The sequence below is a fragment of the Gossypium arboreum genome, chromosome 12 (assembly GCF_025698485.1).
Source record: "Gossypium arboreum isolate Shixiya-1 chromosome 12, ASM2569848v2, whole genome shotgun sequence".
NCBI classification, from domain to species: Eukaryota; Viridiplantae; Streptophyta; class Magnoliopsida; order Malvales; family Malvaceae; genus Gossypium; species Gossypium arboreum.
The window spans coordinates 88,734,919-88,803,940 of NC_069081.1; the positions used below are offsets into that span (position 1 = coordinate 88,734,919).

At 35.7% G+C, this 69,022-nt stretch overlaps 1 protein-coding gene across 1 annotated transcript; it reads right to left on the minus strand.

The window, feature by feature from the left end:
* Nucleotides 1–6,121: 6,121 nt before the first annotated feature.
* LOC108458635 (methylsterol monooxygenase 1-2-like) lies at nucleotides 6,122–57,170 on the minus strand. The gene is made up of 5 exons (XM_017758041.1): nucleotides 56,841–57,170; nucleotides 55,679–55,796; nucleotides 7,822–8,029; nucleotides 6,821–6,968; nucleotides 6,122–6,148 (listed from the first exon to the last, which is right to left on the minus strand). The coding sequence occupies exons 1-5, from the start codon at nucleotides 57,168–57,170 to the stop codon at nucleotides 6,122–6,124; spliced, it is 831 nt and encodes a 276-aa protein (XP_017613530.1).
* Between the last annotated feature and the right edge of the window lie 11,852 nt (nucleotides 57,171–69,022).

Consider the following 69,022-nt stretch of genomic DNA (forward strand, 5'->3'; position numbering starts at 1 on the left):
TAGACTAGTAAATATTAAAAAATAATATTTATTGACTCTCTCATTAGAAAACGGGGTTTCAAAACTACCATTTTCTGTACCACTGAAAAATGGGCCTTTACAACATTAAAATCATATTGCATAGAGCTAGACCTAATCATGGGCCAAGCCACTTGCCCAGGCTTAAAGGCCCGCTTGAAAGGTGAGAGGATTTGGGTAAAAATATATGTCGACAATGGCCTGGCGGTGGCAACAATAGTGGCCCTACAATGACGATGGCAACATCAATCGTGGCAATAGAAAAAATCTGTAGTGGCGATTGAAGTTCTCTAGTAGATCCCTTTAGTATTTTTGGAGTCATTTGTGGTTTTGGGGAAAAGCCCTAGAAATCAGGATATTTGTGTTTCACCTAGAAAACCCAAAGTATGCTTTGGGATAGTAATTGTAATTTTATTTTACAGGATGGATTCATGGAAACTTTGACTGGTCAGAGTCATTTAATTTTATGCTTTTTTGTGATAGCATAATGATATTTAAATTGATTGCAAAGTATGTTAATGCATATATATGATAAGCATGTCATATAGTTTAGGAAAAGAATGCCACATGTACTTGTTATGCATCTGTTAATCATTCATGATTGAAAACAGACATAAAAAACCTTGCATGTTTTTAAAAGATTGAGTGGAAGAAGGTCCCTAAATAAGACCTACGGCCTCTATCGATGATCTCTTGTGGTACTATGAAATGGACCTACCCTAAGGTATATGTTGTCATGTGGATTTCATTGAAGATATTTCCTAAACGAAAGAAGAGTTGTCTTGTAATTGTATGATAGTTGACCGGCCACATTTTAGGTATTATCATATGATATAACAAGAAGTTTTTCTTTTATAAAGGGCAACTAGTCATACATGCTACTCGTTGAGATTATCCCAAGATGACTTAATCATGGTGCAAGGAATGATAGATGTTAAGTTGATAGTTATACACTCAAGATCATTCTAATTAAGTAACTTCCCAAGAAGCTATGCTTAACTTAGAATGATGGCTAAACGTGAGGCGATTATTAGTACGTGTGAATGTCTAAGGAATTAGGTTCATACATTAATTGGATGAAATCCATGTTTTTACTAGTTGGTTAAAATTTCCTAAAATTGACTTAATTCAATAGGTGTAGGAATTATCATTGTAATGACTTACAAATGTTTTCAAGGTTTAATGTAAGATGCATGCATCATTTTAATGCATGTCGTATATTGCAAAACATTTTGTAACATCTATAAAATTCTCGGAGTATGAAACAATGGCAAATAAATGATAAATCAGCAAGAGTTGATGAAGAATTTGGAAAAATTCAGTGTTACGAGACAGTGAGGGTGTTGAAGGTATTGGGAAAAGTCTATATATTGAGAGAAATAAATCCGCGATATTGTCTAAATTGAAAGAAAATGCAAAGTATTGGGGCCAAAGTGAGGAAATTGAAAGTTAGAATGATTTTATTGAAGTGATGGAAAAAAGATGAGGGACTAGGGTTAAAAATTTACCAATTGAAAAAAAATTAAATACATTGAAAATATTAATTTTCTAGGTACATTTGATAATCCATAATGAAAACAACTTAATAGAATTTTTTCTATAAAAAAGTGTGGAAAATGATAAGAAGATAAGAGTTACTTATCACTTAATGAAGAATATTTTTAATTTAATTTAATTTATTTATTTTAACTGTAACACTCCTCACCCTACCAAAGTCATGGGACCGAGTTACAGGACACTACATCACTATCGTAACTTTAATACATGCACATATAACTTCAAGTAAGAACAATTATTATTATGTTTAAACATTTAAATAAAGGTGCCCGCGACTAAACAAACATTATTCGACACTAAAAACAGTTTAATACGAGTGCTCAGGGACGATTTAGTAAAATTCCAAAGAAATCAACGTAGGTATCGATACAAAATCGCAAGTATCTATACTAATAGGAAATTTGATACCATTTTAGCATTCTGTTTTTCCTTTCAATTTTGAACCAAAACGTTTTATTGATACTTAAACAAAGGTATCGATATTTCTACCCCGAGTATTGATACTCGTGACTGGGTATTGATACCAAATTAAGCTACGTTTTCCTGCACATATATTCCAATATCAAGGTATCGATACTTATGCCTCGAATATCAATACCTTTGTACAAAATGACAAAAACTTAGCAAAACAGAGGACACATTCATACTGAACTATAATTCCTTCCAACATGCATTATTAACTACAATACCAATTATCAAATCATTCATAAATATAATTCCAAGCAATACCAAAACTACAAAGTCCAAAATCATAATAATCAAGTGAAAATAATAATGAAAACCAAACAAAATTCTAACCCACATTGCCCTTATTCATTAAAGAACAATTCTCAACCCTTAAAACACCCAGAATTTTTCAGATTTATGGTTCCAAAAAATTTCGACATCCGTGGTTACTTTCAATGAAATCTCAACATAACCTTCGAGCAATTAAAATGAGTTTAAAAATATTCTAATCTCATCAAAATAAGTTGAAAACACTTAGAAATAACTGTTTCGTTCATAAATCTAAAATTTGCCATTAACAACCCCAATTTCAGCTAACCTACCAATTTCTTGTTTCAATGAATGAAATCTTGATTTGGAAGACTATTTTGCATCAAAATCTAACAGAAAAACAAAATCTTACCTTGCTTAAGGAAAAAAATGAACAGTTGATGAAAATCCAAGAAAAATCCACAAGTTGAATGACAATGAAATTAATGGTGTTTTTGATGTTCCTCTTTGAATTTAAAGAGGTTTAATGTTTGGAAGATGATAAAAATCAAAAGAATTGGAGTAACAAAGACCAAATATTGAAGAATGATGTTTAGGGATTTCAATTGACGGCAAAAACAAAGAAGGGGAGAAAAGTGTTGTGCCTCTACTTTAGGTGAAGGGGGAAATAGGCTGATTTTTAAAACTTTGATTTAATTGCTTATGAGCTACCTCAACTTTAACCCTTTTACAAAATAATCCTCCTTTAAAAATTGAAAGCCTTTTTCTTATTATTTTCATAAATCGATTTTATTTTCAAAAGCCATTTAATGAAGGTACTTTTCGGTTCCTAAAATCTGAATTCCTGAACCCAAATTTGGCCAGAATCTCTAAAACGAACCTCAAAACTCGTAGACCGTATTTTGGGATGTGACATTAACACTGTAACACCCAAAACTCGACCTAGAAGTTTAGGCCAAATCCCGGATGTCACATTGATCACCGAAGTGATCGTAGGTAAATTTTTACAAAACAAGTTATTACGTTGAACTGGAATATTTAATTCCCTAATTTCAGTCAGCAAAAATTACAGATAATTTTATTATAAAATCTAAAATAAATGAACGAATAAAAGGTAAAACGGAACTTGTTCCACAATTTTATAAAACCTTATAATTCAAAAACTGAATAATAAAACAGAAACTAAAAATACGACTTGTACTATATTATTCTCCAAGATTGTCCAAGATCTCTGCATACCAAGTCTAGCAACAAAATTCTAAAATATACCTGAAAGGAAAACAGATGGGGGGTGAGCTACACAAGCTCAATTTGAGTTCAAAACCAATCTAACTACAGAAACATAGAAAAGGATGCCGGATAGCAGTTCAATAAAGAAATGTACTCACGAAGACATACAGATCCAGAAGGTAACCTAAAACCAACATCTCAAAACTAAATAACAATTCAAGCACACTAAGTCACATTCACAGGCACACTATCACATGTACTAATCAGTCAAACAAAAACAGTTAGAGAATCTCACATGCAGAACACTTTAACAAATACGTATATATGCAGTCTGATATTAAAAGAGCTCACCCATCTAGCCAAACACACCTCTCCGTCCCTCTATCACACCTTGTGAGAGCTGTTTGAGCTCATCCAACCAAACACACCACATAGGACCAAGTAGACCCATCTAACCCTACCCACCATATAAAGTCATCCCGTTGCCAGGCAAGATGGCTTATCAAAATGCAGTTGAACTGCCAGATCAAATATATATACGTAGCATAGCTAATGTACATGCGGTACAGTGCGATGTGGTAACCCGCTATACTGGTAATTTGTAGTTAAACAGCCAGATCAAAATTAATGGTTCGTAGCATAGCTAATGTACATGGGGTACAGTGTGATGCAGTAAACCTCTATACCGGTAAATTGTAGTTTAACTACCAAATTAGATAAATATACGCAAGAAGGTCGACGATGTGTTTTACAATGTAGTCAAGAATATGCAAGATGTAAAAATTACAGCTTGAACTGCCAGATCAGAATAGAATCAGACTCCCTTCTCTTTAAAACCCATCCCAAAATATTTTATGCAAGTGTATGTATGCATACAATCTCACAGAACAGAGACATAATATCAGACAGTCAGATAGAACAACTATGCACACACACCCAACAGAACAGATTTAGATTCAAACATCTCACATGACAGTCACAGCTACACTCAGGCTGATGCCCAGATCAGAATTCTTAGCCACCATAACTAAAGATCAGCCAAGGCAAAACGCACAAACAAATGCTCAGATAAAAAACACATAGAATCAAAATAGGTGACTTAGAGTCACACAGCTGGGTGGGAAAATCTAGGCCGTGTGGGGGTCAAAATGCCCTTGTGGAGGGAGGAACATAGCTGTGTGGCAGAGGCACACGCCCGTGTGATACAATGACATGGCCGTGTGAATAGGCCATGTAACTAACTGTCCAAATTTGCTAAATTAGAGTGCAGGGCAGACACGACCGTGTGAGGGTCTCACACGCCCGTGTGCCTCATCAGACACGGCCGTGTGCCCAGAACAAATGCCCGTGTGGGATCCCTAAATCCTCAAATTAGCCACACGGCCATGTGGCACCAAAACTCTAAATCCCTAATTCCCAATCACACACACTTGTGTATCTTGGGGGCTTGGCCTTGTAAAAATCGTCAAAAACCCCAAATCGACCACATGGCCATGTGGCACCCAAATTTTACTCAGAACCCTAATTTCGAAAAGCAAACAATTGTGTGAGTCATCACACGCTAGTGTGGACACCTGTGTGGTCAAGAAACCACCCTAAAACAACTTCGGGAAACGTACTTTCAGCCACAAAGCACATCTTGATCCTTGTTGGATCAAAATTATATGAAGCCAAACACATTCTAGGCATAAAATAACGATATCACATACATAGTCGACTTTTCACAAAGTCGAATTAAAATTTGCAAATAAAATTGAAAAGGTTCTAAACCCATACCTATTTTGCTATCTACGACATCCTAACACTGACTTGGCGACAAGGAAACGACTCTTCCGAAATCACACACCACCGTTTTTGAAAGTTTAAGAAAAGAAGCAAAAAGAAAAGCCAAACGGAAAAGAAAAGAAAGGAAATAAAAGAAATAAAAAAAAAGGAACGTGCCTTGAAGAATTAAAATAATTAAAATAAAAATAAAATAATAAACTAAAACTAAATAGAATAAAATAATTAGAAAAAAAAACTAAAAAGAAAATTCACTCAAAAAGCGTATATAAAGACTCGAACCTAAAACCCAGAGGTGAATTAACACACACTCAACCACCAAACCAAAAAACCCATTCTGACACTAAAATGTGCAACTAAACATAACAACGCAACCTTCTCGCTGATTCTAACCACAAACCTCAAAACTTCAAAACACAAAATTCGGGGTGTTACAAATACTATATTATCTTATAAATACTTTAAATTTAAATTTTGATTTTATTTAGAATAAGGTGGGATGTTTTAAAACTAAAATAAAATATAGAATAAAATTTTCACAATTTAAAATTTATATTTATTAAATAATCTAATTATATTACGTACTTAATTTTAAGCAATATATCAAACATATATTATAATTTAAATTAAGTTTACAATACTTAATTTTTAAAGATTTATTTTTTCAGCATTTAATTTTTAAGTTTACTAATAACACCTTAGTATTTTTATTTTTAACAACCCAATTTTTTTAGTTTTTGGGCCCAGTAACCAAAGAACTAACCGTGTAAATCAAGATAGATGATTTATTTTTGCGATACTTCCTTGGAGATCTCTCTTAGTGCTTCTTCACTTGCTCCTCAAGCTACATAAGAAAAAAAAAAGGCAACTTTTAGAGGGACCAAAAAGGCTTAAATTGGAATATTATTTTTTAGAGAGTTCAAATTTTTTTTCAATTCATTAAGAGGTGTTTAAAAAATAATTTTATGTTTAACTAGGGGCAAGGCCTTCTTTACTTATGCTTTGGCTATGCTTTAGTTCCTTTTGAATACTTTTAAAGAATAATGCATCTTTGAGATTTTGTCCTTTATTTTGTAGAGAGTTAAGAAGATTATACCTTTACATCATTCATTTTATGAGAATAGCATGAACCCTTAATATTAATAAAGTTTTTGGATTCAAAGTGTCATGAACCTTCTATATTTACAGAGGCCATGGATTTCGTCTATTTAGGTATTAAGAGGCATATATTAACTTTCTTCCTTGCTAAAGATAAAATCATGTGCATACATTGCTCTTTATTAACATTCAAATAGAATAATACTTTTACATTATCAACACAATCCTTTAACAATGTTTGCGAAAAATACCTTTTAACAACTTGTTTGTGATGATGATATCCCTGCAATACATTCTTACAAATTTAAAGAAGAAAAATCAAAAAATAGAAAAAAATCTAAAAGTTATAATTTTTCTTTTTGCAATTTTTTTCAGACATCAAATGTTGTTTATTGAGTAGTTTAACAACTCATCTTACCTTGTCTATTCCATATAGATAATCACAATATGTAAAAATAGAGGCAAAATTGCTTTGGCATTGTCTCCCAGCAAAGTGATGAAAATCATGATACGCTAGCCCTCCATAAAATGGTATCAATTTGGTGGAATTCCAAGGAAAATTATACCTACATATAGATCAAAGAATATCCATGATTGGTACATAATACTAAAAGGGATAAAAGGCACTAGACATCTTTAAATTGGTCTTAAACCTCAAAATATTCTAATTGAATCTTCAAAGTATCATTATTATATCAATCATGTCCTTGAGTTAGCCTAACAATCAATTTAGGCATTAAATATCCGTTCATATATGATGCGGAACATATTTAAGACATAAATCAAATTGTAACATTCTAAATATATACTACATCATATTCAAGCTAACATTTGAACCCTAGCAATTGGCCCATTGGCCAAGGCTATTCACCTCATCCCCAAGACATGAGATTGATCTGTAGGTTTAACTTGTGTAGTAATTTGCGTATGTGGATGTGTGAGTTTTATTAAATTATATATTAAAAGAAAGGATAAGCTAGACTCTTAATCACTCTAAATAGGAATCATTTGATCAAATTTGTCAATCCATCGTTAAATGCTAATGGAAGACTAATAATTCATTTGTTCAAAAAAATTAGGGTGACCAAAATAGAAACGATCCTTATTTAGAGTGACTGACGAGTAGTTTGTCCTAATTTTAGAGTGATTAACGTGAAAATACTCCAGAAGTCTTCTGTTACCATTTAATGGTAAAGTGTCTAATTTGATCAATTTTTATTTTGGGTTGACCAAATTAACAAAAAAAAATTTTAATGTGACAAAAATAAAAACAATTCATAATTAGGGTGACTAACGAGATAATTTACCCTTGATAAAATGGTGATACTTTTAGGACCCCATTTGAATGTTTCGGAGTATGAAGACAAACTTAAAATCTAAATGTTAGGTGAAATTAGAAAGGAGAGCAGAGTTACTGACCCTCTGTGGGTCTCGATGGCTTTAACTTGGCATAGAGATGACCATAGCCATAATGTGATCATATGGCATGGAACCTTAGCTAGACCAAGGAATGTTAGGATCCCCAAAATTAAGATTTCAACCCAATGGGTATAAGGTGTTGCAAACCCTATTGGGGCATTATATTCATGATGAATGTAATTAATTTTCTCGTAACCCCATTGTAGCGCTTCAAAATTTTAAGAATTTAATTTTGAGATTCTATAGTAGTTAAATTTTTATATCTGTGGTTCTGTGTTCTGCGATTGAGTTTGAGGCTTGATGTTCGAATCAAATCATTAAAAGTTTTATTAGTTTTTGAAATCAACCCATAAGCATGCGTTACCTGCTTAAGTTCGATTCAGTGTGAAATTGTGACAAGAATGAGCCTGCTAGTTCACTGGTTAAGTATCTGTTTGTATTCTGTCTAGTTTCGAGTTCGAATAACATTGTATGTGTTAGGAAAATATTTTTGTTATATGTCAGAAATCTGCTTGGAAGTTAAGGAATTAATTTTAACTATAGTTTCTTCTTCTTTCTTCCCATTTTTATTTTTGTTCTTCTTCTTTTCGTTTTTATATTTTTTGTTGTTAATTGGAAGTGGTGAGGGGATACGGGATTAATGGAAGTTCTATTCTTAGTCAGTAGTCAGAAGGCTATCGGTAAGTAACAGTCAATGTGAGCATCTCCACGAATTTTCTTTCATTTTGTAAATTATTTGGGACAGAGGATTTTTTTTGAGTTTCGAGAATCTTTTCCAAATGAGTGTGTATTTACTTAGCAAGCAGGGTTATTAACAACAAGGGATAGCAACACAAAAATCTTTGTGATTGTTGCTGAAGTTTCGATAAGTTTGGGATATTTGAAGTTTTCGTGTCGAAACTTTCGATGTAGGTATTAAGTGAGTAATGAGGAAGTTTTTTTGATTAATTGGCTAAATTGTGTTACTGAATGCTTGTTTTAGGCTTCGAGGATCTTTTGGGTTGTTGTCACTTTGAAATATTTCTAGGTGCATATCGAAAAGCTAAGTTTTGCAAGTTTCGGTCGTCAAAAATTGTGGCTATCAACGCCACACGGCTAGGCAGACGAGCGTATGACTAGATCGTATAAGCCACACGGGCGTGTGGCAAGTCATGTGATCGGCCTTGTAACTCACTGTTTTTCAATTTAGGGTCACACAGGTGGGTACACGGGTGTGTGTGGCCATATTGGTTCAGGGTTCACAAGGGCAACAGACACGGGCGTGTGTCTGGGCCGTGTAACTCACTGTTTGTTGATTGAGACCACACGGCCAGGGACATGGGCATGTGCCCAGGCCGTGTAACTCATTGTTGGGCTATAAAAGCCACATGGGCAGGGACATGGGTGTGTACCCAGACCGTGTGAATAATACGGGCAAGGAAACGAGCGTGTGTCCAGACCGTATAACTCACTGTTGTTACTTGAAAACCATACAGCCAGGGCACACGGGCGTTTGACCCGGCTGTGTGATTGATAATTAGGCCAAAAATTGTCTTTTGAGGCTGAAAATGTTACTTAACATTGATATTGGTTTCTTTAATAGAAGAGTAATCAAAATTGATTATATGAAAACTGTCTGATACATTGGGATTGAGTTGTAAGTAACAATATTATATGTGCACTGTGATATCTACTCTGTTTTGGAACTATCTTAGTTAATTGTATAATGTATTAGAATGTCTTAACATATGATACGGGTAATTGTAATCTGCATTAGCATGTGGTAGGAGGCTGTGAGAAGGAAAGGAGTTTGTACTGAAATCGTGGCTATGCCACAATAAGTATTACTCTACTTCTGGCGCTTGTCTCATATTAATCTAGCAGCTAAGTTACGTTTCTGTGAAATTGTCATTAAACACTCTAGAGGTGTACAGGGATGGATGGGAATCAAATGTCCATAATGGTGTGTTCGGATGATTGAAGATGGTATGTACCACCTCTGCTCTATATTTGAATTTTGAACATGCTTCTATGTTAAACCGAATATCTGAACTGGAATTTTTTTTATAAGTAACCATTGTTGAATTACATTCCTTTTTCACACTGAGTTTACAACTCACCCATTTATTGATTAAATTTTAGGTGGTACCCAGTCTCGATCGGCTTAGTGTCTCGGAAGCTAGTGAAACTTCTATATTTCCTTTTAAGCATTATTATCAATGATATGTTTTTTATGATATTATGGAATTTATGAAGGTTATATGTATTAAATTATGGTTGTAATGAATACTATGTGACGAATGGTTCAATTTGACAGTGCTATAATAGTATGAATTTTAGTACGGATAATGTAACTTTCCAACTTGGTCTAGACATCTAGGCCGGGTTTAGGGTGTTACATTTAGTAGTATTAGAGCCAAGTTTTTTTAACACTCGGACTGTATTTGGGTTCATAAAGTGTGAGAAAAGTAGCTTAGTGATAATTAGTATCAAAACTAATAAGAGAAACACTAAAAATTTAGTGAATGACCGAGCCTCTGACTCTGTCCCTGTAAGTAATTCTGTTATATTATAAAGATCATAACTATTGAACTGTTATAGGTAAATTGTTTGATGCGAACTGGTGAAATCATCCTACTGGATGACTGAACTGATCTGTGTACTCTGATATTGTAACTAGAATTGCCAGAGTGAGTTCGTGCAGTAGTTGTGGACGTGGTATGCGGGGGTGTTGAGGACGCCGATGAAGAGCTTGAGTCGAGTCATCCTCCATGGGTAGCATGCCCAACCTCAAGACTAGCCAGACTATTGGTACTCCTACTATTGAGATGAATTCTCAAACTCCGACGGCTAGGGATGGTGCACTATCTCAGGCCATGATTCAGGCACTAAAGAGGGTCGCTGGGACCCATTCGAGATTAGGTGGTTGAGGCTCGGTTATTGAAAGACTCCGGTCGAATAGGGCTGAATTATTCAGGGGCATTATAAGAGTCGCTCTTACTGTGGCTGAATATTGGCTCGAGGCTACCGAGCGTATTATGCTCGGGCGTATTATGACAGACCTTGACTGTATTCGTACTCAAAAATTGAGGGGTGTTGTGTCCCTACTCCAGGATGATTGAGCAAGGTGTTCAGCCTAAACAAGTGAACTAGGACTATTTCAAGAACACCTTTCAGGATAAATATGCGGGGGCGAGTTATGTTGAGGCTCACCAATGTGAGTTTATAAGCCTTGTTTAGGGCAATCGGTTTGTGGTTGAGTATGAGGCTGAGTTCTACAACTGAGTAGGTATGCACGAACTCTGGTAGTGTCTGATTATGACAAGAGTGTGAGATTTGAGGAATGACTGAGATACGATCTGTGGGTCCTGATAGCTCCTCAGAGGGAGCGAGTTTTTGCGGTTCTAGTAGACAAGGCTAAGATAGTGAAAGACGTGAAGCGCATTGAGCCCGAGTGGTGAGACTGTGAGAAGGATCAGAATAAGGTTAAAAAGGATTCGAGTCCCTTTGGTTCTGTTCAGCGCCCTAAGAAGCATGCGAGGTTTGATAGGCCCTTGAGGGCCAAGGCATCAGCTGTAGTGACTAAGATTCAACAGTGTAATGATCGTGGGAAGCGCCACCCAGGCGAGTGCTGGAGGAAATTAAGAGCGTGCCTCCATTGTGGTTTAATGGAGCATCGAGTTAGGGATTGCCCCCATCGACCTAATTCAGTGCCAGTTGCGGCACAAACTCCAGCTCCTAATTCTGTTCAAACTCCAAGAGAGATTCAGCAACCATTCAAAGGTCATGGTACTGGTAAGGGTGGCAATGGGTTAAGGAGAGGACAGAGAGTATCGGGTAGAGGTGTAGGTCAGGCCGAGGCTCGTTAGCCGATGTAGAAGCCCAAATTGCCGGGGCCCGATTATATCAAAACCCAACCAAACCTCTAAACCCACTAAAACCCTTAACCCATGACCCATTTACATCTACCCAAACCCATTACAAAACCCAAATATTAAACCCAATTCAAAAGCCCATTAAGCCCCCTAAAAAACCTAACCCCAAAAAAAAAAAAAAAAACCTAACCCCCAAAAAAACCAAGAAATCCTAGCCACCTAGCCACTTTCCTACTTGCCCCATTTTTCCTCCCATTTTTGATATCCATTGTCTACCACCACCACCTACAAAATAGAAAAAGAAATAATAGAAAATCATGTAAAAGATGGCTATAAAAGCCATTCAAAATCATGTAAGGGGATTTTAAAAGATTGAAAAAAACACAAAAATCCTTCAAATTTTGAACACAAAAGAAACATCAATAAAAAGGTTGCATCTTTTCTTTTCTCCTCTTCTTTCAATCTTTTTGTGTCGTTTTTTCTTTCTTTATATATACATATATTGTTAAAATTTTTTACCTTTTTCGCCACTGGTGGTGTGGTCATGGCGGTGGTCGACGACGGCATGACCGACGATCGACCGTGACCGGCCCCCTTGGCCGGATTTCCTTTCCCCTCCCTTCTCTTCTTTCCCCTTCTTTTTTAGGTATTTTATATATATTATGTATATATTTTTAATACCATTAGTTATATATTTCTTATGTATATATTCTTAAATACTATTATATACATATATATATATATATATATTTTAAATACCATATTGTGTATATATTATTATTACAAATTATTACTATTGCTAGTATTATTATAACTATTATTATATTAGTGTATATTTTATGTACATATGTATATAAATATATTTTGCACATATCATTATTTTATATTATTGTTGTAAATTTTTATGTATATATTTTTATGTACGCTTCCTAATATTTTCTTTTATTGTAGATATTATTATTATTATTATTATTACATACTTTTATTATATGCATATATATATATATGTATTTTTATGTACATATTATTATTTTATATTATTATTACCAAATATATCATTTTTCCTATTTTATTATTAGTACATGATTTGTTTTTATTTTGTAAATATCATTATTATTGTTATTCTAATATTCTAGTATTCCATGTTAATATTTTTCATTAATGATATTATTTTTTTAAGTCCTTTATCTATTTTTAATTTCTCACTTTAGGAATATTTTTCTCATGTTTTAATTAATTTCAAAAATAAGGCAATGTACCGATTTAATATTAAGCCATCGATTTCATCGCTATGTTGGGTGAAATTAAATTACTTGTGTTAAAAACGGATACCCTTTCTAAAAAAAATCGAAAACTAAAATTCTCATTTTTCAATAGGATCACGATTAAATATTATATTGAACTCGTATTTTTGAAAATCAAGTCAACAAATGTTTATGAGATACTAATTTTGGGCGTCGTAAGGGTGCTAATACCTTCCTCACAGAATCGACTCCGAACCCCAATTTTTCTCTGAACTTTCACGTAGACCTAAATTTGGCCTTCTTTTTGTTTTAAAATAATTTTATTAGGTGTCCGGTCACACCTATAAAAAAGGATCGGTGGCGACTCCCTTTGCTAATAAAATCAAAAGTTGGTGTTCAAATGTTTAATAAATCGCCACAATTAGCGACCAAGCGAAACTAAATTTTTTTTACGTCGCTACAGCTGGCGACTCTACTAGGGACCTCTATTTTTGAGAGTCGAGTTGAATTAAACGCGTGTTGTCAAAATTTTCAAATTTCCGTGTTCAAATTAATATTTAATCATGATCCTTAAATTTTGTTTTCGAAAAAATCATACATACGTATCTCTTAATTTGTTTTATCTTTCGTTTTAGTTTTGTAGTTTTAAAATAAATGGAAGGATTGCAAGTTTCTCCCACACACCGTGCACTTACATTTTGCATAACATAAGCTCTCTACCCGGCTCGTCTGCTTAAGTGAAAGTAAACGCTATGCCTTCGTGAGTTAACTCGTCCCTCCGTATAGGCTAGTGAATACTTTCGGGTTACATATGACTTATGCTTTCGTGAGTTAACTTGTCCCTCCGCATAGGCATAAGTAAATGTAATCCTCGAATTGATCTCGTAAGCCTATGATGGGCCATGACCGAGGCTCAGACTAATCTTAGTAGATGATGCAGTGCATTTATTGAGTACCCATCTAGAACCAAAACCGCATATAGTGAACCATACGAGCCATCCAACTAGAGCCATGTCAACCTCCGTCTGCTTAGTAGTCACCAAAATAAGTGCACGGAGGAACGCCTCTTACCTTTTGCACTTTCGCTTTCTATGCAAGGGAATCGAGTCCATTGACCAAGTAGCATAATTTGTTAGATTTTCCACAATTTTTCTCTCGATCATATGTGTTGTGCTAACCAAGGTTGTTTGTCCAGATTTCTATTTTTCATCATGCATCATAGACATCTTGTTAGGAAGGTGTTGATTAGAGATTGGTTGCCAAAAGGGTTTTCGATGGAGGAGTCAATTACACGAGTAACCAAACGTTGTGTAATAGACTCTTTTGATTAAGGAAATGCCTAAATAGGGCTATCTTGAAATTAACACCAATTTCTTGCATTTCTTTCATGACTAATACCATTTGACATTCATGCATTCATTTATGCATTCATTCATTCATTGCATATTCCATACTCATTCGTTGAGGTTAAAACATACAATTCGCTAGTTGTGCATACCATACGGAAACCAGGACATTCCACTAAAAACCGCTTAGCCTTTAAGAGAAGAGTTCAAGGACTCATTGATGCGGTATCCTATGATTCGATAGTGCCAAGAATGCAATCGGGAACCCATTCCCTAACCATACTGAAAGGGATGTGAGCATAGTGGGGAAAGTGGACGAATGGAAAGTCAGAAGATGTGTTTCAGAAATAAGGACGCCTCTACAGAAAATTTGGGAGGTACTGGGTAAGAAAGGATTACTTTGTCACCCCGATAGAATTCTCGGAGAAGAAGGTCAAAGTTTTTGCAATTTCCATGGAATTGTGGGACACGACATTCAGTCGTGTGAGGAATTTAAAAGGTTGCTTCAAGACCGGGTGGATAATAAGGAGATTAAGGTCCTTAACAAAAGGGAAGAGACTAATGAAAGAGAAGTATGCACCTCTGATAGCCAGTCATCAGGTCTCCTTTATAGCGCTGATCGACCTGTTAGTAATTTATTACGATGCGACGAAAGAGCTGATGAAACCAAAATGATAATCAAGTACCGCTCCTTTCCCTTACAAGGACAATAAAGCGCATACCATGGAAATATGACGTTAATATTGTCACACCAAGATGAAAACCCAAAGCCATGACCGGAAGCGCCGGGAAGTAGGTCATTTCACTCGAGTGGAAGATGTTATTCAATGAGATAAAGAAGAACAGTGACTTGAAACAGAAAGGAAAAGCACCGATGCACGTGACCGATGATGAGCATGAAACTGCGCCTGAACAAGAAGCTAAAAATCCTGTGGACGAGGAGGAAGCATAGGAATTCTTAAAATTTATCAAGCAAAGTGAGTACAATGTGGTAGAATAATTGAGTAAGCAACTAGCGTGAATCTCGGTATTATCTCTGCTGTTGAATTCAGAACCACACCGGAACGCTCTGCTGAAAGTGTTAAATCAAGCTTATGTGGCAAACAATGTATCCGTTGAAAAACTGGATAGATGGATGAACAACTTGAATGCGGATAATTTCATTTCTTTTAGTGATAATGAAATACCGCCCAATGGTAGAGGCTCAGTGAAAGCATTGCATATCACAACTCGTTGTAAGGGCTATATAATACCGAACATGCTCATCGATAATGGATCGGCACTCAATGTCATGCCTTTGGCCACACTTTCCAGGATGCCGATGGATTTGTCCTATCTAAAGCCCTGCCATTCTACAGAAGGGCATTCGATGGAACAAGACGAGAAGTTATGGGAAAAATCGAGATCCCTCTAGAAGTGGGTCCCTACATATACGATTTGAGTTTCAAGTCATGGACATTACACCATCATACAATTTTCTCTTGGGAAGACCTTGGATCCATTCTACTGGAGCAGTCCCATCATCACTCTATCAAAAGGTGAAATTTATCATGGATGGCTGTTTGGTCACTGTCGAGGGAGAAGAAGACATTGTAGCATCTATTTTTGCCGACGCACCATATATTTAAGTGAGTAAAGACGCTATGAAATGTTCCTTCCGATCTCTTGAATTTGTCAATGCCACATTCGTCGCTGAGGGAAACAGAATTCTCGCGCCAAAATTGTCAAGAAATACCAGGATGGTTGTCAAACTGACTGTAGGAAGGGGAGCTCGAGCGAGAAAAGGTTTAGGGAGATATTTGCAAGAAATAGTCAGGGCTCTAAAGCCAGTGAACCACAAGGCCCGATACGGTTTGGGGTTCTAGCCGGACATGTGTCAAAGAAGAAAACAGTGGGAAAAAGATCAGGAGAGAAGGATTGCGAGAACTTTGGGCCGAGAAGTAGAATGGGAGCCATAACATACCCTCCTTTGTCAAAAACATTTACATCTGTGGGAATGATATACCCCGGACAGGATAATATACAAAGCACACTGTTATTAATTGAAAGGGGTCTTCAGAATGTCAGTATAAATGTCATTGACAAAGAAGCTAACACAAGTAAAGACGTCTCAAGGATACACCCTTGTCCCCTGGGTTTCAAGTTGAACAATTGGACTGCCGATGATCTTCTTGTAGTTTATAAGTTTTCAGAGTAATGCTCAAACGTTAACATTCTGTTATGTCCTTAGATATAATAGAATTCTTTTGTAAGAGCCTGCATTCGCTCTTTATATTTCAAATGAATATTAATGAAAATGCATTTCGTCATAATCTTCCACATTATCACTAATTTCATAATCATTTTCTCATGTCATAGCCAATCCTTACATTTGCCTCATCCCATGCCATAACATTTCGTTTGCTGGTTTCAATACTTGGATGCCCCTCTATAGTTCCTTTTCCATTCAACTTTCGGTGCTCGGATGTCGCAGATGAACAAACCCGTTCTGAGTCCCAAATCGATTTTGAGAAGGTTGTTTGTTTAGGAGAATTCAAAGCCGAAGAAAACGCTGAAGACTATGTCTCGTCTCCTGATTTGCTAAGAATAGTGGAACAAGAGGATAAACAGATTTTGCCTTATCAAGAATCTGTTGAAACAATAAATCTGGGAACTGAAGAAAGGAGGCAAGAAGTGAAGATTGGGACTTCTATTTTAGGGGGCACCAGGCATAATTTGATTGCTTTGCTCCGCGAATACAAAGATGTATTCGTATGGTCATATCAAGACATGCCAGGATTGGATGAAGATGTAGCGGTCCATAAGCTCCCATTAAAGCCAGAATGCAAGCCTATTCAACAAAAGCTAAGACGGATGAGGCCTGAGATGTTGTTGAAGATAAAAGAGGAAGTCAAGAAGCAATTTGATGCTGGCTTCCTACAAGCCTCCAAATATCCAGAATGGGTGGCTAACATAGCCCGGTACCAAAGAAAGATAGCAAAGTACGAATGTGCGTGGATTATCGTGACCTGAATCGAGCAAGTCCTAAAGATAATTTTCCCTTACCACACATTGATATGTTGGTGGATAACACGGCAAAACATTCATTATTTTCCTTCATGGATGGATTCTCGGGGTACAATCAGATCAAAATGGCCCCGGAAGATATGGAGAAAACTACCTTCATAACGATGTGGGGAACATTCTGCTACAAGGTGATGCCTTTTGGGTTAAAGAATGCAGGGGCAACATATCAGAGGGCTATGGTGACGTTATTCCATGATATGATGCATAAAGAAATAGAGGTCTATGTCGACGATATGATTGCTAAATCCCGAGGGGAAGAAGAGCATGTAGTGAACTCAAGAAGTTGTTTGACGATCGAGAAAGTTCCAACTAAAGCTCAATCAAAGCCAAATGTATGTTTGAGCTACCTCGTAAATTGCTTGGTTTCATTGTCGTGAGAGAGGCATTGAAGTTGATCCAGATAAAATAAAAGCCATTCAAGAGTTACCACCTCCGCAAGACGCAAAAGGAAGTCGAGGATTTTAGGAGATTAAACTACATCGCCCGATTTATCGCTCAACTTATCGACCAATGCGACCCAATCTTTCGACTCCTTCGAAAACATAATCCCGGAGAATAGAACGAGGAGTGCCAAGTGTCTTTTAACAAGATAAAACAGTATTTGTCTAGTCCTCCAGTACTAGTATTGCCAACTCCGGGAAGACCATTAATTTTGTATCTGACAGTGTTCGAAAATTCAATGGGTTGCGTACTGGGGCAATATGATGAGTCAGGAAAGAAAGAAAAGGCGATCTACTACCTCAAGAAAAGTTCACCAATATGAGGCAAAGTATTCATCCATTGAAAAATATTGTTGCGCTCTGGTTTGGGTAGCTCGGAGACTCAGGCAATACATGTTGTATCATACGACATGGTTAATTTCAAAGCTAGATCCAATAAAGTACATGATGGAATCACCTACACTCTCAGGAAGAATGGCACGGTGGCAGATCTTACTATCAGAGTACGACATCGTCTATGTGAGTCAAAAGTCAATAAAAGGAAGCATAATAGCTGACTTTTTGGCGACCCGAACAATGGATGAATATGAGCCATTGATATTTGAATTCCCGGACGAAGATTTGATGTGCATTACAGAAAAAGAATGCGAGTCACCAAAAGAGAAGTCATGGAAGATGAGCTTTGATGGTGCATCAAACGCATTGGGGCACGGGGTTGGAGCAGTCTTAGTATCACCAGAAGGGAACCATTACCCACTCACTGCCAGGTTGAACTTCTTCTATACTAATAACATAGCGAAATATGAGGCATGTATCATGGGACTTCGTGCAGCTATTAAACGAAACGTCAAAACTTTAGAGGTATACGGAGACTCAGCCTTGGTGATTTACCAAATCCGTAGAGATTGGGAAGTGTGAGACTCGAAATTGATTAAGTACAGTGATTTAGTAGCTAAATTGATCAAAGAATTCAAAGAAATAACTTCTCATTACTTCCCGCGAGAAGAAAACCAATTGGCTGATGCCCTGGCCACTTTGGCTTCAATGTTCAAAGCAAGTAGAGAAGGTAAATAATGCCCTCAAAATGAGCATATACGAGGTCCCCAGACACTGTTGTAGCATTGAGAAAGAAGTAGACGACGGCCTTGGTTCCATGATATCTTAGAATATATCAAGAATCAAAGGTATCCCGAATGCGAATGAGAACGATAAAAAACAACTAGAAGAATGGCAATGGATTTGTTCTTGATGGGGATATCCAGATAAAAGAGGAAAGGATCGATGCTTTTGAGATGTGGATGATGTTGAAGCCGAAAAATACTTGAAGAGGTCCATGAGGGAATTTATGGAACGCATGCCAATGGTTTCAATATGGCCAGAAAGATCATGAGACTCGGTTATTATTGGCTGACAATGGAAAGTGACTGCATCAATTTTGCCAAAAAATGCCACAAATGTCAAATCTACAGCGATAAAATTCATGTAGCCCCTTCACCGCTTCATGTCATGACTTCTCCGTGGCCTTTTTCTATGTGGGGCATGGATGTCATAGGGCCAATTTCCCGAAAGCTTCTAATGGACATCGATTCATTTTTGTGGTCATTGATTACTTCACAAAATGGATAGAAGCCACTTCGTTTGCCAATGTGACCAAGACTGCAGTTTGCAGGTTTTTGAAGAAGGAAATCATTTGTCGATATGGTTTGCCTGAAAGAATCATTTCATATAACGCCATGAATCTGAATAACAAGATGATGAAGGAAGTATGCGAGCAATTCCAAATAAAGCATCATAACTCCTCGCCCTATCGCCCAAAGATGAACGGGGCTGTTGAAGCAACCAATAAAAATATTAAGAGGATCATTGGGAAAATGACTGAGACGTTTAAAGCTTGGCATGATAAGCTTCCATTTGCTTTGTTTGCATATCGTACATCTGTACGAACATCTACTGGAGCAACTCCTTTCTCTCTGGTTTATGGAATGGAAGCTGTGCTACCTATCGAGGTTGAGATCCTTTCTACGAGTCTTAATGGAATCGGTTAGAAGAAGCGAGAATGGGTACAAGCTCGATATGATCAGTGAACCTCATTAAAGAAAAGCGCCTCGTGGCAATTTGTCACGGCAGATGTACCAAAAAGAATTATCGCACCCATGACAAGAAGGTATGACCAAGAGAATTCCATGAAGGAGAACTCGTGCTTTGAGAAAAATTCTCCCAATACAAAAAGATCTACGAGGAAATGGGCACCAAATTGGGAAGGACCGTGCGTCAGAAAGAAGGCATTCTCGTGGAGGAGCTTTGATCCTTACCGAGATGGATGGGAAAGAGTTGTCGAATCCAGTGAACTCAGATGCTGTGAAGAAATATTATGCTTAAGATGAAAACCCGAAAAGGGCATCTTAAAAAAAAAAAAAAGAGATCAAGGCGAAAACCCGAAAAGAGCGTCTTGATTGGTACAAAAAGATTAGGATGAAAACCCGAGAGGGCATCCTAATGAAACAAACCTGGCGGTCGAACGATAGGTCAAGCAGTGAGGCTACAGTATTTGAAGCATTTCTAAAAGCTCGAAATCTTCTACGCAAGAAGCCGCGCTCGAAAAGATTTTTGATTGAGGAACGAGGAAGAGTTCATGTGTTGAATATCTAGAGCATTTGTATCCATTGAATACGATCCTTTCTTTCTTTTTGACATTTTTTACTTTCATTGTTTAACTTGCTTTGTTTGCCACATTTGAAATAGATGAATATGAAATATCATTTTTGTCCCTATCTGACCTTTTTCATGCATCTCATTATGTGTTTATTTACATGATAAATGGTGAAATGACATACTCTAAACAAAAGAAATGTTAAGCATTACCTGGATGAAAATTTGATAAGCACAAGAGTCTCAAAGTAAGAACAAAGTTCAATCGGGGCAGAAGAGTGATATCTGAGAAACGTTGATTACTCGTGAAGCTTGAAGACAGGTATAAGGCCTGAAGAGAAAGTCGAGAATCAAAGCAATGAACACAGATCCTCAACAATCGTGGCTAAATGGACATACGACAAACATGCTTAAGGAGCACTGCATAATCATGTAGGCATAAAAGCATTTAAGACAAACATGTGCATATCATGATAACATCATACATGGCATATACAGGTACTCCAACAGAGCAATAAATCTTGAATGAGAGTCGCACTGAATCAAAAGAAAAGACACTCGAATTCTACCAAAGGATAGGTTTTGGTATTTTGATGTTTTTAATTCATGCTTGTCAAGGAAAATCAACTCATATTGCGAGAGATGAGTTGAGCCTCAAGACACGTTGAGGTATTTTTAATTGTTGTTTTCAAAATCAACTCATATTGCGAGAAGTGAGTTGAGCCTCGGGGCATGCTGAGGTATTTTTAGTTTTAAATTGACTCATATTGCGAGAGGTGAGTTAAGCCTTTTAATTTTTGTTTTTCAAAATCAACTCATATTGCTAGAGGTGAGTTGAGCCTCGGGGCACGTTGAGGTATTTTCAATTTTTGTGTTTTAATTTCAACTCATATTGCAAGAGGTGAGTTGAGCCTCAGGACACGATGAGGTAATCTCAATTTCTGTTTGTCAAGAATCAACTCATATTGCGAGAGGTGGGTTGAACCTTTTAGTTTCTACTTTTTCAAAATCAGCTCATATTGCGAGAGGTGAGTTGAGCCTTGGCTCACGCGCTGAGCTATTTTCAATTTCTGTCTTTCAAAAAAATCAACTCATATTGCGAGAGGTGAGTTGAGCCTCAGGTCACACGCCGAGGTATTTTCAATTTCCGTTTTTCAATTTCTGTCTTTCAAAAAAAATCAACTCATATTGCGAGAGGTGAGTTGAGCCTCAGGTCACGCTGAGGTATTTTCAATTTCTGTTTTCAATTTACGTTGTTCAAGAATCAACTCATATTACGAGAAGTGGGTTGAACCTTTTAATTTCTACTTTTTCAAAATCAGCTCATATTGCGAGAGGTGAGTTGAGCCTCAGGTCACGCTAAGGTATTTTCAATTTCTGTTTTCAATTTATGTTGTTCAAGAATCAACTTATATTGCGAGAGGTGGGTTGAACCTTTTAATTTCTACTTTTCAAAATCAGCTCATATTATGAGAGGTGAGTTGAGCCTCGGTTCACATGCCGAGGTATTTTCAATTTCTGTCTTTCAAAAAAAATTCAACTCATATTATGAGAAATGAGTTGAGCCTCAAGACACGTTGAGGTAATTTCAATTGCTTTTCAAAATTCAACTCATATTGTGAGAAATGAGTTGAGCCTCAAGACACGTTGAGGTAATTTCAATTTCTGCTCAAAATGAGTTGAGCCTCAAGACACGCTGAGGTAATTTCAATTTCTGTTTTCAAAATTCAACTCATATTGCGAGAAATTAGTTGAGCCTCAAGACATGCTGAGGTATTTTCAATTTCTGTTTTTCAAAAAAAAAATCAACTCATATTGTGAGAAATGAGTTGAGCCTCAAGACATGCTGAGGTATTTTCAATTTCTGTTTTTCAAAAAAATCAACTCATATTGCGAGAGGTGAGTTGAGCCTCGTGACACGCCGAGGTAATTTCAATTTCTTGTCAAAAAATCAACTCAGACTCGTGAGAGGCGAGTTGAGCCTCGTGTCACACGCCGAGGTATTTTCAATTTCCGCTTTTCAATTTCGCCTTTCAAAAAAAAATCAACTCATATTATGAGAGGTGAGTTGAGCCTTGGCTCACGCTACTGAGCTATTTTCAATTTCGTCTTTCAAAAAATCAACTCATATTAAGCGAGAGGTGAGTTGAGCTTCAAATCACACACCGAGGTATTTTTTCAATTTATATTTTTCAAAAAATCAACTCACATTGCGAGATGTGAGTTGAGCCTCGTCACATGTCGAGGTATTTTCAAAATCTGCTTTTTCAGATTCTGCTTTCAAAATCAACTCATATTGCGAAGTGAGTTGAGCCTTAGCTCACGTCTTGAGCTATTTTCAATTTTTTTCTCAAAAAAAATTTAACTCATATTGCGAGAGGTGAGTTGAGCTTTTTAATTTCTGTGAGAGTTGAGTTGAGTCTTTTAATTTCGCTTTTCAAAAATCAATTCATATTGTGAGAGGTGAGTTGAACCTTCAAATACATATCGAGGTATTTTCAAAATCGCTTTTCAAGTTAAGTTTCAAAAATCAACTCATATTATGAGAGGTGAGTTGAGCCTTGGCTCACGTCTTGAGCTATTTTCAATTTCGCTTTTAATGTCTGCTTTTAGAGAGTCAATTCATATTGCGAAAAATGAGTTGAGCTCAGGATCACATGCCGAGTAGAGAATAAAGATTGAAGCTAATTGAAGACGCCGATTCTGCTCCTTAAAGTTGCAAAGGAGTTGATCGAGGTATCGATCTTGCCTTTCCGAGTCGCAGAAGAAAAGACCACAAACCTTATCTCACCGAAGCGATAGAAGAGTAGATTGAAATTGTAGATCTCACCTTTCGAAGTTACAGTAAGTAGATCGAGCCATACATTTCATATCCTTGAAGTTACATCGAATAAATTGAAGCTACAAGGCGATATCACAAGATGCAAGGAGTGAACCAAAGCTACAAGATGCGGTGGACTGAAAAGGACTAACTAAACAAGAAGAGTTCCAAAGCAAGTCAAGGCCTAGCAAGACCGGCAAATTTGGTCTTCCTTGAAAGTCTTTGCTTTATTATCGCTGTAACGACAATGAGCAAAGAGGGCAACTAGAAGCCCAAATTGCCCGGCCCGATTATATCAAAACCCAACCAAACCTCTAAACCCACTAAAACCCTTAACCCATGACCCATTTACATCTACCCAAACCCATTACAAAACCCAAATATTAAACCCAATTCAAAAGCCCATTAAGCCCCCAAAAAACCTAACCCCAAAAAAAAAAAGAAAACCTAACCCCCAAAAAACCAAGAAACCTTAGCCACCCACCACTTTCCCACTTGCCCCATTTTTCCTCCCATTTTGATATCCATTGTCTACCACCACCACCTACAAAATAGAAAAAGAAATAATAGAAAATCATGTAAAAGATGGCTATAAAAGCCATTCAAAATCATGTAAGGGGATTTACAAAGATTGAAAAAAAACACAAAAATCCCTTCAAATTTTGAACACAAAAGAAACATCAATAAAAAGGTTGCATCTTTTCCTTTTTTCCTCTTCTTTCGAATCTTTTTTTCTTTTTTTTTGTGTTGTTTTTTTCTTTCTTTATATATACATATATTGTTAAAAATTTTACCTTTTTACCCATCGTATGTGGCCGGGTATGGTGGTCGACGACGGCGACGACCAACGATCGACCGGTGACCGCCCCTTGGCCGGATTTCCTTTCCCCCCTTCTCTCTTCTTTCCCCTTCTGCTTTTTAGGTATTTTATATATATTATGTATATATTTTTAATGCCATTAGTTATATATTTCTTATGTATATATTCTTAAATACTATTATATACGATATATATATATTTTAAATACCATATTGTGTATATATTATTATTACAAATTATTACTATTGCTAGTATTATTATAACTATTATTATATTAGTGTATATTTTATGTACATATGTATATATATATTTTTGCACATATCATTATTTTATATTATTGTTGTAAATTTTTATGTATATATTTTTATGTAATGCTTCCTAATATTTTCTTTTATTGTAGATATTATTATTATTATTATTACATACTTTTAGTATATGCATATATATATATGTATTTTTATGTACATATTATTATTTTATATTATTATTACCAAATATATCATTTTTCCTATTTTATTATTAGTACATGATTTGTTTTTATTTTGTAAATATCATTATTATTGTTATTCTAATATTCTAGTATTCCATGTTAATATTTTTCATTAATGATATCATTTTTTTAAGGCCCTTTATCTATTTTTAATTTCTCACTTTAGGAATATTTTTCTCATGTTTTAATTAATTTCAAAATAAGGCAATGTACCGATTTAATATTAAGCCATCGATTTCATCGCTATGTTGGGTGAAATTAAATGCTTGTGTTAAAAAACGGACAACCTTTCTAAAAAAAATCAAAACTAAAATTCTCATTTTTCAATCGGATCACGATTAAATATTATATTGAACTCGTATTTTTGAAAATCAAGTCAACAAATGTTTATGAGATACCAATTTTGGGCGTCGCGAGGGTGCTAATACCTTCCTCGCAGAATCGACTCTGAACCCCAATTTTCTCTCTGAACTTTCACGTAGACCTAATTTTGGCCTTCCTTTTGTTTTAAAATAATTTTATTAGGTGTCCGATCACACCTATAAAAAAGGATCTGTGGCGACTCCCTTTGCTAATAAAATTAAAAGTTGGTTTTCAAATATTTAATAAATCGCCATAATTAGCGACCAAGCGAAACTAAATTTTTTTACGTCGCTACAGCCGACACTGGTTTATGTGACGAGATTTCGCGAGGAGAGCGATGATGCTGATGTCATTACAGGTAACTTCTTTATTCATTCTGTTCAGTATTATGCTTTCATTGGTATTGGCTCTACTTACTCGTATATACCTAGTGTTGTTTCTGTAAATATGGGTTTAACTGCTGAGTATACTGCTAGAGAGTTTTCTATGATTAGTCAATTGGGACAATCAATCCAAGTTGATAGAGTATACAGATGGGTACCTTTTAAACTTCAGGGCATGGCATTTTCAGCTGATTTAATGGAATTGCCTTTTAATGAGTTTGACTTGATTTTGGGATTGGATTAACTTGTTGAGTATTGGGTCAGTCTAGACTGTGTAACCAAGAGGGTTACTCTGAAACCAAATGAGAATGACGAGGTGGTTATGGTTGGTGAGCATTGAGATTACCTCTCTAATGTAATCTTTGCTCTTGTAGTAGATAAGTTAGTTCAAAAAGGGTACGAGATATACCTTGTTTACGTATCCAATTCTACTTTTGAAAAGCTTTCAGTAGGGGATATCTGTATTTGTGAGGGAATTCCCAGACGTCTTTCTCGAGGAATTGCCCAGACTACCACTGAAAAGAAAAGTGGATTTTGGAATTGACCTGTAACCAGGTACCGCTCTAGTATCCATTGTGCCTTATCGCATAGTACCGAAAGAACTGACCGAATTAAAAGCGCAACTTCAGGAACTCCTTAATAGAGGATTCATTCAACCGAGTGTGTCTCCGTGGGGGCACTGGTATTGTTTGTTAAGAAGAAAGACAGGTCGATGAGAATGTGAATTGATTATAGACAATTGAACAAGTTGACAATCAAGAAAAAGTACCGTTACCGAAGATTGGCGACTTGTTCAACTAGTTTCAAGGAGCGTCTATCTTTTCCAAGATTGACCCACGCTCTGGTTACCATCAGCTCAAAGTCAAAGAGACTGATGTGTGCAAAACTTCTTTTAGGACTCGTTACAAACATAACAAGTTCTTAGTAATGCCTTTCAGGTTAACAAATGCCCCAGCGGCATTTATGGACTTAATGAATTGGGTGTTTCAGCTGTATTTAGATTAATATGCAGCGGTTTTCATTGATGATATCTTGATCTACTCTAAAATTGAAACTAAGCACGATGGTCATCTCCGTATTGTACTTTATATACTGTGAGAAAAATAGTTGTATGCCAAGTTCAGTAGGTGTGAGTTTTGGTTGCAGGAAGTCTCCTTTTTGGGTCGTATAGTGACGGCAGAGGAGATCTGATCCGAGTTGATCCCAAGAAAATCAAAACAGTTGTTGAGTAGAAACAACCAAAAAATGTGTCTGAGCTTCGTAGCTATTATGTAAGAATGCCCCATTCGTGTGGTCTGAGGCACAACAGTCTAGTTTTGATATGCTTAAGTCTGTCCTAACATAGGCTCCTGTTTTAGTCCAACCGAAATTAGGTCGGGAGTTTATGGTTTGCAGTGATGCTTCACATGTTGGGTTAGGATGTGTACTTATGCAGGACAGTAAGGTGGTTGCTTACCTATTGCGGTAGCTTAAGACACACGAGGGTAACTACCCTATGCACGATCTTGAAGTAGTTGTGTTTGTATTTGCTCTGAAGATCTTGAGACATTATCTGTATGGCGAAAGGTGTATTATTTACATCGATCATAAGAGTCTCAAATATTTTTTAACCCAAAAAGAGTTAAATCTGTGGCAGCGTCAATGGGTTGAGTTACTAAAAGATTATGATTGCTCGATAGAATACCATCTGGGTAAGGCTAATATAGTGGCTGTCGCCCTTAGCCGTAGAGCAATAACTGACTTGAGAGCAATGTTCGCTCATTTGAGTTTGGTTCGGAATGGAGGACTGTTGGCAGAATCACAAGTTAGACTGAGTTGGGTAGAGCAGATTCGAGCTAAACAAGTAAACAATGAGACCTTAATGCAGCGATTGCGATATGTGGGTTCAAATGAGAATTCTAACTTTAGCTTGAATGACGATAATGTGTTATGCTTTAAAGGGCGGATTTGTGTACCCAATGATAAGGAATTAAGGCATTCCCTACAGGAGGCACATAACAGTCCCTATGCTATGCATCCTAGTGGGAATAAAATATACCGGGATCTCCAAGAACTCTATTCCTGGCTTGGACTGAAAAGAGAGGTAGTTGTTTTTGTGTCCCACTGTCTAACATGTCAAAAGGTTAAGGTAGAACATCAGTTGTCATCTGGGTTGCTTCAACCAGTTAAAATTCTTTAGTGGAAGTAGGAGCGAATAACAATGGATTTTGTTACTGGGTTGCCTTTAACCCCCACTAAAAAAGATTCGATTTGGGTTATCGTTAATTGATTGATCAAATTGGTTCACTTCCTTCCTATCTGAATAGATTACTCCTTACAGAAGTTAGGTAAACTGTTGATGACGTCACGAACTAACTAAAATATGAAAAAGGCAAGTGCACTTATCGAATGGTAGTATAGCTACGATGAGTCAGGAATATCGTATTCACGAGGACTAAAAGTACTATTAATTACTATCTTTTTATTATCTAGCCTATAAATTGAAGGAATTATTTTAAAATCTAATTTTAACTAAACTAATTACTAAGCGACAGAGAGCAAATTGAGAAAATAATCGAAGAAAAACTTATGAGAGAGACAATACCCAGGAAAGAATTCACCTAGACTTCACTTATTATTCTAAATCTGAATTAAACGATTTATTCATTTGACTTGATCCGTAGAAATCCCTAAATTATATTAATATCTCTTTCGAGAATAAAATTGACTGACTCTAGGTTGATTAATTGAAATCTCTTTCTAATTAAAACCCCTATCGTCGCATTAACTCGATCTATAGATTACCCTATTAGATTGGACTCTAATCCGGTAGATTTATGTCATTTTATTTTTAGGATTGCATGCAACTCCACTCAATTATGCTAGATCTACTCTTAAATAGGGACTTTTGCTCTACTGAATAAGTACTTCAATCATGAATTAATATCCTAAAAATATTAAACATGAAGGTAAGTAAACATAATTGAGATCAAGAACAAATATTTATCATGAAATTCATAAAAATCAAATAATAAGATCTGTCATAGGTTTCATCTTCTTTAGGTATTTAGGGAATTTAGTTCATATATGGAAAGGAAAACATCTCAAAAATAGGAAAACAACAAAACATGAAGGAACCCAAAAACTTCTAAAGAAATTGAATGGAGATCATCAGTCTTGAAGGAGATCTTGCTTCTGAGTTGAGTCCGTCGGTGTTCTTCGAGTATTTTTGCGTTCTACACTGCATGCCCCATTTAGGTCCTATTATAGTATGTATTTATAGAGTTCAGAATGCTCAAAAACCCTAAAAATTGAGTTTTTTTGTGTGTTTGGAAAACGAGCGATATTGACACAGGCTGCCACATAGGAGTGTGGCCAGCCCGTGTGGCTCACACGGGTGTGTGCTTAGCCTATGTGGAAATGGTCTTGGCCGTGTGGATCTTTAAATCAGCCCGTTTTGTCCGTTTCTGGCCCATTTTCCGCTCCTTTTGTTCCCCTATGCTCACTTAAGTATAGAAACATGGAATTAAAGGATTAGAAGCATCAAATTTACTAAATTATATAATAAATCATCCAAAAACATGCTAAGTATGAGATTAAAATGTGTTACTTTTATGGTTTATCAACTGTATATCACCGAAATTGTGAGATTAAACGTGATTCCAGTTTTGATCATCTCTGACAAAGATCCACGATTTACTTCTTGATTCTGGAAGAAACTTCATGAGGCCTTAGGCATTTGATTTAATTTCAGCACTGTATATCACCCCCAGATTGACGGATAGTCAGAGAGAGTTATTCAGATCTTAGAGGATATGATCTGAGGTTGTGTGATAGACTTCAGGGATAGTTGGAAGGAGTACATGCCATTGGATGAGTTTGCATACAATACATTTTACAGTCTAGTATTCAGATGGCACCCTACAAGGCCTTATATGACCGTAGGTGTCGTACTCTGTTATGTTGGACTGAATCAAGTGAACATCAGATATTAGGTCCTAAACTAGTTTCTGAAACTGAGAACACAGTGAAAGTGGTTCGTGATTGTCTGAAAGTAGCCTCCGATAGACAGAAGTCTTATGCAGACTTGAAAAGAAAGGATATTGAGTTTTTGTTATGTGACCAAGTGTTTTTGAAAGTATCGCCTTGAAAGAAGGTTCTCTAATTTAGGTGCAAGGGTAAGTTGAGCCCAAGGTTCATTGGACCTTACCATATTCTAAAGAAGGTTAGACTTGTTGCATATCAGTTGGAGTTACCGTCGAAACTAGAACGAATTCATAACATATTTCATGTCTTGATGCTGAGATGGTATAGGTCAGATCTGTCACATGTTGTTACTGTCAACGAGATTGAACTGCGATCGGACTTAACTTTCAAGGAGGAGCCTGTCTAGATCTTGGAATAGGACATTAGGGTACTTAGGAAGAAAACTGATATGAGAACCTAAAGCTTCATAAAGTTTCTGCCAAAACCGAGACGTAAAATGAGGATCCCTATTGGAGATGATCGATACAAGAACCCCATGTAACCTCATTATTTCGAAAATGTAGAGCTTAGCCAACTTTTGCAAGGAGAAGTCCTTCCTAACATGAATGAAATGTGCAGACTTGGTCAGTCAATCCATGACGACCTACACAGAATCCTTCTTATTGTGTGTTAGAGGCAACCCACTAATGAAGTCCATCGTTACTCACTCTCATTTCCACATTGGCATCCTTACTAGCTGAAGTAAACCCAAAGGTAACTGATGTTCAGCCTTAACCTGCTGACAAGTCAAACAACGAGCAACAAAGTCTGTCACCTCACGTTTCAACCCTGGCCACCAATACAACTCTCGAAGATCCCTATACATTTTGTTGCCCCTAGGATGCATAGCGTAAGGGCTACTATGTGCCTCCCTTAGAATCGACAACCTCAAATTCTTACCATTAGGTACACAGATCCTATCTCGGAAACGCAACACCTCATCACTGTCAATCCTAAAATTAGTGGTTGTTCCAGCCTCAACTTGATAGAATCGCAACTCAAGAGACTTATCTCCTAATTGCTTATCCTTAATTTGATCCAACCACGTCGGTTTAACCTGCAACTCAGCCAGAAGACTCCCATCATCTTAAAAGACTCAGTCGAGTGAACATCGCCCTCAAGTCAATCATCACCCTATGACTTAACGCATCCACCACCGTATTGGCTTTACCTGGATGGTACTCGATAACGCAGTCATAATCCTTAAGCAGCTCCACCTAGCGATGCTGTCTAAGATTTAACTCCTTCTGAGTGAGGAGATACTTGAGGCTCTTGTGATCAGTGTAGATGATACACTTTTCACCGTACAAGTAATGCCTCCATATCTTAAGAGCAAAAACCACCGCTGCCAACTCAAAATCATGCATCAGATAATTAGCCTTGTGAGTCTTGGGCTGACGAGATGTATACGTGACCACTTTACCATCCTGCATCAAGACGCAACCCAAACCCACATGTGACGCATTACTGTAAACCATGAAATTCTTACCAGACTTAGTTTGTATCAGAACTGGAGCCTGAGTCGAGACTGTCTTGAGCTTTTCAAAGCTCTCCTGTTGAGCATCCTTCCAAACAAAGGGAACTCCCTTACGCAGTAACTTAGTCAACGGCGCTGCGATCAACGAGAACCCTTCTACGAAACGTCGGTAATAACCTGCCAGACCAAGAAAACTGCAAACCTCCGACACACTCTTCGGCTGCTTCCAATCCAATACAGCCTCAACCTTACGAGGATCCACTCTAACCCCCTCTGCAGAAACTACATGTCCCAAAAATGTCACTTATCGAAGCCAGAATTCACATTTACTAGACTTCGCATATTGCTGTTTCTCCCGAAGAATCTGCAGAACCACTCGCAGATGCCTATCGTGCTCATCCTCTATCCTAGAGTATACCAAGATGCCGTCGATGAACACTACCACAAACTGATCTAAGTAGGGCTGGAACACTCGATTCATCAGATCCATGAACGCCGCTGGTGCATTAGTCAACCCAAAAGGCATAATTAGGAACTCGTAATGTCCATATTGAGTTCTAAATGTCGTCTTATACATGTAGCGACGTAAAAATTTTAGCTTGGTCACTAATTGTGGCGATTTAGTGAAGACTTGACAAACTGAAATTTAATTTTAAAATAAAGAGGGGAGTCGCTACTGATCCTTTTTCTTAGGTGTGATCGGACACCTATTAGATTTCTTTCTTAAAACAAAAAGAAAGCCGAGCTTAGGTCTACGTCAAAAGCCAGAGAAAAATTAGGGTTCGGGAGTCGATTACGCATGAGGAAGGTATTAGCACCCTCGCGACGCCCAAAATTGGTATATTGTAAAACACGTGTTGTCTTGATTTTCAAATATACGAGTTCAATATAACATTTAGTCGTGATCTGGTTGAAACACGAGAATTTTCAATTCTTTTGATTTTTGAGAAGGACATACCGTTTTAACACAAGTCGATTGATGTTCACCCAACATAGTGATGAAATCGATGACTAAACGTTAAATCGGTATGTTGCCTTATTTATCGAAATTAACTTAAAGACAAGAACGAAAATATTTCTAGATAGAACAAATAAAAGTAAAAGAGAACTAACATTGATGTTGCACTATGGTATGAAATACTATGCTAGATTCGGGATAGACAAATAATAAAAGGTTAAGAATATACGAAACAGACAATATATAAAACATTAACAATATATGTGCGATAGTAATAATATAGAATAATAATAATGCATATGGTATTAAACATGATAGTAACAAGATTAAACACGAAATAAAATCATGAATATATATAAACAATAAATGAAGTGACGTAAACATAATATTAAAAATACTAATATTGCTATATATATATATTAAAATATATAAGTGATAATAGGAATGAAAAATATACGCATAATAATACTAAATATATACATACTAAATATATATACATAGTATAAATGAACAAATACAATATATATTAGGAATACTAATAACATAGAAAATATATTTATATACTAATAATAATAATAATAATAATAATAATAATAATAATAATAATAATAATAATAAGATGTATGTACACCAAATAATACATAAATATAATAAGTGGCAATAGTGGAAATAAGTATAATAATGAATAATACGAAAATAATACTATATAAAAAGTATATATATATACATATAATAAAATATATATACTAAGATTAATACTAAATATAAATAAAATAATAATATATACATAATATATAACACATATATGATATATACGTATATATGAAATAAATATTAAAATGTATGTACGTAAGATGTATAAAAAAATATACATATAATATTAAAATGAAATAATAAGTGATATAGTGAAAAAATAGGTATAAATATAAGGATAATATAGAAAGTATATAAACGAAATAGTACAAAAATGTGTAACTAATGATATTAAAATGTATACATAATAATAACATTACAAATTGTACACATAACATTGGAAATATATACATGATGTGGTATTAAAAGAATTATATAAATATAATGGTATTTAAGAATATATAAAATATACAAATAATATGGTATTAAAGGTATATACATAACTTATATAAAATGTAATATTTAAAGACACATACACATAATATACATAAAAACATATGCATAATATAGTATTAAAATATTTACATGATATATGCATAAAATAACAATAACATGAAAAAAACAACTATTAACAATACTTCATGAATATATATACTAAAATGCACATAATAATATGTATATATAACAGTAAATGTGATATATAAAATTAACATAATATAGAAATACGTAAAATAATAATAGTAATAATAAAACATAGAAGCTAATAATATATATATATATATATATATAAAGGTTAAATAAAGATAACTTAATATTATATTAAAACATATATATATATATATATATATATATATATATATATATATGAATGTTAATTAAAATAAATACTAAGGCTAATAATAGTGATGACATTAATAATAGATATTAAAATAATAATACTAAAATAATTATCTTAAATAGTAAAATAACTAAAACAGGATTAAATTGAGCTGAAAACAAAATATTTGGGGTGAAATTGAAATGAGTATAAAGACTAAGGACTATTTTGAACACGCTTGAAACGTGGGGGGACTGAAATAGCAATATTTCCTCTTCCTCAAAACGCAGCGCATCAACAGGGATTAGATTGTAAAGCGCGAAAGCCTTCAGGGCCAAATTAAAAAACGTGAAAAATTTAATTACAAAACATCAAAAAAGCGGAGGGGTTAAACGCGCAAATAACCCCTCCCTTAAAAACACGCGGATCCTAGCCGGAGCAGGTCGGGTCGACCCGATCCAGGGCAAAACGACGTCGTTTTATGCCCTGGATCCCAAGGTCAAAACGGCGCCTTTTCAATAATAGTATAAAAGTCAAGTTTTTTTTCCTAATTTTCATTTCAACTGTGTTTTAGAAAAAAAAAAGAAAGAGGAAAGAGTTTAGGGGCTTTGGGCATGGACGATTTCCAGAGATCGGACCGCCGTTCGTCCGTCGTCGGTAACCACCGTATACGGCGGTCGGGAGTGTAAAATCGTCCCCTTTTAACCCTTTTGCTCCCCTTAACCTAGATCCGTAGTTGTAGCCCCCCAAAACCTCATGAATGCTGCTGGAAGTCGAAAGAAACCTCTCGGTTCTAATCTCTCCGATCACCTCCTCAAAAACGGTAAAAGTTCGTATTTTTTTATGTATTTATCTACGAATAACAGTGGTAAAAGGGAAAAGAAACATAGAAATCACCTTTCTCTTGTTCGATTGCTTCTCAATATTGGTTTGTGTTTGTATTGTTTTGTTCTTTTTGAATATTCGGAAAGAAAAAAAAGAAAATGCCCCCTCTTACCTTCGTTTTTTGTTGGCTTTTATGGTCGAATGAAATACAACATTTTTTCTACTGGTTTGTGTTGTCTGTTGCTTCTTTTCTACTTTGCGTGTTTCCTTTCATTTTGCCAGTGATACGGGCGATAGGACGAGGTTAGGTGGTGGCAGCAGATAGAAGGATGGGCATGCTGGCCTAGGCACGGAAGCTGACAGTCGGGGCAAGGATTGGGGTTTCCAAATGTTAGGCTATTTGGGTTTTTTTGTTTGGGTTAGTATAGGTATTGGGCTTGGGGTATTTGGGTTTTAAGTGTTTAGGTTAGTTTGGGTTTTGGTATAAATGGGTTTAAGTGGGTCTGATGGGTTAAGGTTTGGGTAGTGGGTTTAGTTGTAATTGGGTTTTGGGTATTTGTATTCGGGCCCAGGCAATGGGTCATTTGGTTATTGGGCCATTCGGGTTTGATTGTAAACAGGCCAAAATTGGCCTACAACAGCTGCCCCTCTTTGCTCATTGTCGTGTAACGAGAATAGAGCAAAGACACAAAGAAAGGCCAATTTTGCTTGGTCTTGCTGAGTCTTGACTTCTTTGGTGCTCCTCTTGTTCAGGTAGTCTCCTTCCAGTCCACTGTATCTTGTAGCTTTGGTTCAATCTATTGTATCTTCTGATATATACCTTGTAGTTTCAATCTAATCCAATGTAACTTCAAGGATATGAGATTTGTGGCTTCGATCTGCTTCCATGCAGCTTCATAAAGATCAAGTCTACAACTTCAATTGCTCTTCTACCGCTTCAGTGAGATAAGGTTTGTAGTCTTTTCTTCTGCCACTTCAGAAAGGCAAGATCTGATATCCTTGATCAGCTCCACTGCAACTTCAGGGAGACAAGTCTTGCAACTTTAACCTGCTCCGCTGCAACTTCAGGGAGGCCAAATCTGGTGTTTTCCATCAGCTTCAATCTTTATTCTTACTCGGCATGTGATCCTGAGCTCAACTCATTTCTCGCAATATGAATTGACTCTTTAAAAGCAGACATTAAAAACAAAAATTGAAAATAGCTCAGCGCGTGAGCCAAGGCTCAACTCACCTCTCGCAATATGAGTTGATTTTTGACAAACAGAAATTTAAAATACCTCAGCATGTCCTGAGGCTCAACTCATCTCTCGCAATATGAGTTGTTAAAAACAGACATTAAAAATAGAAATTGAAAGTAGCTCAGCAGGTGAGCCAAGGCTCAACTCACTTCTCGCAATATGAGTTGGTTTTTTTGAAACTTAATTTGAAAAGTCGATTTTGAAAGTACCTCGACATGTGACCCGAGGCTCAACTCACCTCTCGCAATATGAGTTGATTTTTTTGAAAAACATAAATTGAAAAACAGAATTTGAAAATAGCTCAAAACGTGAGCCAAGGCTGAACTCACCTCTCGCAATATAAGTTGATTTTTTTGAAAGCAGAATTTACAAAGAAGATTTTGAAAATACCTCGACATGTGACCCGAGGCTCAACTCATCTCTTACAATATGAGTTGATTTTTTTTGAAAAGCATAAACTGAAAAACAGAAATTGAAAATACCTCAGCGTATCCTGAGGCTTAACTCACCTCTTGCAATATGAGTTGATTTTTTTGAAAAGTAGAATTTGAAAAGCAGAAATTGAAAATACCTCCACGTGCCCTGAGGCTCAACTCACCTTTCGCAATATGAGTTGATTTTTGAAAAGCATAAATTGAAATTACCTCAGCGTGTCCTGAGGCTCAACTCACCTCTCGTAATATGAGTTGATTTTTTTGAAAACAGAAATAAAAATATCAAAATACCAAAAGGTGACATCTGGTGGAACTCAGGTGTCTTTTCCTTGATTCAGTACAGCTATCATCACATCCTCTTACTCTACTGGAGTACCTGTATATGTCATGCATGATGTTATCATGATATGCATATGTTTGTCTTAAATGCCTTTATGCCTACATAATTTTGCTATGCGCCTCAGGAATGTTTGTCGTATGTCCTTTTTCGTCACGATTTTTTTGTGATGATCTGCATTCATTACTTCGGCTCTGACTTCCTCTTTAGGCCCTGTACCCGTCCTCAAGCTTTACGAGTAATCTACGTTTCTCAGATATCACTCTTTTGCCCCTGGTTGAACTTTGTCTTTGCCTTGAGGCTCTTGTACTTATCGAATTCTTATCCGGGTAATGCTTAACATTCTTTTGTTCAGAGTATGTCATTTCACTATTTATCATGTAAATAAACAACATAATGAGATGCATGAAAATGGTTAGCTAGGGACAAAAGGATACCTCTCATTTATTTATTTCAAATGTAGCAAACCAAGAAAGTTAACCAATGATAGTGAAAAAGTGTCATAAAGAGAAAAAGGGATCGCATTCAACAGATACAAATGCTCTAGATATTCAACGCATGAACTTTTCCACGTTCCTCAATCAAGAATCTTTTCGAGCTCGGCTTCTTGAGTAGAAGATTTCGAGCTTTCAAAAATGCTTCAAATACTGTAGTCTCTCTGTTTAACCCACCGTTCAAAACGCCTTGCTCTGTAAGCCCGGGTTTGTCTAATTAGAATGCCGTTTTGGGTTTTCATCCTAATCTTTTGTGTTAATCAAGACGCCCTTTTTTAGTTTTCACCTTGATCCCTTTCTTTCTTTCTTCCTTTTTTTTTAAGATGCCCTTTTCGGGTTTTCATCTTGATTTTTTTTCAAGCATAATATTTCTTCACAGCATCTGAGTTCACTGGATTCGGTAACTCCTTCCTATCCATCTCAGTGAGAATCAAAGCTCCACTCGAGAATGCCTTCTTTACGACATATGGTCCTTCCCAATTTGGTGCCCATTTTCCTCGGAAGTCTTTTTGTATTGGGAGAATCTTTCTCAGCACGAGTTCTCCTTCGTGAAATTCTCTTGGCCGTACTTTCTTGTCATGGGCCGCGATCATTCTCTTTTGGTACATCTATCCATGACAAATTGCCTTTAGAGGTTTTTCTTCGATGAGGTTTAACTGGTCATATCGAGCTCGAACCCATTCTGCTTCCTCTAATTTCGACTCCATTAAGACTCGCAGAGAAGGGATTTCAACTTCGATAGGTAGCATAGCTTCCATTCCATAGACCAGAGAGAAAAGAGTTGCCCCTGTAGATGTCCGTACAGATGTGCGATATGCATACAACGCAAATGGTAGCTTCTCGTGCTAGTCTTTATATGTCTCGGTCATTTTCCCAATAATCTTCTTAATATTCTTGTTGGCCGCTTCAATAGTTCCGTTCATTTTCGGGTGATAGGTGATGAGTTATGATGCTTTATTTGAAATTGTTCACACACCTTATTCATCATCTTGTTGTTCAGATTCATGGCGTTATCTGAAATGATTCTTTCAGGCAAACCATATCGACAAATGATTTCCTTTTTCAAAAACCTACAAATTGCAGTCTTCGTCACATTGGCAAACGAAGCGGCTTCTATCCATTTCATGAAGTAATCAATAACCACAAAAATGAATCGGTGTCTATTAGAAGCTTTTGGGGAAATTGGCCCTATAACATCCATGCCCCACATAGAAAAAGGCCACGGAGAAGTCATGACATGAAGGGGCGAAGGGGCTACGTGAATCTTATCGCCATAAATTTGAAATTTGTGGCATTTTCTTGCAAAACTAATGCAGTCACTTTCCATCGTCAACCAATAGTAACCGAGTCTCATAATCTTCCTGGCCATAGTGAAACCATTGGCATATGTCCCACAAATTCCCTCATGGACATCTTCAAGTATTTTTCTGGCTTCAACAGCATCTACGCATCTCAAGAGCACTTGATCTTTTCCTCTTTTGTACAGGATGTCCCCATCAAGAACAAATCCCGCTGCCATTCTTCTAATTGTTCTTTTGTCGTTCTTATTTACTTGTTCAGGATACTTTTGATTCTTGATATATTCTAAGATATCATGAAACCATAGCCGTCCATCTGGCTCTTTTTCAATGCTGAAACAATGTGCAGGGACTTCATATATGCTCAATTGAAGAGGCATTATTTCTGTTTCTCTGTTTGCTTTAAACATTAAAGCCAAAGTGGCTAGGGCATCAGCTAATTGGTTTTCTTCTCGTGAGAAGTAATTAAAAGTTAGTTCTTTGAATTCTTTAATCAGTCCTACCACTAGATCGCTGTATTTGACTAATTTCGAATATCTCACTTCCCAATCTCCACGAATTTTGTAAATCACCAATGCTGAGTCTCCGCATACCTCTAAAGTTTTGATGTTTCGTTCAATTACTGCACGAAGTCCCATGATGCAAGCCTCATATTCCGCTATGTTATTGGTCCAGAAGAAGTTTAATCTGACAGTGAATGGATAATGGTTCCCTTTTGGTGATATCAAGACTGCTCCAATCCCATGCCCCAAGGCATTCGATGCGCCATCAAAGCTCATTTTCCATGACCTTTCTTTGGGGGACTCGCACTCTTTTTCTGTAATGCACATCAAGTCTTCATCTGGGAAATCAAATATCAATGGTTCATACTCCTCTATTGTTCGAGTTGCTAAGAAGTCAGCTATTGCACTTCTTTTTATCGACTTTTGGCTCACATAGACGATGTCGTATTCTGATAGTAAGATCTGCCATCGTGCCATTCTTCCTGAGAGTGCCGGTGATTCCATCATATATTTTATTGGATCTAGCTTTGAAATTAACCATGTCGTATGATACAACATATATTGCTTGAGTCCTCGAGCTACCCAAACCGGAGCGCAACAGTATTTTTCAATGGACGAATACTTTGACTCATATTCAGTGAACTTTTTGCTGAGGTAGTAGATCGCCTTTTCTCTCTTTCCTGACTCGTCGTGTTGCCCCAGTACGCAACCCATTGAATTTTCGAACACAGTCAGATACAAAATTAATGGTCTTCCTGGAGTTGGCGGTACTAGCACTGGAGGACTAGACAAATATTGTTTTATCTTATCAAAGGCCACCTGGCATTCCTCATTCTATTCTCTTGGGTTATGTTCTTGAAGAAGCCGAAAGATTGGATTACACTGGTTGGTAAGTTGAGCGATGAATCGGGTGATATAGTTTAACCTCCCTAAAAATCCTCTGACTTCCCTTTGCGTGCGCGGAGGTGGTAACTCTTGTATAGCTTTTATCTTATCTGGATCAACTTCAATGCCTCTCTCGCTGGCGATGAAGCCTAGCAATTTTCCCGAGGTAGCCCTAAACGTACATTTGGCCAGATTGAGCTTCAGCTCGAACTTTCTCAGTCTGTCGAACAAGTTTTTCAGGTTCACTACATGCTCTTCTTCCCCTTGGGATTTAGCAATCATATCGTCGATGTAAATCTCTATTTCTTTATGCATCATGTCATGGAATAACGTCATCGTAGCCCTCTGATATGTTGCCCCAGCATTCTTCAGTCCGAACGGCATTACCTTGTAGCAGAATGTTCCCCACATTGTTATGAAAGTAGTTTTCTCCATATCCTCAGGGGCCATCTTGATCTGATTATACCTCGAGAATCCATCCATGAAGGAAAACAATGAATGTTTTGCTGTGTTATTCACCAACGTATCAATGTGTGGTAAGGGAAAATTATCTTTAGGACTTGCTCGATTCAGGTCACAATAATCCATGCACATTCGTACTTTGACGTCTTTCTTTGGTACCGAGACTATGTTAGCCACCCATTCTGGATATCTAGAGGCTTGTAGGAAGTCAGCGTCAAATTGCTTATTGACTTCCTCTTTTATTTTCAACAACATCTCAGGTCTCATCCGTCTTAACTTTTGTTGAATGGGTTTGCATTCTGGCTTTAATAGGAGCTTATGGACAACTACATCTTCATCTAATCCTGGCATGTCCTGATATGACCATGCGAATACATCTTTGTACTCGCGGAGTACAACAATCAAATTATGCCTGGTGCCCCCTGAAATAGAGGTCCCAATCTTCACTTCTTGCTTCCTTTCTTCAGTTCCCAAATTTATTGTTTCAACAGATTCTTGATGAGGTAAAATCTGTTTATCCTCTTGTTCCACCATTCTTAGCAAGTCAGGAGACAAGACATAGTCTTCAGCATTTTCTTTGGCTTCGAATTCTCTTAAACAAACAGCCTTATCAAAACGATTTCAAGACTCGTACTGGGTTTGTTCATGCCATTGATATCTGAGCACTTGAAAATTGTATGGAAAAGGAAACTATAGAGGAGCATCAAAGTATTGGAACCAACAGGCATGATGTGAGATATATGCAATGACAGGCTGTGAAAAGAGAGAAAAATTATGAAGTTAATGAGAATGTAAAGACTATGACAAAATGCATCTTCATTAATGTTCATTTTAATGATAAAGAGCGAATCATAAGCTATTACAAAAGAATCCCTCTATTACTTAGGGACACACAAAAAGAATAGTGTTAATATTGAGCATTACTCTGGAGAAGATTTAGAAACTACAAGGAGCTCCGCAGCAGTCCAATTGTTCAAAACAAATCCAAGAGGACAAGGGCGTATCGTTGAAATGTATTTAATTGCATCACTTCCTTTGTCAATGACATTTATACTGACATTCTAAAGACCCCTTTCAATTAATAACAGCGTGCTTCGTGTATTATCTTGCCCAGGGTATATCATTCCTGCAGATGTAAATGTTTTTGATAAAGGAAGGTACGTTATGGGCTCCCATTCTAATTCTCGGTCTAAGGTTCTTGCGATCCTTCTTTCTTGATCTTTCTTCCATTGTTTTCTTCTTTGATGCATGTCCGGCTGGAACCCTAAACCTTATCGGGCCTTGTGGTGCACTGGCTTTAGAGTCCTGACTATTCCTTGCAGATACCTTCCCAAACCCTTCCTTGCTCGGGCACTTTTTCCCACAGTCAACTCAACTCCCATCTTGGTATTCCTTGACAGCTTAGGCATGGGAATTCTATTTCCTTCAGTAACAAAAATGGCATTAACAAATTCCAAGGATCGAAAAGAACATTCTATTGCATCTTTGCTCACTTCCAAGTACGGTGCATCGGCAGAGATAAATGCGACAATGTCTTCTTCTCCCTCGACAGTGACCAAGCAGCCATCCATGATAAATTTCACCTTTTAATAGAGGGATGATGGGACCGCTCTAGCGGAATAGATCCAGGGTCTTTCCAAAAGACAGTTATATGAGTGTGTAATGTCCATGACTTAGAACTCGACATCATATATGTAGGGACCCACTTCTAGAGGGATCTCAATCTTCTCCATAACTTCACGTCTTGTCCCATCGAATGCCCTTACTGTGGAATGACAGGGCCTTAAATAGGACAGATCCATAGAAATTCTAGAAAGCGTGGCCAAGGGCATGACGTTGAGTGCCGACCCATTATCGATGAGCATGTTCGGTATTATGTAACCCTTGCAGCGGGTTGTGATATGCAATGCTTTCACGGAGCCTCTACCATTGGGTGGTATTTTATCATCACTGAAAGAGATGAAATTGTCCGTGTTTAGATTATTAACCCACCTATCAAGTTTCTCAATAGATATATTTTTGGCTACGTAAGCTTGATTTAACACCTTCAGCAAAGCGTTCCGGTGTGGCTCTGAGTTTAACAGTAAAGATAAAACTGAGATTCGCGCTGGTTGCTTCTTCAATTGTTCCACCACATTGTATTCACTGTGCTTGATAAATTTCAAGAACTCCTGTGCTTCCTCCTCATCCACAGGCTTTTTAGTTTCTTGCACGGGTGGGGTTTCCTGCTTGACTTCGGCCTCATACATCACTGCCTTTCCTTTTTGCTTCCAGTCACTGTTCTTCTTTATCGGCTCAATCTCTTTAGAATAACACCATCCACTGCGGGTAAAATGGCCTACCTCCCCAATATCTCCAGTTGTGGTTTCGGATTTTTCACCTTTAAGTGTGACGATATTGATATCGTATTTCTACGGTACCGCCTTGTCGTCCTTGTAGAGGAAAGGAGATGGTACTTCAATGATCATCTTTGGTTTTATCGGCTCCTTCTTCGCGTCGTAATAAATTATTAATGGTCGGTCGGTGCTATACCGGAAACCTGACGATTGATTGTCAGAGGCGTATATTTCTCCTCTATTGGCCTCTTTGCCTTTATAAAAAATCTCAATCTCCTTATTATCCATCATATTTTGCAGTAATCTCCTGAACTCCTCGTAGGACTAAATGTCGTGCCCTTCAATACCATGGAATTTGTAAAAACTTTGACCTTTTGCATTTCTTCCTTCGAATACTCTGTTAAGATGACAGAGCAACCCCTTTTCCACTAGTACCTCCCAGATTTTCTGCAGAGGTGTTCTTATTTCAGAAACCCATCTTCTACTTTGCCGTTTGTCATCCTCTCCGACTGCACTCACATTCCCTTCGGTGTGGTTTGGGAATGGGTTTTTGGCCGTACCACTAGTGCCATCAAATCGCAGAATGCCCACATCGATAAGTCATTGAACTCTTCTTTTGAAGGCAAGGCAGTTTTCCGTAGAGTGCCCCTGGTTCCCAGCATGGTATGCACAACTAACGTTTGGATCGTACCACTTCGGGTATGGAGGTTTAAGGGGTGCCATGTAATGGGGATATATTAATTGTTTCTCCAAAAGTTTTGGGTATAATTCCCTATACGACACAGGGATATGAGTAAATTGTGGTCTCTCGGGATTGGGCCTTGCTAGTCTTGGTTCGTTTCTGGGTTGGTTTTGAGCGGGTACAGTATTTTGTGAGAATGTGGTGATGGGTCTTTGGTTGTTCGTGGCGTATACAGGGTAGGAGAGAGGTGGTGCTTGGTAGTAAGGGGTTTGAGGGGGATAATAGAAATTTGGAGGTGGATAATTTCGAGGTCGGGGTTGGTTTGGATATAGATTAGGGGTGTAACGACTTCCCATTCCCACATATGGGCTTCTGGTTCTTTCTTCTTCATGGGCGCTACCCTTCTTGAACTTTCTTGACCTTCCATTCTACCACTCTTGACGGCATTCTCTATAAGCTCACCAGATATTACAATATCCGCAAAGTCCTTCGTGGCACTTCCCACTAGTTTGTCATAAAACGGCGCCTTTAAGGTGTTGATAAAGAGAACGATTATCTCCGTTTTTGTTAGTGGGGGTTCCACTTGGGCCGAGACGTCCCTCCATCTCTGCGCATACTATCTAAAAGTTTTTGACGGCTTTTTCTCCATCCTTTGCAAAGTCATCCGGTCTGGCACCATATCTGATACATGCTTGTACTGCTCACAGAATGCTGATGCCAAGTCCTTCCAGGATCGGATCTTTTCCCTACTAAGCTGGTTTTACCACCGAAGAGCCGATCCTACTAGACTATCTTGAAAACAATGTATGAGTAGCTTATATTCGTTCACATAGCCAGTCATCTTCTGGTAGAACATGATGAGATGCGCTTTTGGGCATCTTGTCCCATCGTACTTTTCAAAATCAGGCACCTTGAACTTTGGAGGCAGAATTAGATCGGGTACCAAACTGAGTTCTTTTGCACCTAGTGCGGAGAAGACTTCAGTGCCTTCTATCACTTTGAGTCTTTCCTCTAGGCTCCTATATTTCTCATTCGCATCGTGCTTATCCAATTTTAACCTGGCTATCTCTGCTGGATCGTCTAAATCTAGAACGAGTGGATCAGCAGGACTAGCCCCCGGGTTTGATACGAACATTCCTTGCCCCAGATTAGCAAGTGGTGCAGGTTGTTGCTCCAGGCCTGTAGGTTCCCATTGAGCGTACCCTCTTTGTGTTGCGTGGGCATGCGGTGGAGTAAATCCTGGCGGATGGGGCGAATCCTGATCGTGATTAGCCCTTAACTGTGGTTCCACCACGTTAAGGTTCATAGTTCCTTTCCTTTTACCAGAGCCGACATCATTTCCATCATCTTAGCCATTTGATTCTTCTGTTCAAGTGATTCCTCTCGAGATCTCACCATCAGATCCATCGTTTCTTGCTGTGACTTAGCCAGTTGTTCTTGTAATTCCTTTTGGACTCTTTCAATCCTTTCGATTCTTTCATTGAACTCAGCCTCCATTATTCTAGCTTGTCGACGCGTTCTATACGAATGGCATGGTTCCAGATTTGAAGTGTTGTGACTGCGAATTATATGATTCTAAACTTAGCGGGTGATTATGGGATAGGTACATGCAATGAATGAATAAATGCATAAATGAATATCAATCATGAAAGAAATGCAAGAAATGGGTGTTGATTTCAAGATAGCCCCTATTTAGGCATTTCATTCATCAAAAGATTTCATTATAAAACATTTTTCCATTTTTGATTCAACCATTACACAAACTTCCTAGCTATATCGCCATATTTCTTTACTCGTGCTATGAATTCTGATATGTTCGATCTTCGACTTAGAGGGAATTGGCAAATGAGAATTTCAGCTTCTTCCGATAGTTGTACCATGTGCATGGCTACCCCACGAATTTCATTGATCAAATAGCTAAGTTGCATTTCTTTTTCTTGGAGGCCCTCTTTGTAAGCACGAATGTCTCTATCATATTGACTATTCTCTTCTTCCAAAGCCTCCAAGAGAGTGTCTAACTGTTGTTGACTATCTTGCAGCATATCTTCTAATTCCCGTATTCTCTCTTTTAACTCTCGGCGTTTGGACTGACTAATCGTAAGTTCAGTAGACACAGTTTTATATTCGGGGTTCTTCCTCCTTAGTTCTATCATAGCTCGTGCAGCCTTTTCCTCCTCTTTCTTCGCTTTTCCTTTCCAAAATTCTATCCCGCCTTTAATGTTGCTTATTTCTTCTTTCTATTCTGCCGACGACTTGCCCAGCCCACTATTTTTTATTGTGCCTCTTAACTTCTTATTTTCCAAATGAAGATCTCTTAAGTCATTTCTTATGACTTCAGCCTCTTTTTGCAGTTTCTCGGTTCTGGATCTTTCAATCTGAACATCGATATTCAATTGGTAGTTTTCCACTTGAAGAGCACTAAGGTCCTGAGACATCTTGGCCTTTTCTCTTTCAAATTCTTGTCTTGCCATTTCTAGCTCAAACGGCATTTCCTCCGAGAAAGGATTTTGGACGGTGTAATTTGTTGACAAGACATGCTGACTATTCACTCGTTGCTTTCTCCATATAACATAATCTTGAGTGAGAGTGTCAGCGTATAGATCTAACTCCATGAGATGAATTCTCTTCCAAGACTTTGCGGTATCTCGGACCCTCTTCATATATCCCTCACCCGCGAAAGAAAACTCAGACTGTGCTAATCCTCCGGTGGCGGGTATGAATTGTCTTGAAGAGAATTGCCTTTGGACCATTAACGGAGCGTATCCAACTCCTCTCCATAATCTGAGTAGTGACACCCAGTCTTGATCTCCAACCTTGTATAGCAGAACCGAAGGGCGTATCCACGGTGCTCTCCACGTTATATCCTCGGCGCTAAGGTTCTGAAAAACTGAGGCCCAATGCTGTTCAGTGACTTCCTTTGGCCATTCTTTCTTGAGATAAGCTTCCAACGGGGCAAATACTTTTGAAAACATATGGAACGGTGTGCGCTCTACTTTCTAGAAATAGCTCAAAATCCAAACATTGAGCAACTGCGCGCATCCAATAAATAGTCCTTCCCCTTTCCTTCGACAACTACTCAGGGATCTGAAGGTCTCGGCTATGATAGTCGGGACAGGGTTGATTTCTTGTTTTAACCTTTCAAAGAAATCAACTACTGCAACTTCAAGATGTCCAAGAACTTTCGGTAAAATGATCAAACCGTAAATGGCCAAAGCAAATAGGTTTACCCTTTTCAACATGTCGGGATGGTTCAGAACCAAATCTCGTAGGGAAGACCATGGAATGCAAATGGTTTCATTCTTCTTCTTTATCTGTTTTTCGGCCCACGCCTCAGTCATGTCTGTTAATCTCACTAACTTTTTCTTGAAGGTCATCGGCTTAGGTTCTTTCACATATATCTTATAGGGTTGTACATTATCGACACGAAGTAAAGCAGCGTACTCTTCTATAGTCGGGGTCATGTCTTCTTGATTGAAAGTAAAACATTGGTAGGCCGGATCCCAAAATCTGATATGGCTTGAATCAAACGCTCGTCTATGTTGATAGTGATCAAGTGGGCTATATCTCCGTACTTCTCAGTGAATATACCCCTAGTGTCTGAGTCCCACTGATTCCAAATCCGAACCAAATCTTCAAGGTTATTCTGGCGAACATTCACAGTTACGTGCCCGAGCAGATTGGCAATACATCCCTCCACTAGACTATCCCCTTTTTCTTTCTGAGTTTTTAGAGACTAGTCCCGAACCACGGCATTCTTCTCGGTTGCTTGTATAATTGACTCTTCCATTAGAAACCCATTTTTTGGCAACCAATCTCTAGTCAATACCTTCCTAATATGATGCCTATAATGCATGATGCAAAATAAGAACACAGACAAATATCTTGGTTAGTACAACAAATATGAATTACGGAAAATCAAAATAGAAAGTGTGAATGTCAAAGAAATAAAAGGGAAGAGGCGTTTCTCCCATGTACTTATTTTGGTGATTATTAACGGACGGAGGTTCGGCATGGCTCTAATTAGGTGGCTCGTACGGTTCACTATATGCGGTTTCGATTCTATACAGGTACTCAAATTGTCCGTACTGTCATCTACTAATATTAGTACGAAGCCTCGGTCGTAGCCCATCACAGGCTCACGAGTTCAATTCGAGGGATTACATTTACTTATGCCTATTTTTAGGGACAAGTTAACTCACGAAAGCATAAGTCATACGTAATCCGAAAGTATTCACTAGCCTGTGCGGAGGGACGAGTTAACTCACGAAGGCATAGCGTTTACTTTCACTTAAACGGACGGAGCCCAGGTATAGAGCTCATGTTATGCAAAGATGCACATGCACGGTGTGTGGGGAGAAACTCACAAACCTTTCATTTTATTTAAAAAAACTACTAAACTAAAACCATAAAACTTAAAGCTGAAAAAAAAAAGGACAAGACGAGTTAGAAAAATATTTACCACAGAATGCGAATGCATGACCTTTTGAAAAAAAAATTGAGGATCACGACTAAATGTCAATTTGAACAAGGAACTTTGAAAATTTTGACAACGCGAGTTTAGTTCCAGACACGACTCTCAAAAAGGGGTCCTTAGTGGAGTCGCCAGCTGTAGCGACGTAAAAATTTTAGCTTGGTCGCTAATTGTGGCAATTTAGTGAAGACTTGACAAACTGAAATTTGATTTTAAAATAAAGAGGAGAGTCGCCACCGATCCTTTTTCTTAGGTGTGATCGGATACCTATTAGATTTCTTTCTTAAAACAAAAAGAAAGCCGAGCTTAGGTCTACGTCAAAAGCCAGAGAAAAATTAGGGTTCGGGAGTCGGTTACGCACGAGGAAGGTATTAGCACCCTCGCGACGCCCAAAATCGGTATCTTGTAAAACATGTGTTGTCTTGATTTTCAAAGATACGAGTTCAATATAACATTTAGTCGTGATCTGGTTGAAACACGAGAATTTTCAATTCTTTTGATTTTTGATAAGGACATACCGTTTTAACACAAGTCGATTGATGTTCACCCAACATAGCGATGAAATCGATGACTAAACGTTAAATCGGTACGTTGCCTTATTTATCGAAATTAACTTAAAGACATGAACGAAAATATTTCTAAATAGAACAAATAAAAGTAAAAGAGAACTAGCATTGATGTTGCACTATGGTATGAAATACTATGCTAGATTCGGGATAGACAAATAATAAAAGGTTAAGAATATACTGAAGCAGACAATATATAAAACATTAACAATATACGTGCGATAGTAATAGTATAGAATAATAATAATGCATATGGTATTAAACATGATAGTAACACATTAAACACGAAATAAAATCATGAATATATATAAATAATAAATGAAGTGACGTAAACATAATATTAAAAATACTAATATTGCTATATATATATATATTAAAATATGTAAGTGATAATAGGAATGAAAAATATATGCATAATAATACTAAATATATACATACTAAATATATATACATAGTATAAATGAACATATACAATATATATTAGGAATACTAATAACATATAAAATATATTTATATACTAATAATAATAATAATAATAAAAAGATGTATGTACACCAAATAATACATAAATATAATAAGTGGCAATAGTAGAAATAAGTATAATAATGAATAATACGAAAATAATATTATATAAAAAGTATATATATACATATAATAAAATATATATACTAAGATAAATACTAAATATAAATAAAATAATAATATATACATAATATATAACACATATATGATATATACGTATATATGAAATAAATATTAAAAATGTATGTACGTAAGATGTATAAAAAATATACATATAATATTAAAATGAAATAATAAGTGATATAGTGAAAATAATAGGTATAAATATAAGGATAATATAGAAAGTATATAAACGAAATAGTACAAAATGTGTAACTAATACATAATAATAACATTACAAAATGTACACATAGCATTGGAAATATATGGTATTAAAAGAATTATATAAATATAATGGTATTTAAGAATATATAAAAATATACAAATAATATGGTATTAAAGGTATATACATAACTTATATAAAATGTAATATTTAAAGACACATACACATAATATACATAAAAACATATGCATAATATAGTATTAAAATATTTACATGATATATGCATAAAATAACAATAACATGAAAAAAACAACTATTAACAATACTTCATGAATATATATACTAAAATGCACATAATAATATGTATATATAACAGTAAAATGTGATATATAAAATTAACATAATATAGAAATACGTAAAATAATAATAGTAATAATAAAACATAGAAGCTAATAATATATATATATATATATATATATATATATATATATATAAAGGTTAAATAAAGATAACTTAATATTATATTAAAACATATATATATATATATATATATATATATATATATATATATATATATGAATGTTAATTAAAATAAATACTAAGGCTAATAATAGTGATGACATTAATAATAGATACTAAAATAATAATACTAAAATAATAAACTTAAATAGTAAAATAACTAAAACAGATTAAATTGAGTGAAAACAAAATATTTGGGGAAATTATTTTGAACACGCTTGAAACGTGGGGGACCAAATAGCAATATTTCCTCTTCCTCAAAACGCAGCAGCATCAACAGGATTAGATTGTAAAGCGAAAGCCTTCGGGGCCAAATTAAAAAACGTGAAAAATTTAATTACAAAACATCAAAAAAGCAGAGGGGTTAAACGCGCAAATAACCCCTCTCTTAAAAAACAAGCGGATCCTAGCCGGAGCGGGTCGAGTCGACCTGATCCAGGGCAAAACGACATCGTTTTATGCCCTGGATCCCAAGGTCAAAACGGCGCCGTTTCAATAATAGTATAAAAGTCAAGTTTTTTTCCTAATTTTCATTTCAGCTGTGTTTTAGAAAAAAAAAGAGAGAGGAAAGAGTTTAGGAGCTCTGGGCATGGACGATTTTCGGTGATCAGATCATCATTCGTCCGTCACCGGTAACCACCGTATACGGCGGTCAGGAGTGTAAAATCGTCCCCTTTTAACCCTTTTGCTCCCCTTAACCTAGATCCGTAGTTGTAGCCCCCCAAAACCTCACGAATGTTGCTGGAAGTCGAAAGAAACCTCTCGGTTCTAATCTTTCCAATCACCTCCTCAAAAACGGTAAAAGTTCATATTTTTTTTTATGTATTTATCTATGAATAACAGTGGTAAAAGGGAAAAGAAACATAGAAATCACCTTTCTCTTGTTCGATTGCTTCTCAATATTGCTTCTCAGTGGATAATCCTTAACTCGATGCTCAGTCGATCCACACCTTAAACCAGCGCCAGTAGATCTCCAACACCTTAAACCAGCGCCAGTAGATCTCCAACACTCACCTAGATGACATCTATTACATAGCTAACAGATCGCCACCCCAGCAGGTGCAACAGTAGGCCCAACTCTAACGAACCCGTCAGCCCTGGCCTTTTTCTTAGGCCTCATCCCAGAACCAGTAGACTCAGAATCCCTCTTACCTTTCCCTTTCTCATGGTTTTGGGGATCACAGTGCTTCACCTCCTCAACTATCTTGGCCTTCTCGACCAAGATTGAAAAATCCCGCTCCCTCTGAGGAGCTATCAGAACTCGCAGACTATCATGAAGACCATCCTCAAATCAAACACAGCGCTCCTACTCATTCGTCACCATGCCCCTTGCATAGCGGCTCAGCCTAAAAAATTCAACCTCATACTCGGGCACTGAACGGTCTCCCTAAGTGAGATTCAGAAACTCACGTTGCCTAGCGTCAGTGTAGCTAGCTCTCGCATACTTACTCTGATAGGTGGTATTAAACAAATCCCAAGTCAACCTATCAGGCTGAGTACCCTCCTTAACGGTCAACCACCACAGGTACGCTTCATCGCGAAGTAGAGACACAGCCTCCTTGAGCTTCTGCTCATCAGTAAATTCGAAATCATCCTTTGTGCGCTTTGTGGCTTCTATCCAATACTTGGTCACACTCGGAGCAACTCTAGCGATTCCCTTAAATATCTCAACCCTATTCGACCAGAGTCATTCCATAACTGACCCACGGCCTCCAGATCCAACATTAGCCTCAGTGACCCTCTCCAAAATTCGTAGCATGGCCTGGGACAGTGTGTCGTCCCCAATTGCACGGTCCTGAGACTCAGCACCAGTCTCAGTAATAGGTGACACCGGCGTCACGCTAGTGTCCAGCTTAGGGATCGTATCAGATGAGAAGGACTCAGCTTGAATCCCTCTACGGCCTTTACCTCGGCCCCCGGTACCCCGTCCACAAGTATCACGCGTGCTTATCGCAACTATCGAATTAATATGTATTTAGAAATTTTATGCACATAAATTTACAGTTCTGATAATTATTATCAGATATTTTATGTAGAGCCATATCAGAGTTTTAGAATCAGTTATCGCGAGTAATAGGCTCACTATGGTTTCCAGTTTACACTACCTAAAGTATTTCAGTAAAGTACTACATATAGAGGTCTCACAATGCATACATAGTATTTTAGAAAGATACAGATAAATTTTAGTATAAGCATGCTTTCAAACAGTACATATTAGAGTTCCAGAGAACTCACAGGATCGACACTGGAGACTTGATGAACCACTTATTTATCAAAAATATTTCAAATTACTTTACCACTTACTTTTCAAAACCCATTCTTTTTACTGCCCAAATCCACAGCTGAGTTTTTACAAATCTGACTCTGATACCACTAAATGTAACACCCCAAAGCCGGCCTAGACGTTGTGGCCGAATTTGGCAGCGTCATAAGAGAGTGTTATTAGAAAATCTTAGCAAGTTAAAAATCGTTCAGTTCATTGTCGTTACTTAAGTCGTAAAATCTCCAAACCGATTATTAGGTGAACACATTTCATTATCGTGGAAGCTAACACATCATTAATAAATAGCTTAATAGTTTAAAATCCCGAAATAAACTTAAAAATAGTTCAAGTTCAAAGACATTTTAATCCCAAAAATAAATATTTAAAGTAAAGTAGATAAATAGAATGTTACTTAAAAATCTATAAATGTCCAACAGTGGTTACCATCGAACCTTCCGCCGCACTGATCCATCTACTGCTGAGGATTACCTGATAGACAAATAAATAAAGGGATGAGTTTTCGCAAACTCAGTGTGTACATCCCCACAAATAGCATGCATACAAACAGATAACAGAATATAGATAGTTCGGCCTTAGCCATACAGGTATCGCATGCATAACAAATCAGATATCAGAAAACATGCCTACCAACCCTGCACACCATCTCCGACCAACCCAACATACTATGTGGGGATAGAATCGACCCACCCAACCCTACACACCAAGTATGGGGATATAATCAACCCATCCAACCCTACACACCAAAAGGTACCGTAAAACAGTACATAATAGATATATGCAGTATAGCTGCTAGATAACAGGCTAATCGCCTCTCAGACTTCCTTCTCTTCACAACAATCCCAACCCAATGCAATGCAACATATATACCATGACATGCTTATATGAAGATATTGGATCTTATCAAAATCATGGCAGAACGGATATAGGAGTCATACAGATGCTTATGCGTATAATAATATACTTTTAACCATAAATCAGAAATCAATCAGGGTATAGGGTCTAAGTAACGCTTACCGCCCTCACAATTAGGTCACAGTCGACTTAGGTAACCCTTACAACCTTACAGAACATTTCAAACTAATTGGGCTCACACGCCCGTGTGCTTTACCCGTGTGGATCACACGGCTTAGCCCAAAGTCCCACACACCCATGTGGCTTACCCACACGCCCGTGCGGCCTACACAACCCAATTGATCGAGCTCGTGCCTCGCACACGGCCTAGCCAGCCTTATAAACCAGTGTCTATTGCGCTTGTGTGGCGCGCACACGGCCTGGCTAGTCAGTCATACGCCTATGTCTCACGTCGCAGGCTACCACACGGGCAGACCACACGCTGATGTGGCGTCAACAGACCACTTTTTGGCTTTTGCCAAAACTCATTTTCTATGCAATCGGAGTACACACGTGATTTGTTTTCACTGATAATCCAACAACGAGCACTCCAAAGCCTAAGATTGACGATACCGATCCCAAATCAATCATTAAATCGACTTACATAAGAATGGAAAAATCCCAAAACTCGAGATCTACTTACCTTCGACGGAGAACGATGTTTCCTCGCTGCTAAGAATTCGATTACTGATCTACTAAACCTTGATTAATCTCTAAATAGTAACCAAAATCCTTTTAAAAAATCTCTAACCAAAATCTCCTAACTTAGTTTAAACGTTTCTTACCGAATCGTCGAAACCACTAGCAAATGTCACAACTAAACGGAAGAGAACGGGAAATCGAAAGAGAAGAAAAATGAAGAAGAAGAAAAAAGAAAGAAAAGAAAAGAATTTCGACAGCAAAGGTTTGGAAGAGGAAGAAACGACAGAGAAACTATTTTGTCAATCAGAAGAAAACAAGAAAACCCTAATTCTTCCCTAAAGCCCACAACTCATAATTTTAATAAAACCCAACTCTTAATTGCAACTTGTAGCAAAAATAATCCCATCGCCATTGCAGGGAATCGAACCCCTGACCCTAAGCGTATTCCCTAGCCACTTAACCACTAGACCAGCAAGCCCATTCTGTTAAGTTTTTACCCCTAATTTATTATAAGCCCACTGACCTCAAGTCAGGCTTTATTCACTAATAATAAAAAAACCCAAAAATAACTCGAAACACAGATTCAGACACTTCCAAGCCCAACACTTACAAAAGCCAAAACTATAAAAATTTGGGGCGTTACAGTTTTTAAAGCAACCCATAAGCATGCGTTACCTGCTTAAGTTCGATTCAATGTGAAATTGTGACAAGAATGAGCCTGGTGGTTCACTGGTTAAGCATATTTCTGTATTCTATCTGGTTTTGAGTTCGAGTGCCATCGTATATGTTAGGAAAATATTTTTGTTATATGTCAGACATCTGCTTGGAAGTTAATAAATTAATTTTAACGATAGTTTCTTCTATTTTTCTTCCTATTTTTATTTTTTTCTTTTTTTTTTCATTTTTACATTTTTTGTTATTAACCGGAAGTGGTGAGGGGATACGAGATTAATGGAGGTTCTGTTGTTAGTCACTGGTCAGAAGGCTGTCGGTAAGTAACTGTCAATTCGAGTAACTCCGTGAATTTTTCTTTATTTTGTAAATTATTTGAGATGAAGGATTTTTTTATGAGTTTTGAGAATCTTTTCTAAACGAATGTGTATTTGCTTAGCAGGCAGGGCTATTAACAACAAGGAATAGCAACAAAACAATCTTTGTGATTGTTGCTGAAGTTTCGGTAAGTTTAGGATATTTGAAGGTTTCGGGTTGAAACTTTTGACGTAGGTATTAAATGAGTAATCGGGAAGTTTTGTTGATTAATTTGCTAAATTGTATTACTGAATGTTTGTTTTAGGTTTTGAGGATCTTTAAGGTAGTTGTCACTTCGAAATCTTTCCAAGTGTGTATCAGAAACCCTAGTTTTGCAAGTTTCAGTCACAAAAAATAATGGCTGTCGATGCTACATAGCTAGGCACATAGGCGTGTGACTAGGCCGTATGAGCCACATGGGCGTGTGGCAGTCCATGTGATTGGCTATGTAACTCATTGTTTGTAAATTTAAGGCCACACGGGCGTGTGTCTAGGCCGTGTGTGGCCATCTTGGTGCAAGGTTCACACAGGCAACATACACAGGCATGTGTCTGGGCCGTGTAACTCACTGTTGTTGATTGAGACCACAAGGCTAGGGACACAGGCATGTGCCCAGGCCGTGTAACTCACTTTTGAGGTATAAAAGCCACACGGGCAAGAACATAGGTGTGTACCCATGCCGTTTGAATCACACAGGCAAGGACACGGGCGTGTGTCTAGACTGTATAACTCATTTTTATTGCTTAAAAACCACATGGCTAGGGTATACGGGTATTTGACCCTGCCGTGTGACTAATAATTGGGCCAAAAACTGTCTTTTGAGATCGAAAATGTTACTTAACCTTGATATTAGATTCCTCAATGGAAGAGTAATCGAAATTGATTATATGAGAACTATTTGATACATTGGGATTGATTCGTAAGTAACAATATTATATGTGCACTGTGATATCTACTCTGTTTTAGAACTATCTTAGTTAATTGTATAATGTATTAGAATGTCTGAACATATGATACGGGTAATTATAATCTGCATTAGCATGTGGTGGGAGGCTGCGAGAAGAAATGAGAGTTTGTACTGAAATCGTGGCTATGCCACAATGAGTATTACTCGTATTTTGGAGCTTGTCGCATATTAATCTAGCACCTAAGCTGCGTTTCTGTGAAAGTGTCAGTGAACACTCTAAAGGTGTGCAAGGATGGATGGGCATTAAATGTCCATAGTAGTGTATTGGGATGGCTGAAGATGGTGTGTACCGTACGAAAATAGGAATATTACATCTGAATCGGATCTGAACTATACCTGAACTGGAATTGTGTATATGTACATATATGCACCACCTTTGCTCTAAATCTGAATTGAACATGCTTCTATGTCAAACCGAATATCTAAATTGGAATTTCTTTATAAGTAACCATTGTTGAATTACATTCCTTTTTCGCACTGAGTTCACAACTCACCCATTTATTGATTGGATTTTAGGTGGTACCTAGTCTTGATCGGTTCAGTGTTACGGAAGCTTGGTCAAACTTCTATCTTTCCTTTTAAGCATTATTATTAGGGATCTATGTTTTATGATATTATGGAATTTATGAAGGTTTTATGTATTAAATTATGGTTGTGATGAATATTACGTGATGAATAGTTCAATTTGACTGTGCTATGCTAGTATGAATTTTAGTACGGGTGATGTAACTCTCCAACTTGGTCTGGAGATCTAGGCCGGGTTTAGGGTGTTACACCCATTCACCATGTAGGAACCGATGAATCCAATAGTTGGTGTAGTCCTCCACTAGAAAATACACTATCAATTGGCTAATTACCTCCCATTTTGTTAGCAGTGGCAAACTCGTATGAATCCCAACCCACTGCCCAATCAACATTAAAAAACCTTTCAATAATCAACATGTTGGAACTATGGATCCCTCTTTACTAAGTGTCAGATTCTATTTTACTTTCTCTATTAAAAAATAGGTAACTTAGTCCCTGTACATTAAATCAATGAGCACATTGATCTTTTTTGTAAAAAAATTTAGTCATTTCTACTGTTGAAAACTGGTATGGCTAACAAAATAATCGAATAGTGACACGTGATGTGCCATGTGTACCTCATGCTAACATATAAGGACCAATTGTTAGCAGTAGAATTGAAGGACCAATTTAATTTTTAATCTAACGTATAGGGATTAGTTTGCTCATTTTTTTGAATAAAGGAGAAAAAATGCAACCCAACTCTTAGTACAAACGCATCCATAATAATTTTACCTAGGAGTGATTGAAATAAAACTTAAAAATGTTGTGTTCTCGATACGAACTAATTAAATTAGGTTTAAAGTTTCTTGTTATTAAAAGTTAGATTTTGGAAGAATGTCAAGATTGATTTCAATGACAAGACTTGGGTTTTAAGTCAGTTAGTATTGAGTTTAGAATTTTAACCATGTATATGTGGAATTTGTAACACTTGTTTCGATTAAAACAATCATTACTAGTATTATTAAATGGAGTGTATGGTGAATCCATTGGTAACTCTCATCATTCTATCCAATTTCTTTTTAAATTTTTTGAATTTTTATGATAATTTGTTTCTATTTGATTGGGTTTTTTATTTTTATTTTTACCAATTTTTGATTTTGGGTTTTTGAACTTCATTCTGAAAAATTTTCTTTTATGGCTTTCGACATTATTTTATAAAGTTTTTAAATTATTTTTTCATAAATATTTCTTAAAAACATAATTTTTAAGTAAATAAGTATAAGTAAGTTATGTTTTAGTCTTTCAATTATTTTAAAGTTTCATTTAAGTCTTTAAAGTTTCATTTAAGTTATTAAATTATTTGAAATTTTTTTTTAGTCACCGGACGGTTACTAATATAAATTTTTCTTCAACCCTTAGAAGCTATGCACTATACGTACCTCTAAAACAGGGAAAGAAACAATAATGAGAGGGGCAACCACAAAGATAAACTGATGAAGAACATCTTTGTAACATTTAAACAACTCCGGGAACGATCTCTTCACTCTCGGTTGAAGCTTGAATCTATCGACGGCGTAGAACCAATACAACTCCACTAATGCCCAGGGCAACGGTACCAAAGAAAACACCAAAAACACAAATAAACAATTATGTGTATACAATATGTAATCGGATTTATGAGCCAAATAACTAAACCATAATCTCTTTGCCACCGTTAAGCTCCTCTTTAATGCTAATTCCACCCCTTCAAGGTTGTCATACGACAACATCTCCTCTTTTTTGGATAACTTGGATGGTCTGTAATATTGAATAAGGGTTTTTTTCTTTGCGTGGAGGATACTCTTGTATTGGTTAATATGGATTTTAAAAGACAATTTTTGGATTTACTTTTAAAATCAGATAAAATTTGAATTTAGAAATCTATGATCCATGAGGAAGGTTTTAAAACCTTCACGACATCTTAAAATTGATATTTTGTTAATTACGCATTGCTTGAAAATTTTGAAAATTATAAATCTAAATTTAATAGTTCATCATGATCCCATGAAATTTTGAGTATACGTGCAAATTTTGAAGCTCAAAAATATATTTGCATTCACTGGAATTAAAAAACAACATTTCAACATTAAGAATAATGAATGAGATTCTACCCAGTGATTTTAGCATTGACCACATTAATTTTCTTAATGTTGATATGTTGCCTTATGCATATAAAAGAATATTTTAAAATTGATTACATAAACACAAAATTTTATAAACATGTATGATAAGATAGGTCATGAATAAATGAATGTAAATTTATAACCAAAATTAACCTTTTCAAATTAAAATCTAAGTGAGAATCAAAATTTATTTTGTTCTAGATTAAAATAAATTTAGATAGAATTCAGACATAATAAAGCTTAAATCTAAATAAAATATGAACAAAAAACTCACATATTATGTAACACCCTAAAATCCGTAGAGTTAGAATTAATAAGAACATTAAGAAATGAGCCTCAGTCTTGATGATTAACATTAGTTCTCTAATGCTCAAATCCTATTCTTCTTATTTTGTTCTATTTTTCTTTTAGCAACTAAGGAACAAACTCAATCTAGTATATATATTAAATATGGTAGAAATAGGCTAAGAATTGGTAGCAACCCTTTTTTCTCACCCCTTATTCAAGTCACACCAAATCCATTTTCATTTTCTTTCATTTTTTGGCAAAAAGGGTATTTTTCCCTTCAGCTCCTCAAAATTTTGAACCTTAAGTATTTAATCCCTATTTCTATAATGATCTGAATTTTACCGTTACCGAAAAAATATATTTTCGAGTCTCTGTTTCTAAAAATGGATTTGTAAATATTTATTAAAAATATTTACGAAGTAAAATGAGTGGTTAATTAGAGTTTAATTAAGTGAATTTAATTTAATTAAGAGTAATTAAGTAAAAGGACCAAATTGAATAAAGTGTAAAAGTTGAATTATAGATTAAAAAATAAAAATGACTAAAAGGGTAATTATACAAAAGTATAAATTGAGGCGGTTTATCGTGAAGAAAATCTAAGATTTTTTTATGTTTAGTATATTATTATATTATTATATTATTATATAATAAAGATATTTTATGTTTTAATTATATTATATTATATTATATTATATTATATATATAAACTAAAGAAGCAAATGAAAGGAAATAGAAACAGAATGAAACGAAACAGAGAGCAGGGGAGAAAAGAAAGAAAGAAGGGAGAAAAGGAAAATTAAGGTTTGAAGCTTTAAGCTTTAATAGGTAAGTCAATCAAGCCCTTTTACTTAATTTTGATGTTTTAGAAGTTTTAGAACAAAGTTTTGATAAAATTAAGTTGATATTTTGATAGTTATTAGATTTCTAGATATTGTCCAATGTTAAATAAAATGATGAATTAAGGGCTAAATTGATAGAAATTCAAGTTAAAAATGATACAAGGATTGAATTGTAAAGTGAATAATAAGTTTTATGCTTTGAGGACTAAATAGAAAGAATTTCGAAATTATGGTTTTATGATGAAAAATAGATAATTATGTCTAAGTTTGGTTAAAATTGAGTAAAAATAAAGTATGAATTAAGATAGAAAAGTAAGTGAATTTAGTTAGAATTAAATTGAAATTAAAGTAAATCAATATTTTGTACTAAGACTATTTTGGACAGCAGCAGTAGTCTAAGTTTGAAAAATCACCAAAAATTGTAGAAATTGAATTAGAGGATGAATAAAATATGGAATTAAATATTATTGAGTCTAGTTTCTTATAGAAGAAACGATATAAGTAATTAAATTGTAAATTATGAGATATAATGAATTTTGTGAGACAAAGGTCAGAATGAATTCGGGTTTCCCTGTTCTGACTTTGGAAAATCACCAAAAATTGAATAAAAATAATTAGAGACTTAAAGTTATATGTTTAGAATCCCTAATGAGTATATTTTCAGGAGAAATCAACGGGAATATTATCCGAGTTCTGTACTGTGAGATAATTAATTTTTAGTGAAGAAGGGATGAAACTGTCAGACAGCAGAATAGGGGTGAATTTAAAGAATAAACTGTACTTAATAGCTAAACCAAAAATTCTGAAAATTTTATTGTAAGAAGATTGGTGAGTCTAGTTTCAGGAAAAATTAGCGGATCTTAATTTAGAATTCTGTAACTCAAGATATGAATTAGTAATGTATTAATGATTATGAATTGTATTAATTTCGTAGTCAATGTGGTACCGAAAATCTTGGCTAAGAAAGGACAAGACAAAGTCAACGGGAGTTAGCTCGAAAATTACGGTTTGTATTTCTATAATCCGAACTTAGTTATTATTTGTTATATTTATATACATATGGCAATTGTTAGTGTTAGAATTATGATGTTTTACAATTGGAATGGATTGATTTTGGTATGCGATGAATTTATTGAATTTATATTGATTGAAATTATTTTGATTGAATTTATATTGATTGAATTATATAATATATATGATTTATGTAGAAATTTGAATATTGAATGAATATTATATTGAAAAATATATTGATTGGAAATATGAGGAAATTGATATGAATATATGAGATTGTGATATTTGAATATTTGATATTGAAAAGTGAATTGAATTGTATTGAATTATGAATTAATGTGAATAATTGAAATATATTGTTGAATTGAATGAAATTGTATGAATTGTGAAAATGGGTGAATATATGTGATTATCAGAATGGTATATTGATGAAAGAATTATTAAATTGAGAAAGTGAATGAAATACCCTATTAACTAGTCGGGCTGAGTCGAATATAATTGGCATGCCATAGGATCTGGAAGTGTACGGGATTTGCCGGCTTTATCGATCAAGCACTTTATGTGTCGTATTTCAGGCACCTCGTGTGTCGTATCAGGCACCTCGTGTGTCGTATCAGGCACCTCGTGTGTCATTTTAGGCACTTTATGTGTCGTATACTGATCAGGTACTCTGTACCGTTTTAGGCACAATATGCCGTACTGGTGTTTTTGGGTTGGAATCCGTGTATCCGTCAAAGTCCGGGTTTGTTAATAGGGGTAAATAAGTGAAAGATAAATCGAATAAATTTGATTGATCAAGCTATTGAAATGAAACGAGAAATTGAATTGAGAATTGAAAATTTAGATATGAAATTGAAAATATGAACCAAAGGTTCATGAAATGATTGGAGTTCGAATTGATGATATATGATGCCACTTGATGAATTGAAATGTGATTTGAGATATATGAATCGTATGTATATACTGGAAAGCTATCGGGATAGTAAGTTGATATGATATAAATGAAATTGACTGTTATTGAAATGAATTAAAATGGAATATGATTGATAAGTGTATAGTTGAATATAGTTTAATGATATTGAATTGTGAGTAAATTAAGGAAAGCTATACCGAGTAGTAAGTGAAAGAATGGAGTAAATAATAATAGATTTAGTTAAGAATTGAACAATTATGTTATTATGTTTATTATATGATTTGTATAAAATTTATATGGTAAGTAGTTGAAATTTATCTATGAATAAATAATTGAATAATTGTAATTGTTATTATGATCTTAAGTATTTGTTATATTATTAATTGTTCGGATTATAGAAATACCACTGAGTATACCATACTCAGCGTACGGTTTGTTTCCGTGCGCAGGTTAAGTAAAGATAGTACGTTGAATCAACATCCCAAGACGATCCTGAATTCATTAAGGCAAAGTATGTTGAGTATTGATAATGGCATGTACCCAGGATGTTTAATGAGAGTCATTTAGGTTGTAAAAGTATTGATGAAATGAGTAAATTATGGTTGGTAACGATATGTAGTATGAATTTTGAAATTTACTAAAAATTCGTAGTGATTCTAAATTAGTCCCGAATTGAATTTACTGTTCATATTGGACCGCGAGGGCCCATTAAAGGGACGACATCTTAAAACTAGGATGTGTGTGAATATTTATTTTAATTAATAACCGAAATTGGACTGTACTGACTGGAAATGTATCGTAACCCTGTTCCGGTGACGGTATAGGGTTAGGGGACGTTATAAATTAGTGGTATCAGAGCTATTCAGGTTTAGCCGATTCTCAGACTAAATCGAGCTCGGAATTGAGTCTAGAGGTACATGCCATAATTGAGTCGAAATTGAGTCGAGATCGGATGCTGATATATTTGTTTGGTACTGTTTTATAGTGAAAATGTTAGAGGAAAATATCGATGGTATTGATTATGAAATGTGTACTAGAGACGAATAGTCTCATGAATTAGATGAAAACTGAATCAACAACACTGGGTATAAACTCAATGGGTAATTAATTACTGAATAATGACTGATGAAATAATATAAAAAGAAATGATAAATAATTATTTAAAATTATAACTGATGTTTTTCAGTAAGTAGAAGAAATTATATCTGCTACAGTATCTATCCCTCCTGTTTCTTACTCGGTTCCCGAAGTGCTTCAAGGTATAGAACTTGTCTGAACGGGTAAGTTATCTGCTGTTAATGATCTGTACATGTATATACATAGTGTGGATGAATTGAGAATTACAGTTGAGAATGATCTTGAAAGAACTGAAATCTGGTTAGAAAATATTATCGGGATTGTAAATGAATTGTTCTGTTCACCGATTAAATGTTAGAAGGGTATGATATTTCTGTTAAAAGATTTAGGTTATCAGTGGTAGAAAAATTGATTATGTTGTGATTAAGAAAGGGTTATTTGGAAATTTTACGAGATGAGTTCGAAAGATATCGATCGAGATTTCTTGATTAGAAACATCTGAAATTCTTGAAGCTTAAACAGATTATATAAGCGCAATCTGTGTATGAAGGAATTTGTTTGATTAAATAAATATATCGAGGGTATATTCCGATAGAAAGCGTATGATACAAATGGTTTGAAGATGGTTTAAATGAAGATGAAGTGAAGAATATAGAATAAGGAATGGAATATGTGTTAGACATGATTCTCCGATTATTATCTTAGTGATTGCTTGAAGAAAATTGAAAAAACATTATTGAGTTCAAGACCGAGTAATGTAGTTAACAGAGGTAGGTTACCCCGTAATCTCGAAATACGAGTGAAAGCGAAGTGTGACAAATGACTTTCTTGTAAAATCTAGAGAATGAACATCGGCCGGGTATATGTTAATTGTATATGAGAAGATTTATCTCTACCGATGTCATTACTGTACTTTCTTCTTTATCGACACAAATATGATTATTTTAAATTGATCTTGGTTTGACTATTCCTATGATTACATAAGTTCAAGATATCTATTAAAGATTTGTCTGTTGAGTTTGCTGAAATTTTGGGTTGAAGCATTAAATTTTTAGATTAGTATTTATGGGTGATAAGATCTGCGAGAACTGTTTGATAATGATACTACTGTTTTCTGATCAATTTGATGTTCTTCTTGTTTGATATAATCTCAATAATGGAATAGTTAATTCTGCATGATATGATGGTAAATTATAAGCAGAAGTATAATATGTTGCAAGATCAAGATGATGAAATATTTTGTTGAATCAGAGAAGATTGAGCTAATTGTCTATTGTGATATTGAACATGCCAACACAGATATATGCCGGAAAGGGGTCATGGTATTTACCTTGTTTATATATTGAATATTAAAATATTTAAGTTAAGGTTTAAATCAATGGCAATAGTGCAAGAGAATTCTAATGTGTTTCCAGAAGAGTTGCCCGAACTACTGTTGATTGAAGAAGTTGAATGTGCTATAGATTTTGTAACTGAAATGATAGTGAAAAATATATTTGAAATCAGAGGTTTTCTAAAACTAGTCGGTTATTACAGAAAGATATGGAATTGGAATAATCTGATAGACGTTAGCAAGGTTCCGATTAGTTGAAAGCTCAGTTAACTGAACCACTAGTTCTGGTTCAGTCTGAAATCCGATAAAGAAACTTGTGATTTACAGGATAGCAGTGTTTTGATGCAAAAAAAAAAAGTGAAGTAATGGTTTATGTTACGAAATGTTAGAATCACATGGGAAGAATTATTTGATACCTGATTCGGAAGTGGTAGTTATTGTTCTTGCATTAAAAGATCAAGATATGATAATTAATTATCATCCGAAAAAGACAAATGAATGTATGTATATTCAAATTGAAAGCTTTGTTTTGTGTTATGAGCTATGAACATCTGACTGTTATCATTTGAAGATGGATCAATTTTGGTAGAGATAAAAAAAAAATTAAATCGACTTCTTTACAGCAGATCTGCGAAGCTCAGAATGTAGTAATGAGTTATCGGTTAAATGGATATAATATACAGATGATTTCTGATTAAACATTTCGGATTGGATATGATGGTTGTTTGCTATTTAGAAATAAAAGTTGAACAGAGGGATTCAGAACTTATACAGGAGAATTTGCATGAAATTATAGTAGTACTATGTCTATGCATTCTGGAAGAATAAGATGTATAGTGATTTGAGACAGATGTATTGAAGACTGGGAAAAGAAAAGTAATACTTTGAATTTGCATATAAATGTTTATATTAGGTACAGATATCTTCAGAACTGTTACAACCAGTGGTGATATCAAAATGGAAATGGGATATAATTTCTATGAGTTTGAATTGGAATTATCTCTATTTTTGAAAAAGAATATGTGGAGTTGTTTGATTCGTGAAATTGAAGAAAAGTGCAAGTAATTCAAAACAGACTGAAAGCAACTTTTGATAGACAGAAATTGTATGTAGATTTAAAATGTCGGGATTTCGAACATTCTGCCAGTAATGCGGTATTTCTTAAAGTTTCACATCGGAAGAAAACTTTGAGATTGGGATGAAAAAGGGAAATTGAATTCTCGTTTTGTTGGGCCATGTAAAATTTCGAAAAAAAAAGTCAGACTGGTAATATATTATTGGGTTTTACTTCCAAAATTACAAGAAATTTATGGGGATTATCAGGATTTGGTAATATATATATTGTGGACTACTATATATATATATATATATATATATATATATATCGGTTGCATATCCAACAATGTTACATGGACTACCAAGCCTCGTTTGAACCTTAGGAATTCGTAAGATACAAATGACATGTCATTAGGGTTTACATTATTTGGGTGTTGGTCTTGAATGTCCTACCGATGGCTGAGGTTTGACATGTGTTGCAGATACTCCACAGCTCGTATGAGCAGTATTGTGTAGTTACGTTCTAACCTACAGCTCGTATGAACAGACCCATTTACAATTTGTGTGATTATACATGTACAAGAATTGATGGATTACAGTTATATGATTTAGCATACTATATGTGAGCTATCCCAGGTATCCAATGGTATTCTCAATGGTTCAATGGGAACTATTTGGATTTGAACGGTAAGAGAACGATATGAATTATAACATGTACATATGTGAACATCCTTGATATGATGATACATGAAAATTAGATAGGTTGAGATGAGTTATAAACTCATGAGATACATGTTGTGGCTAAATGGCTATTTATGTTAATGTGCCTATGATTTATATCTTGTATGCTAAAATGTTTGGTGTGGATGCTTAAGCTTTGGCCAAGCTTTGGTTGGATTATGCCATGTTAAATTTACTTATTATGTGATAAAATGGTAAGTTGAGTTTTACATTATACGAACTTACTAAGCATTTATGCTTACTCTGTATTATTTTTCCCTATTTTATAATGAATTAGAAGCTCGTTCAAGTTGAAAGCTTTTCGGAGTTATATCACACTATCCATCGGTTAAATTGGTAGATTTTAGTGTTTCTAAGTTTTGGTTATAATGGCATGTATAGGTGTTCTTGTTTGATGATTTAGCCATTTGTTTTGACTTGAGTTTATGGCAGTTTGGGTAATGAAATGGTACTAATTTTTGTATGTATATATTTAACCGTAAAATGGTTGATATCTTCGCTTATGATGCTTGAATGATTGAAGATGGAATGGAAGTTAAAAATGTATGTTATAAATGGTCTTATGATATGTTTGAATGTGGTGAATTGGCATAATTGTTATGGATGACATGTATGGCTATTAGTGTTAAATGTTAAATAGCATAAATTTAGTTATAAGTTAGTTGAACATTTGGCCAAATTGTGCATATGATTATACATGTTTAATTGTTTTGATTGAGGTGCATTTTGAGCATATTGGTTGTATGTATATGTACCTTATTTGAATAGCTTATTATGGCATGATTTGGTGCACTATGGAGTGCTTGATTATATGTGGAAAATTGGTTGTAGGTGGATGCATGTTTGGGTGAGAAAAATGGCTTGGAAATAGCCTATTTTTCATCCATACGGTCAGAGACACGAGCGTGTGTCTAAGCCGTGTGTGACACAAGATCAGGCGACACGGTCATGTGTCCCCTGTAGCTTACAAGGGGTTGCAAGTCAAGCTATTACACAGCTTAGTACACGGTTTGGCACACGGGCGTGTGAGGCTATTTCGAAGGGTACAGGGCCTGGCACACGAGCGTGTGCCTTGGCCGTGTGACCCAAGTTAGTGAGTCACACGGGCACGGACACTGACACTGACACGGGCTGGGATACAGCCGTGTGTCCCTACTTTGAATTTCCACGCGGCCAGAGACACGGGTTTGTCTCTCGGCCGTGTGAGTCACACGACCATGTGACCCCTATAGTTTGAAAATTTTCATCTTTTTATGAAATATTGTATATGTTTTCGATTTAGTCCCGACATGTTTCTAATGTGTTCTTAAGGCCTCGAGGGCTCGTATAAGGGACAATATGTATGTCTTTGTTTGGTTTTGCTATGATTGATGATGTGATGTTAAATGTTTAAAATATTTGATTATTTTGAATCATAAATTCCGGTAATACTCCGTAACTCTATTCCGGTGACAATATATTTATTTTTGGGTCCAATAACCAAATACATATATATATATATATATATATATATATATATTTGAGATTCTTCAGTGGAGATCACTCCAAGTGCTTCTTCACTTGCTCCTTAAGCTACCTTAAGCTACAAAAAGAAAAAGTAAATTTTAGAAAAAAATTGTTTAAAGAATCAAGATAAATTAAAAATTTTTGGAGATATTAAAAATTATGTTAAAGAAGACTTAAATTAGATTATTGTAAGAGCCCAAATTTGTCCGGGCCTTAAACAACCAAAAAAAAATAAATAAATAAATATTTTAAAAGTCCACTCAAAAAAATAAACAGTCCAGGTTACAAAACTAACCCCTACTCAGCAAGCCCACTATTGCCACCCATAGCCTACTAACCCAAACCTAGAAAGACCCAATTAAACCATTTAGCCCAAAATGCCTATACTCGTTACAAACCCAAAATTTCCTAAGGCCCAATTGACCCAAATGGTTGCAGCCCCAAGCAAGAAACCCTAGGGTTTCTGCACACTATCTTCTCGCGCCACAAGCAGAAGGTTCCAGACGCGTCTGTCCAACTTCCGTGATCAGCACCTTGGCACCAGCCTTCGTCACCACCACCATCAACGCGCGAGACATGCCAGAATCTGGCGTTGGCTTCATTAACGTGCGAACATCAGTGATTGAGAGAGATTCTCGTGGGTTATCTGCAAACAAAAAGGAAACAAAAAAGGATCAAAGCAAATCATAATCAGAGATAGGATACAGTAGACGAAATGGAAAGAAATCCTTGATTTCTTTCCAGTTTATGAAATATAATGGTGGCTATAAAAGCCAAAACCCTTCATTGTAAACACACAAGGTTTTATTTTGGGAAAAATATACACAGATATTCTTATCAACAGTCGCAAAAGGTGATTTAACCGCATATTTTATGTTTTATTTTTAAGTGCATATAAACTGCTTTAATATACACGAAGTGAAGGAATAAAAGGAGAATAAGTTACCTGTGGAAGGACGAAGGTTCTAAGCCTTCAGACCACCGCTAGCGACGGCGCGTGAGGCGCATGAGGCGAATACGACCTGGTGGCCAGAGGCCGAAACCAGGGAGCCTTCTTTTCCCTGCTGTGGAGACTCTCAAACTTTTTTTATAACTAGTGTAAAATGTTTTTTTTGGGCTAAATTTTGGGTTATATAATCCCAGTGGAACGACACCGTTTTGTAACCCCAGGATCAGCGCGTTGACCCGATTACCCAGGGAGGATCCGCGCGTTTTTGCAAAGTGGGTTAATTACCCAATTGATCCTCTCGCTATTTTTATACTTTCAATTCTATTTTATTTATTGTGAAATTTGGCATTAACATTTTATTCTGTTTCAATTCGACCCCCCAAGGATTTGCAATCGTATTAGGGGGAAACGGCGACGTTTTTGAAAGAGGGTTATTTGCTCAGTAACCCCCTTTGATTTTGCGGGTGTTTCAAATTGAGCCTTAATTCAGCTTTAGCTTTTTAAATTTACCCTGTAGCTTTACAAAACCTTAAATTTGCTCCTATTTTATTACTATATATATTTTATTAATATTTGATTAATTTTAATTTTACTTTTATACTTTAAAATTATTAAAAGTGTTATTTTTATATGTATAATATATAATATTTTCCTCAAATTATCACTATTTTTATATATTATTATATTTTTCACTTATATTATATATTTATTAATTATATATATATTTACATGTTATTTTATATTATATCTATTATAATTCTTATATATTTATATTACATTTTATTATATAATATTTATTTATTTTTATATATGTTATGTATATCATGTATAGTCAATTATATTATTTACATTTATATTGTATATATTATTTCAAAAAATGAAAATTATTATTATTAAATCATATTTTTAACTCACACTATATATTTTTATTAATTATTTATTTATTTACTATATATTATTTTTAAAACTAATATTGTTATATTATGAAATCTCTTACATACTTCTAAACCAATATATTATCATATAATTATTATTCTTTTATTATATTATCTATTAAATGCTATTTTAAAATGGTTATGAAATGTCTTGTTTTTAATTGCATGTATATTTTGTTAGCAATCAATTACTCCTTTTTATATATTAGTTTCTTTTCACATGTTTTATATTGTATGTATCACGTATGTGTTAAGTTTATTTTATGCACTATATTTCTTTTATTTGTATATCATACATTATTTATGTTTTTTATCAAGCATCATTTAAATATTATTTCATGTGTTTATATACTTTGTTTATTCATTTTCAATACATGTTATACATATATCTTTGTTTGCATTTTTGGCTTCAGTATATATTATTCTTTATATCATAGTATTCATTTTTATCTACCTAGAACAATAACATATTATTATGATTTATGATGTATCGATTTTCACATCATCTTTAAAAAGACAAGGCTCTAAAATTTTCAAAAAATATAAAGGCAATACTTGGTGTTTGGAAATTTCGAAAAAGTAGTGTCCTAACTTATTGGGTTGCAACTTTTCTCGTTAAGTTCGAATAGTCAAGTACCCTTCTAAAGTTTTAAAGGATTTGAAATATAAATGACTGTCTTGGAATTGCAAAGTGATATGTCCTAACTTACTGGATGTAACATTTTGCTATTTTGTGATAGAGATTTCTAAGGGCTAACTTATAGTTGATACTTTGATACAAGTAAACCCAAATTTTCAAATATTTTAAAGA

Bases quoted from the DNA above. Each gene is read 5' to 3' on its own strand.
- LOC108458635 (XM_017758041.1), bottom strand. From the start codon at position 57,170: ATGTTGTCGTATGACAACCTTGAAGGGGTGGAATTAGCATTAAAGAGG. The intron at 8,030-55,678 runs GTGAATGGGTGT...AAAATTTTGAAG, and splicing joins GATTCATCGGTTCCTACATG to CGCTACAATGGGGTTACGAG. The intron at 6,969-7,821 runs GTCAGTAACTCT...ATCTATATGTAG, and splicing joins GCCATCGAGACCCACAGAGG to GTATAATTTTCCTTGGAATT.